Here is a 72,089-nt window from a genome sequence, read left to right on the forward strand (position 1 = left end):
ATATATACCGACCCGATGTAAGACGGTGATAAAGCTTTTCATAATGAAACATAACTCATCTACAGTCACTATACAGATACACTATAACCCATTAAAACACCATTGAAATGATCCACAAATTAACTGTGTAGCCCTATGTTGAACAGCAGAATACCGTACTAACAAAGTAACAGTATGGTACGATATCTCTCAGACTACGCTGACTAACAGCTTCATAGTTTTGATTGGCAAAAACTGGAGGCTCACTTTTAAAGCTCAAGTTTTGTATTACAAGATGTAATGCTTATAACAGAGAAATGTTTAGAACAGAAATTAATCAACAGTTTTACACCCAACGGACGAATGAATGAATTCAGCAGATAATTAGTCTTTTCCTGTCAACAGGAGCTCACTGAAACAATAGCCGTAGATGCTATCTAACGGTGTTGTATAACGTAACCTCCGTCCCGGGGGAATCTGCCGGGTTGCCGACTTCCGTCGGAGACTTGTGATTCAGACCCTCCGTCGCTGGAAGCTCGATGACGTCGACGGTGGGTCTGACTACGTGAGACTAGCCAAGACCTAATCAGGTCCACTGCTTACAAACACGTGGGGAATACCAGTGCTTTGGATACGAGTTGTCTCGTTTTCCATAGAAAGATAAAGCTTTTGGAAACACTGTATTATTGTATAAACCTTATTGGCTAACCCCGGACAGCGCCATATTGTTGACATACCGTCCTGCAGCTGACAGCTATAGTAACAGCCTTATTGTCGTTTCTGTTCCATTACAAAATAGCGATAGTGATGACAGCAATAAAAACCCCAGAGTTGTTGTTTGTATGCTGCTGTTAATGCCTGTAATAATAAACAAAAGAAAAAAACGAGGTGAACAGACTTTGCTGTGAGGAGCTGTCAGAAAGTTTCACCTGTCTCTCCCAACTATCCACACATCTCCTGTGCTGCTGACGTATCCTCCGTCTCGCTCCCTTCACGTCTGTGGACGGTAGAGATAGAAACAAACCACGGGGGACTTTATTGCAGTCATTACGACAGCCGTGCCTAACGCAGGTCACCACCGAACACAACAGGAACGATACAGGTAATGCTAACGGCGGCTAGCTTCCTATAGTAGTTCCTATAAACACTGCTCTCACATAGGTTGTCACTTGAGAGCTGCCTGCGGCGCTATGTCGAGAACATGGCGGCAGTGGGCGTGCCCGTACCTGAGTGACGTCAATCGAATAAGGTCTATTAGTATTATCGTACAGAAGCAACACCTGAGAAGTTAGCATAGCATCTTCATCAAATGTCGTGACTTATGTGGAAGAGGGATCACAGGCATTTTTAAGAAACACTGAAGGCATAGTGATGATTCAGCACCGACCACACAGGAACAGAGAAAAAGATGCCAGGAAAAAAAGGAATTCATTCTCACCAGGTACAGAATGTTGCCGACAGTGGACTCATGAACAGTACAAATCTGAATGCGTACATATAAATTACCCTGATAAAACACTGCAAAGTTAAGACAAAAACATAAAAAAAATATCAATGCCTGTATGACAAGGTCTAACATTTCATTTGAGCACTAAATTATTTACTTAAGACAAAAAAGAAGGCACATCAACATCATCAACATTGTCTAAAATGCAAAACACAAGCATTGCGCAATGCTACACATAACCAGCAGATGGCCCACTTCCATTAGAAGTCCCTGAAAAGCAACTTTGCTCTGAAACACATCAGGATCACCATTATGTGACCAGTAAAATGCAGCTTCCTGAGTGTAACTTTAAGGCTTTTAGTGTTAACTACATATATATATATATATATATATATATATATATATATATATATATATATATATATATATATATATATATATATATATTTACATATATATATATATATAGTAGTGTGGGTGGGGCTTATGATGCAGGGGACAGGAAGATATTGAAGAGCACAGCAAAGAGCACAAAGACTACGTAGGCCACGATACAGACCCAGAAGCGCGGGTCCTTCAGCAGCTTCTTGTTGTAAGAGCTGAAGAACAGGTAGCCGATGGTCATGCCTGCCACCCCTCCTCCGATGTGGGCCACAAAGGACACCTGAGGCAAGAAGAAAGGCTGGAGTTAAGATTTGATCTGGTCTTTAACCTCCCAAAGGTCACACTGACCCTCAATTATCGTCACCCGACACCCCGCAAAACCAGCAGGACCAGCTTAAGTGCTGGGGAGTGAGGAAGCAGCCAGGTTCTGGTGTCATCTTTTGAAACGACAAACAACATGTCCAAATGGGAGAAGATGTGTTGTTTTGTTCTTTAAAACTTTAAACTAAGTCAAAAGGACAAGGGCCAAAAACATCACGATGAGACTATTGATGAAAAACAAATGTGTAGGTTGCAGTGTTGGGCAAGTTACTTTCAAAATGTAATATACTACATATTACTAGTTACTTTCATTTGAAAGTAGTACGTTACTTTACAATATTACTGTCTGTGTAGGGTAACTCGTTACTTATTACACTACTTTTGCATTACTTTCACCAAAACAACAGCAGCAGCAGAATGACATCCCCGCCCCGGAACCATCCCGAAAAATAATTTAAACCGCATTGAAGTCAGTGTAAACAACCCACAATTCTAAATGTTATTTTTCTTATTGTCATCTGTAGTGGTTATTTGCATAAAAACACAGTGTGTTTAGGAAATGATTGTATCTTTTTAAATATGTACTTTGATTTAATGAAATGTAACTCAATTTGTAACTTGAGTTACTTGACAAAGTAACTGGTATAATATTACTGAAATCTTATAAGTAATAAGTTATATTACTGAGTTACTGCTAAAAGTAATATATTACATGTAATATGTTACTTTTGTAATGAGTTACCCCCAACACTGGTAGGTTGTGTGAGTCTGTGTTTACATGCCTGCACAGAGGGCATGTGGCTGCATGATTCATCGCTCTTGGCAAGAGGTTTGTGTCTACATTGTAGACACCAGGCTGGCTGGGTGACTGTGACGACTACTGCACAGCTACTGATCTTTCCTCTCTTGTAACAAGCTAATGCAGGCCGTGCATGCTCTGCCAGCTGGGCGAGGTTGGCTGGAAAGCTCTTAAGACCAGAGCGTTTGTTTCCATATGAGAAAAGGTTGGGGCAAAGCCCTTTGGTTTGTTTTCTGTTCTGTTGAAACAGCCCTGCACTCTACAGCAGTCATTCCCAAAGACTGGGTCGGCTGGCTCACAGGACATTTTATACGGGTCGCCAAATAAATTTGCAGAATTTATTCCATAGTCTTTTATTTAACACATTCACTGCCAGCCTTTTTTTTTTTACTGTAGGTAGGTTCTGCCAGAGGGTTTTTTTGAGGATTCTGGCTCATCTTTCAAGACCCGAGGATTCTTTTCTGCTAAGATTTTGTGAACACACAATATCTCAAAATAACTAATAGAATGTGTGCTTTCTCTGTCTAAAAGAGTTAGTTTGTAGAGTTAGTAGTTATGTAAGCATTAGCAGTTGAATACAGCATGGTTTCAGCGTCTGGAAATTTATTCAGAGATAAACGGCTTTTTGTGAAATTCGATAGAACAGTCACTTTAACCATTCATTTTTGGCATCAGTAAGACGTCAGACATCTAAACAATAGTTTTGAACAGTAATTTCCTCCATAACAGCAGGAAACCCCCCTCTGCTTCCAACTCCTCCCTCCGTGGGCGTTCTCCTCCGCAGCGTTTGTGTTCTGCTGCTGCTGCGACTTTGAGCAGCCTCCCTCCCTGGCAGCGAGTGTGGATAGGGCTCACTTGTTTCTTGGGTTTGAGAGCTTTGATGAAGCTTTGTGCGATTCTAGGCTTTATGCTGCGTGTTTCAAAGTGTTTTCCACCCAGTCTATTTTTGGAATCCCCCACCGCCAGCTCCCAGCGCGATAATGCGCGATGAAAGCGTTTTCACCAATCCATTTTACAGTAGAGAATGGTTTCCTCGCGCGTTACCCTACAGTTTTGGCTCTGCGTTTCCTAGTGTGGAGAGCACTGTCGCCACTTAGTGGGTCCGTGGAATGGGTTGTACACGTTCGCTGACTCCAATATTTTTATAGGAGACGTGGGGAGCGTTGATCCACGTCCCACAGTCAAATTTTTTTTTTTTTTTTTAAGCCGAGATAACTCGTCCTTGGCAGTGAACCGTCGGATTCTGTAAGCCGAGATAACTCGTCAATGGCAGTGAACGTGTTAAAATGTATATCTTAAAAGTCGAACTCAACCCCAAAAATGACTTTTCTTTTCTTTTAGTTCAAATACCTGGGTATGCAGTGCACCTATTTAATAATGTATGCCAAAAAAAAAAATCACAAAAATCGAATTCCTTTAGTTTTTCACACTTTTTCACATCAAAAGTTCATTTTTCAAGATTTCATTGATAACAGTAATCTACAGTTTGCTGACGTCACCTAGTACTATCAAATTTCTACCCCATTTCAACCAATCGTATCATGACATGCAGCTGTCAATCAAATCTTCATTTCAGGATAATTTTCTCTTCCAAATGAAGTAGAAAATGGCGCCTAGTGCCTGTCATCTGGCAGAATTCCTATCCCATAAACTAACTACTAACTTGGCCAATTGTATGAAACATGGACAAAAACCAAAAACTATAATCTCTAAGAATGCAAAGAAATGTAACTGGCTCGTTAAAACGCGCATTCCAGGAATATCGCATTTACAGAAATAACGATAATGGCGCGCGCTTGAGAGCGTGGTTGTCAGGGGTCGCCCCGTGGAGATTCCAGGCGGGCGGGCAGCGCCCATGCATCGGATTGTCCGCTCGCTCCGCACGAAGCAGGTGGCTGTCTGGTACTCCGCGGATCCCACTCGCGTAGCACGACAACACGCTGAATCCCACTGGATTTGGGGGCGGAACACGCCATGATTGACCAATGCCAAAGCCAGTCGACAGAATTGTCGAATCAAATCATTGACACCGTATATGGTCCGCCTCTCAATTTGTTTTCAGTCTCCGACGCTCGCGCTATTGCATTCCGTTCCGGTTCACCTCGACTTTAAAGAGGACAGGAGGAAACATTTGATTATATGACTAGTTCATTTGCATTTCACCTCAGACAAGACAGGACACTGCTTTCAAGTCTGAAATGTACCTACATTTGATAGAAAGATAAACAACATTTCAGCTTTTCGCCCACTAGGGGGCGCTGCTTGATGATGTCACTAGGTTAACTGTACAGGGACGCTTTCACTGTGGTCTAGAGGGGAAAAAGGCTCTTTACAGCCATCCACCAAACGTACCATGCAGGCTGGGTTCATTGCATAATCCACATCAATCGCTTTCAGCGTGTAGCAACGAGCTAGCCACTAGCGCTGCTGTTGTTATTGTTTCAAAGGCAGCGGCGCAGGCATTTGAGCTCGGCAGATTCCACACGTACAGCAGCAGAGACATACAGATTCCACACGGGGGGGGCGGGGGCGTGGAAAGGAAATCCAAATATGGTCGCAGCCGCAGTCAGAGCGGGTCGGAGCCAATTGCAGAGCTTGCAGGGAGCGGAGTGGGATTTCCATCCGGCACCGACTGAAATGGTCGGCACCAATGGGAGAGCTAAGTCCACCATGCTGCTTCAGCCCAGTCAGACTAGTAGGCTACAGCAGTGATTCCCAACCAGGCGTACGTGTACCCCTAGGGGTACTTGAGCAGCTTGCAGGGGGTATGCGGAAAAATTGCAATTTATTTCCAAAATGATATTCCAGTCATTTCATAAGCTCATTACTATGCGTGCACGCCACAACAACCAGTTGCCCACCGGCAGGTGTCAATTTAATTAAAATGTTCAATTAATCGCTTTATTGGCATGAATGTAACAAATAATTATAATATTATATATTATATAATAATAACAATTATTAAATAATAACAATATTGCCAAAGCACTGTACACTACTGTGAAGAGGTGTCACGTTCACGCATGTCAGTGATGGAAAATGAATGAATGAATATGGTTGTTGATTGAGTAACTGTGTTATAATGTTGATAATTATCTAAATGTAAATTTAGTCTAGTTATGACGAACTCTGGAACAGAGTATATTAGAGAATAGCATCTGCTTCCTCCTACTGCTTTTCGGACATGACCATTTGATTAGTTATTTTGTTTTGTTTTTTATCTGTTTTTAATTCTTATTTTATTTTATTATATGTACATTATATATGTGTACATGTATATTTCCTCTTTTTTTTCCGTTCGAAATAAAATGTTCATTCATTCATTCATTCAAAATGCACACATTTGCTCTTCTCACAATGAAGGCCTATTGTGAATTGGATCCCGATAGTTTGTCATTTTTAACACATTCACTGCCAGACGTTTTTTTTTTTACTGTAGTTAGCTCTGCCAGAGGGGTTTTTTGAGGATTCTGGCTCATCTTTCAAGACCCGAGGATTCTTTTCTGCTAAGATTTTGTGAACACACAATATCTCAAAAGAACTAATAGAATGTGTGCTTTCTCTGTCTAAAAGAGTTAGTTTGTAGAGTTAGTAGTTATGTAAGCATTAGCAGTTGAATACAGCATGGTTTCAGCGTCAGAAAAATTATTCAGAGATAAACGGCTTTTTGTGAAATTCGATAGAACAGTCACTTTAACCATTCATTTTTGGCTCTCTCTCTCTCTCTCTCCCTCCCCCTCTCGCTCTCTCTCTCTCTCTCTCTCCCTCCCTCTCGCTCTCCCTCCCTCTCTCTCTCTCTCTCTCTCTCTCCCTCCCTCTCGCTCTCCCTCTCTCTCTCTCTCTCCCGGAGACGCACTAGGTTTAATCCTAGTGAGAGGGGGAGAGGGAGAGAGAGAGAGAGAGAGAGAGAGGGAGGGAGGGAGGGAGAGAGAGAGAGCGAGAGAGAGAGAGAGAGAGAGAGAGAGAGAGAGAGAGAGGGAGAGAGCGAGAGGGAGAGTTGCTTCCAACTCCTCCCTCCGTGGGCGTTCTTCTTGGCTGCAGCGGCCGTCACAAGCTTGTCACCAGTCTCACTGCTTTGCTGCTGCTGCTGCCTGTCTGCGCGGCCGCTGTTTGAGGAAGTCTGGATGGACTCGTTCACTTCTTGGAGTTTTGGTTGAGAGAAGCTTTTGCGATTCTGGTCATATTTATGCTGCGTGTTTCAAAGTGTGTTCCACCTGTAATCTATTATGCAAATTTGCAATCCCGCATCGCCAGCAATCAGCGCGAAAACGAAAGCGTTTTCCCCCATCCATTTTCATGAGAATGGCTGCTTTTTGCTTGCCTTCCTCTAGTCAGGAGAGCACTGTCGCCACTTAGTGGCTCGGTGGAATGGGTTGTAAACGTTCGGTGGCTCCAATAATTATATAAGAGATGTAAAAGGGTTAGATGCACATCCCACGGTCAAAAAAAAAAAATTAATTTTTTTGACATATTAACACGTTAACTGCCAGCGACGTATGCATACGTCAAAAAAAATCCAGCGCTTGACTGCCAGCGACGTATGGATACGTCAAAAAAAACGTTTTTTTTTTTTTGACGGTGGGGCGTTGATCAATCCCTTTTACGTCTCCTGTACAATTATTGGAGGTATTGAATGTGTATAATCTATTTTACCGACCCACTAAGTGTTGACAGTGCTCCCCCAGACGAGCGAAATCAAAGAAAAAGGGAGCAAGCCATTCAAGGAAATGGCAAGGCGATTTTACAGTATTACATTCTCATGAAAATGGTTGGGGGAAAACGCTCTCGTTTTCGCACTGATTGCTGGCGATGCGGGATTGCAAATTTACATAATACATTACAGGTGGAACACACTTTGAAACACGCAGCATAAATATGACCAGAATCGCAAAAGCTTCTCTCAACCAAAACTCCCAAGAAGCGAGCGAGTCCATGCCGACTTCCTCAAACAGCAGCCTGCAGACAGGCACAGGAGAGCAGCAAAAGCACTGAGACTGTGACGGCCGCGGCAGCCAAGAAGAGGGAGGAGTTGAAGCAACTCTGCCTCTCGCTCTCTCCCTCTCTCTCTCTCTCTCTCTCTCGCTCTCTCTCTCTCCCTCCCTCCCTCTCTCTCTCTCTCTCTCTCTCTCTCTCCCTCTCCCCCTCTCACTAGGATTAAACCTAGTGCGTCTCCCTCCCGAGAGGGAGGGAGAGAGAGAGAGAGGGAGGGAGAGCGAGAGGGAGGGAGAGAGAGAGAGAGAGAGAGAGAGAGGGAGGGAGAGCGAGGGGAAGGGAGAGAGAGAGAGAGAGAGAGCGAGCGAGAGGGGGAGGGAGAGAGAGAGAGAGAGAGAGCCAAAAATGAATGGTTAAAGTGACAGCTCTATCGAATTTCACAAAAAGCCGTTTATCTCTGAATATTTTTTCTCATGCTAAAACCATGCTGTATTCAACTGATAATGCTTACATAACTACTAACTCTACAAACTAACTCTTTTAGACAGAGAAAGTACACATTCTATTAGTACTTTTGAGATATTGTATGTTCACAAACTCCAAGCAGAAAATAATCCTCGGCGCTTGTAAAATGAGCCACAATCCTCAAAAAACGGCTTGGCAGAAGCTACCTACAGCAAGAAAAAAACGGCTGGCAGTCAATGTGTTAACACATTCACTGCCAACAACGTGTAAACACGTTTTCAGAATCCAGCTGTTGACTGCCAACAACGTGTAAACACGTTCTTGGCATCGATTTTTTTTTTTTAACGGGGGGTTGTGCATCTAACCCTTTTACATATCTTATATAAGTATTGGACGTGTACAACGTGTACAACCCATTCCACCGACCCACTAAGTGGCGACAAGGAAGTAGGAAGGCAAGCAAAAAGCAGTGTGATCCATTTCCATTCTCATGAAAATGGATTGGCGGAGGCGCTTTCGTTTTCGCGTTGATTGCTGGCGGTGCGGGATTGCAAACTTGCATCGTGGATTGCGGATGGAGCACACTTTGAGGCACGCAGCGTAAATATGACCAGAGTCGCAGGGGCTTCATCGGAGCTCTCGGCCAGGGCTCCGGGAGGCGGGCGAGTCCAGCCGGGCTTCCTCGGGGAGCGGCCACGCAGACAGGCACAGCCAGGCACAGCGGCAGCGGGGCAGTGAGGCTGGTGACAAGCAGCAGGCCATTTTGCCTTGCAAAATTGGAATTGGAAACAGCCATAAAAGGCTTTTAGAATGGGATTTTCAACCCATTCTTTTTTGTTTCTTTTTCGCTCTAATTTAGAGTAATTTAATTTCTATTCAGAAATTTATTTGAGAGGTCGCGGTTTTAGCGTTTTTCTGACGCTAAAACCATGCTGTATTCAACTGCTAATGCTTACATAACTACTAACTCTACAAACTAACTCTTTTAGACAGAGAAAGTACACATTCTATTAGTACTTTTGAGATATTGTATGTTCACAAAGTCCAAGCTGAAACGAATCCTCTGCTCTTGTAAAATGAGCCAGAATCCTCAAAAAACGGCTTGGCAGAAGCTACCTACAGCAAAAAAAAACGGCTGGCAGTCAATGTGTTAATACGTCATTGGCAGTCAACCGTTGGATTATTTTTGACGTATTAATACGTCATTGGCAGTGAACGTGTTAAAAAGGGAATCCCTGTTCTACAGGCAAAGGGAAATCATCCTGGGAAAGGGATTCCCTGTTCTACAGGCAAAGGGAAATCTCAAAAGCAGATTATTTCATACCTTTAAACCAGTGGCATCGCTGAGAAATCTTCTGTAGATGGCAAATCCAACATCTGTCCCAACTAGAGGAAGAAAACATGAAGGTACGTTTTTAAGTAGAATCGTATCAGTATAATTATAAGTGTAATCATAACTAAAGAGACAATCGTGTAACTAGGTGGAAATATAACGAGGAACCAACCAATTAGCAATATGCCGACAATACGAAACACTCCCAGGAGAGGAATCATCTCTCGGAAGTTCTGTGAATTGAAACAGAAGGCAGTTTGAACAAATCATCAGAATCAGAATCACTTGTATTGACACAGTATGCAAGTTACATACGAGGAATTTGTCTTAGTGTCTCTATGCAGCGTAGCGGTCACATCAATATACAGAGATAAGAAGTAGGAAGAGAACTAAAGACAATCACAAAGTTGCAAGTGCAATCAAATCGAGTAAATATATACAATATGTGCATGAGTGGTGAAGTGTTCTGTGGATGATAAATATGAATTTACTTTGGATTTACATGAGATTTACAGACTGAGTTAAATAGACGTTAAATAGGCAGTGGATTTACATGAATTTACAGTCGGAGTTATCATATGGTGATGTTTTGGATAGCAGTTTGCTTACAAAATAAGGGAAGACTTGCACTGCTGATTCTAATAAGGCACGATTAACAAAACAGAAAAAGCACAATATGTAACAACATCATAAGAATATACCTTAAAGTGAAAACACTAAAAGGTTTGAAAGTCTGCTCAATAGGACGAATCAGCGTCCTATCACAAATGCGGAACCCCGCTGCAGTTGACTAGTATGAGTTGTGCCAAACAAACGTTAATATCTCAAAATCTATACATCACATCGCTTATATTTTGACATTCTGAGTGAGAGCAGAAATAGCTCAAGAGTCTGATGTATAATATGTATGTCGTGTTAAAGTTATGTGAACTGTCACAGTTTTTTTTAAATGGAGTGAATTTAGTAAACAGCACAGCCTGCTAGCGCAAGACACTCAAGGCTGTCTCCATAGGGTCCCATTATAAAGTTACCGCCATTGAGCCATTTGTTTACCAACACTGATCCCTCGTATAGTTCAGTAAGTGCTACTGTATATACACATTTAAGTTCAAATTCATTCCAAAACCATCCATAGAGACAGTCCGCATGTCTGGGAACGCCCACAAAATGTTAAACGGCTGGCGCGCGAGTGTGGTAAAACCGCCGATATATCTCAATGGGCTGACTCACCAAAAGACGGTGCTGCGGCTCTAAACTACAGGTTTGGGGGTTCTAGAGCAGAACACAAGACGTCTGCTCAGATGTGCGTTTACTGCGGTGGTTAAATCCCCGATCGTGTCTGCCTGGTCTGGGCTATCAGCTAAATTCTAACTTTGCTGAATGGATAGAACGGGGGAATTTACCCCACCCTGACCCCGCCCCCCAGGCTAACCCAGCGTCTATTGTGGGCGTTCCTAGAGCCTGTATTGGCGTTCCCAGACATGCAGACTGTCTCTATATGACATTTCTATTGAAAGAGCGACAACACACTTGCGAATGAAAAGCAGCCCAGATTTCATGTTCATTCCAACTCAACTCTTCCAAAATAAAACCAGCTGTTATCTAAACTCACCACCACGGCGTTCATGAAATAGCCTCCGATCAGGGCGTACACCCCCCCAGAGGCTCCCACCAAGGCGCTGAGAGGATCAAAGATGGAACTGGCCAGGGAGCCTGAAGGGGAAAACGGCCACAGAAATAAGCGGCTTTAGCATCAATGGCATTCCTGACACCCGTAGCTTAGCATAACACAAACAGGAAGTAGCTTACCATAACACAAACCGTTATCAGAATCAGAATCAGAATCACTTTTATTGCCACAGTATGCAAGTTACATAGGAGGAATTTGTCTTAGTGTCTGTATGCAGCGTAGCGGTCACATCAATATACAGAGATAAGAAGTAGGAAGATAACTAAAGACAATCACAAAGTTGCAAGTGCAATCAAATCGAGTAAATATATACAATATGTACATGAGTGGTGAAGTGTTCTGTGGATGATAAATATGAATTTACGTTGGATTTACATGAGATTTACAGACTGAGTTAAATAGACGTTAAATAGGCAGTGGATTTACATTAATTTACAGTCGGAGTTAAATAAGAGTTTACATTGAATGTACATGAAATTTACAGGCTAAGTTAAATAGGCATTAAATGAGCAGGGAATTGTACAGTCCCAGTTAGACAGACATTAAATTAGATATGAGTTCCAGTTTTATGGGGGGGGAGGGAGTTCAGTTGAGTTTAAGAGGAGGTAGTGAGTGTTTGTGCGTGTGCGTGTGTGTGTGTGTGTGTGTGTGTGTGTGGGGGGGGGGGGGGGTTGTTGGTGAGGAAGTAGCTTACCATAACACAAACAGGAAAAACCAACTTCAAGAATCAAGATGAGACGAAGGAAAATAACAGCTTGAGTTTATTACCAAAAACTAGCGGTTAGTCCGACTCCGTGCCGCCTGTCGCTGTTGGGGAGATTTGCTTTATCATTCTCAAAGACGCTAACACAGTTAGGCTACGTAAAATAAGCCCAGCAGAAACGTCAACAACGGAAATAAACAAGTTAGCCGATATGTCCGTAATTCAAATCAATCGCCAGTTGTCTACCGGGAAGTGACCGCTGATGTTAGCATGACGTCACAGTGATTCGGTCTATTCATCTTATGTAGCCACGCCCATTTGACCCGGTTGTGTGGTCGTGTGACGACTTCCGGCTAAAAAAAAAGAAAAAGAAAAAGGCCGGCTGCTCCAATATCATCTAACTCTGAATTAACTAATAATTTAGACAATCGTTTGTAACATACCAAATAAAAGCAAACGGCAATGTCTAAGAATGCAATGCCATGTAACTGGCTCGTTAAGTCTCGCATTCCAGGGAATTACGTTAACGTCTGCGGGTCTTATTGACGTTAGTGGCTCGGAGGAGAGAAAACTATCTGAAGCTTTCTTTGTTGGAGTCCAGGTATGTTTGACAAGAAAGTGCTCGTCATTGTCGACGATAACGTTATCTGACCTGGCTAACAGTGGATACTCGCTTGCTTGCCGTGTACCGAGCTCAAAGTAGTAGGCTACCCCCTGCACTGTCCGCTACAAAAACAATTTTCTTCTTCTGACATTCTTTTGTATTTGGCGCCGTGACCGCCGGAAGTGTTAACACGACGCGGAAGAATTTGGCCCACCCCCGCGTCTGAACATAAGGTGAATAGAGTACCAGAGGGATGACATATTTTTGTAGGCTTACCCAGAAATCGCCGCCATGCTGGTTCGTAAGGGGAAAATGCTATGGGATTTTAGAACGGGGATTTCGGTTAAATACATGAAATCTGTGGTTAACACAAACTTATGGGAGTGGAAATTTGTGTTCAGCAGGATAATCTTCACAACCGAGGACCACGCATTTACGCTTCAAAAGTCATATAAAAGTGGTCGTCGTTTGTGAAGATTATCCTGCTGAACACACATTTTCACTCCCATAAGCTTGTGTTAACCACAGACCTTATTTAACGCATTTAACCGAAATCTCCATTCTAAAATCCCATAATCCTTTCCCCTTACGAACCAGCACGGGCGGCCATTTTGCTATTTCCGACTCCTTCGTGCGGAAAGTGAGTGAGTGAGAGAGATAGAGGGGCGACGCCCACCTGCCAGGACGCCTGCCATGTAGACCATCCCCACTTCGAAGCCTTTATGGACCAGCTCCAGAGGGACACCCAGGAGCAGCTGCATCAGCAGGTTCCCCACGATGTGCTCCACACTGGGAGGGACAGGCAGGGAGGGAAGCAGTGCTGAGACAGTCAATCAACAGAACATGTATCCATGATATTTTTGATAATCTATCAATTGTTATAGAGACAGTCCGCATGTCTGGGAACGCCCACAAAATGTTAAACGGCTGGCGCGCGAGTGGGGTAAAACCGCCCATATATCTCATGGGCTGACTCACCAAAAGACGGTGCTGCGGCTCTAAACTACATGTTTGGGGGTTCTAGAGCAGAACACAAGACGTCTGCTCAGATGTGCGTTTACTGCGGTGGTTAAATCCCCGATCGTGTCTGCCTGGGCTGGGCTGTCAGCTAAATTCTAACTTTGCTGAATGGATAGAACGGGGGAATTTACCCCACCCTGACCCCGCCCCCAGGCTAACCCAGCGTCTATTGTGGCCGTTCCTAGCGCCTGTATGGGCGTTCCCAGACATGCCGACTGTCTCTATTGTAGCAATCATTTGCTGTTTGCACTTTCACAAATAGATTCACTTGGTTTCCTCTGTTTCATCATATCATTGTAAAATGAATATTTGGGTTTTTTCACTGCTGTTCTGTAATTTAATAAAAATCCGTTGCATTGCAAGTAGCAGAGTGTGGCAGTTTTTTTCCATTGTTGATTGCTCTTTTCTGATGCAGGTGCACTATCCCCCCACCCTTTTGTGTGTGTGTGTGTGTGTGTGTGTGTGTGTGTGTGTGTGTGTGTGTGTGTGTGTGTGTGTGTGTGTGTGTGTGTGTGTGTGTGTGTGTGTGTGTGTGTTTTCCACTTGCTGGTCAGCAAAAAGCCATTTTAAGATATTGCTTTGGGGCTCTGGTCACTTCTGATAGAGACAGTCTACATGTCTGGGAACGCCCATACAGGCTCTAGGAACGCCCACAATAGACGCTGGTTAGCCTGGTCAGGGTGGGGTAAATTCCCCCGTTCTATCCATTCAGCAAAGTTAGAATTGAGCTGATAGCCCAGCCCAGGCAGACACGATCGGGGATTTAACCACCGCAGTAAACGCACATCTGAGCAGACGTCTTGTGTTCTGCTCTAGAACCCCCAAACATGTAGTTTAGAGCCGCAGCACCGTCTTTTGGTGAGTCAGCCCATGAGATATATGGCCGGTTTTACCCCACTCGCGCGCCAGCCGTTTAACATTTTGTGGGCGTTCCCAGACATGCAGACTGTCTATGAAGAGACTATTGGCATTAGATTAATCGCAAATGAACAGATTAATATCAGTTGCAGCAAGGAAGAAAATAGCAATACTTAAACATGGGGAGGAATGACATCAAAATGTTTTATTAACGCTTACTAACAAAGCCCCGCCCCCTTACCCGGCGTGGACGAACATGTAGGAGACAAAGCGCCAGGCCTCCTGCCTCAGGTCCGACCTGTAGGTCAGCGGGCTGTTCCAGATGCCTTCGTCCAGGGTCACCCACTGCTTCTGAGGCTTCCACACCGCGTAGTAGATGAACACTGCCAACTGACCAAACAACAGCCAACGCACCCCACAAAATAGTGAGACATTCAAAAAGTCACAATATGCAAGAAAATAGCCTGCCCACTCCGTGTTCAAGCGCACACTACAGCAGTGTCATTATTTTAGTCTCTTCCCAGAAACATTGTCCAAAGAGATCAACGTTTGCCAGTGATTCGACTTGGCAGCTCCAAAGTATGGAATAAAGTATGAATAAGCAGTGTGCAAAGAGCCGACTGGTAAGAAAGAACACAGGAATATGACCTAACATCCTTCAACCGATCCTACCCCCCCCCCTCCCCCCCCAATTTTTTTAAACCATTTTTATCCCCCATTAGTGCTCATTTGAATTTATTTATCCTGGTTGCTGCTCCACCCTCTGCCGATCTGGGGAGAGCCGAAAACTGGCTCCATGCTTCCTCCGAGACATGGGCAGTTAGCCAGCCGCTTCTTTTCACCTGACAGAGGAAGCTTCACCGGTAGGACATAGCACGTGGGAGGATCACGCTATTCCAACCAGTTCCCCTCCCTCCGAACAGGCGCCCTTCACGACCAGAGGAGGAACCACATTAGCAACCAGGATATTGCATGTTTTGGTGAAGGGGGTTCCTATATGAAGGAAACCCCCGGGAGGCACGGGGAGAACATGCAAACTCCACACAGAAAGGCCCTTTTGACGACCCCACCCGGGCGGTGGGCACTCGAGGACATGCGGACGGGCACGCACTCCTTCAGCGTTCACAGCGTCCCAGGTGGGAATCGAACCCAGGACCTTCGAGCTGTGAGGCGACAGCGCTTACCATTGCACCACCGTACGCCCCTGTTTACAATTTTCTGATATACTACTGATGTTGTAATGATACAAAGCAGGATTGAAAATGGGTGGAGTGTGCCTTTAATGAGGGGAGCGAGTTTTTTCCAACAGAATTCCTAAACCTTATTTTAAAAACCCACGAGACATGTTTTAAACAGCTAGAAAATAGCATGAAATAGGACCTGTGAATCAGTTCCCCTTTTAACATGAAAGTCACTGAACGTGCCCGGCGTCCATGCTTCTCTGTGATACACACATTACACAGACACCTTTATTTACTTGCCTCCAAAAATCAAGACGGCACACGGTGGCTTTCTGTTGACACATTCTGGAAAAGCACCTCTGAATCGCATACTTTGAATATTAACTACACCCAAACTTTGAATATTAACTACACCCAATCCAAATTGAACCTCCCTCCAACTGCTATTTTCATTGAAACCATGCCTACTTCTGGGGAGGTTGCACTCAATGAATTAAGACATTCACAAGAATACACGGCGTGATATGAAGAGACTGTAGGTGAACGTCTACGGCCGGACAAAGAGCTTCTCAGTTTAGATTTACCCGTATTCAAATCAAGAGTCGCCCTGTAATCAAACAGCTGTATGATGTCAAAAAAGACTAAGGCCATGTTCACATTACAGACAAATCCGATTTGCTGATAAAGTCATTAATCATCATTATCTTGATTGGTTTCCCAAATCTGATTTGGGAGTGTGTCCGCACTGCCACAAATCTGATTCTCAAGTCGGATCTGTGTGTCCAGACCTAAACAGCCTATCTGCATGGGTTGCTATGGTAACGACGTGGGGGTCAGTAAATACGTACTTTGGTGATGTGGTTTTCCTGCGCAGAAGCATTTGACGACGAGTTACGAGTGACGTTCAAATCAGATTTGGTGGATCTGCGCGTCCGCACTCAAGTCACATCAGTCGAACGCACATTTGAAGCAGATTGGAAACTACCGTACCTCCATATGTGGTTTGGGACAAGTGACACAAATCAGACTTGGAGCGTCCAGACTCATAAAGCCAATCTGGATAAAGTCATTAATAGGTCACTAAAGTTCACAAATCAGATTTGGCCTCCTAGTCTGAACATGGCCTAATAGTTTGACTTAGGGTCACGATCCAAAGATGTCCGACGCAGGCCCTGATAAACAAGTTGACCACATCATCTGCTGCCCTAAATACAATTTTAATACAATAAAAATAAATAAAAATAAAAATAAATAAATCATGTCATTAACTCCATTGCTGTGTCTAATATATGCTGCACACGCTTTGGAAATAGATCAGAGAATCCATACCCGCTTGTCCCAATCTCAGCTCATACTGTATGCGTGTTCCACATAATATAGCCACATTAACCGCTTCAGTTTAAAAGGGAAAAATCCACCTTTGGATACTCTTAGGCGGCGTTCACACCCAAAGCGCTTTTTTCAGTCAGAACGATATGAAAATCATGTGGAGAGCGCTTCCATTGTGCACAAAACACAGCGCACGGAGCGTTTTTTGTGCTCCGTTTGTTTTCCCCTGTAGTCGCGTGCAGTACGGATCAGAACACAACGACCACACGGACGGTAGCCAGCTGGTTTTGTCTGTTTGATGTTGTTCACTGTCAACATGAAAGCCAGATTATTGCTAATTCTGGCAGCAGCAGAGGTTGAAAATCCCTCGGGAGGAGAAAAGGTAGGAAGAGTGAAAAAAGATGAACAGGGCGCTTTTCCTCAATGTTCAACTTTTTTCAGCTTTAAAACGCCCACAGCGCTCCTCCAAAAACAACAAGACGCCACCAGTGCTTAAACGCCAGGTGCGTTCATCAAAAGAGGAGCACGTCTAGCGCGTCCTTACGCGTTTGGTCTGAATGTAGCCTCAATCCCAAAAGCGTTTTTGGAGCTGCCAGCGTCTTTCTGCAATTCATTCTCTATGTAAGGACGCGCTAGACGTGCTCCTCTGTTAATGACCAACGGGTTCACCTCGACTTTAAGAGCAAGAGAGCAGAGTTTTCCTCGAACGAGGAAAAGCGAGAGACACACCTTACTCAAAAATGCACGTAAATGGTAAATGGCAAATGGTAAATGGCCTGCATTTATATAGCGCTTTTATCCAAAGCGCTTTACAATCAGTAGGTAGTCTACATTCACCCATTCATACACCGATGGCGGCAGGCTGCCACGCAGGGTGCCTACACACCATCGGGAGCAAGGAGGGTTAAGTGTCTTGCCCAAGGACACAACGAGGGAGCGGGGATCGAACCGCCAACCCTTGCGTCATTGGCCGACCCGCTCTACCTCCTGAGCTAAAGCCGCACGTCTTGTGGCTGCGTTGCATTCTGGTCTATTGAGGCTGCTGTGGGCGGGTGGAGAAAGTGGATTTCTCCCTGTATGATTTGGCACATCGGTGTGAAACGGTGCGTATAGAAAGAGAATACGCCTTTGCTTTTTTGATTCTGAGAAACCGGACGTTTACCGATGCCGTTAAAGATCGCTCAACATTGTTCTACTCGTCTCCATTGTAGTTGTGTCAGAAATCTGTGGGGATATAAGACACCTAACGCCATCAAAAACAACATGTGAGCATAAATGCAACATGCATGATAGGGCTGTGAATCTTCACTGGCCTCACGATTCGTTTACGATTCGGAGAGCTACGATTCGATTACGATTATCGATGCATCTCGATGCATCTTCAATCGATGCATCACTTTTTTCCCCAATACATGATTTATTTTTTCTCACTTTCTTTTTTCTCACTGTGTGGCTATAATAAAAGTGGATTTGGAATTGCATTGTATTATGATCCAAATAGACAACTGCATGTACTTCCATTACTGTATATTTTATTCGATTATAAAAAAAAAAAAAAAAAAACGATTTTTGACATTTGTGAATCGATGCAGAATTGTGCACGTCCGCATCACGATGCATCTTATAATCGATTATTTTTGACACCCCTAATGCATGAGCAATAGTCGTGTTTTGAAAGTGTTTTAGAGTGGATTGCTCCTTTAAGGAGGCAACCTCTGAAAACGGATCAGTCAATGCGACAGCTGGAATGTACAAACTTGCTTTACCAGCTATTTGCAAGATGACTGGAGGCTGTTGTGGTCGAGTCAAGACTCGACCACAATCAGACTCAAGTCCCGAGTCCTGGACACATTTTCAGAACTCGTGACTCAATCTGGGAACCCAGAGTCTATTTCTATTTGAAAAACAGACTCTGGGAGACAGCCCTACATTATTTCCCGGCTTCCTGTACAGCGCGCCTCTCCTGCCACCGCCACTTCCTTTTCCGCGTCCGTTTTCGGCTATTTGCTAATAACGTTAACGCATAAACACTCTGCATAGAAGACGTCAAATTGTCTCACAACAACAGTGGAAAATGACTGGAAGTGTAGTTGTTGTGACTATAGTAGTATTGCCAAAGTCGTGGCGCAAGTTAATATTCAGACTGTAAACAGTGGAGCACGGACGCGGGAAAGGAAGTGACGGTGGCAGAGGTGCTCTGTACAGGAAGCCGGGAAAAAAGGTAGGGCTGTCCCAGAAACTCAGGGTTCCCAGTTGCTCGTGAGTCGACTTGGACTTGAGGACTGATGACTTGGACTTGAACACTTTGAACATTCATGCATTCGGACTCGGAATTTGGAGACGAGGACTTGACTTGCTAATTGATAAAGACTGTTTTTTGTTTTTGTCTGTTTTTTTTGGTAATAGGCCCTAATCATTTGACTGTTTTGACATCAGATAGATAGTTACAGTATATTAATACTGTGACATTATTCCATTTTGTGCAGGAGAAGGCACGTGTGTTCCAACTAGGGGTGTCACGATACACTCAGTTCACGATTCGATACGATACACGATATTGGGTTCACGATAACGATACGATACGATATTTTAACAATATTTTTTTGCGATTGATTTGTAAGTTGAGGGGGCATCCTCCACGCTAATTTGAGTAATTTCACCATTTTCATCCTCCGTGTCTGTAACGCCCCTCGTCTGTTCAAACAAAGCAATGAAAAGGAGAGCGAGCATGCAATCAGATGCAGATCAGTGCCACCATGTTCAGCTTCTTTTTCTCGCGATATGAGATTTCATCTCAACGATACATATTGTCACGTTTTGATATCGCGATATATTGTGGGACGATATATTGTGACATCCCTAGATCCAACTACATCTGGATCCACGCTCATGTTCAGTAACTCTGGACTCAGACTCGTGTAATGGGGACTTGACTCAGACTCTTCTTTCGTGACTCGGCCTAGGTTCAAATATACATACTACAGCATGCGCTGGGACGCGTCATCAGTGATGTTAACTGGGGTCGTGAGGTGTTTCGGGTCTGTCAACATCATACACCCTCGCCCAGTAGACCCAGCCGAGGCCGATTACGACCCCGACCCGCGTCCCAGAAGCAGCCGCTCACGGATCAGCCTTCCTACTCTGTCTGCAACGTTGCCCGCGGAAGGGTTGATCACGCCCAATCCGCTGCAATAGAGCTAGTGCTGCGCCGCAGCATTGAGAGAACACTGAGGACTCGAGACTTGACTTGGACTCGAGATATAGTGACTTGACTACAACACTGGTTGGAGGTCATGTAACCCGTCATCTCTGAAAGCCTCACCTCTCCAATACTGACGAGGATGATGAAGATGGGGGGCGGGCAGCAGTTGGCACGTTCCAGGTAGGTGTTGCGGGAGTCTTCTGGCAGCATCCATCTGGAGACGGAGTGCTGGAACTTCTCGCAGCAGCCCATCTTTCTGTCTCCATCCGCCCGGTCCATCTCTCCCTCCTCCCTCCACTGCTTCCCGTCTCTGTCCACAGGAAACGGGTCCTGCTCCTCGATGTCCATGTCCTGCATCGCTCCACCAAACCTACCAAGGAGACAACATATATTTATTGAGAGGTCAATTCTTTCTCACAGGTTATTTGTGCGGTTGTCTAGTCACGCCCTGGTGGTCACTAGGGCCTAAAGCTAATAATTATTAAGCAGATGACGACCACATCATGTGAGGCAGGGGTTTGTGTTATTAATAACTGCTGAGATTAATACCGATCATATAATCATCACTTATCATATTTATATAAGATCACCTATCAAGTATTCCCTGATGCAGTACCGCCCGGGTGGGGTCGTCAAAAGGGCCTTTCTGTGTGGAGTTTGCATGTTCTCCCCGTGCCCCCTGGGGGCTTCATATAGGAACCCCACACCAAAAACATGCAATATCCTGGTTGCTAATGTGGTTCCTCCTCTGGTCGTTAAGGGCGCCTGTTCAGAGGGAGGGGAACTGGTTGGAATAGCGTGAACCTCCCACGTGCTATGTCCTACCGGTGAAGCTTCCCCTGTCAGGTGAAAAGAAGCGGCTGGCTAACTGCCCATGTCTCGGAGGAAGCATGGAGCCATTTCCGGCTCTCCCCAGATCGGCAGAGGGTGGAGCAGCAACCAGGATAAATACATTGAAATTAGCACTAATGGGAGATAAAAATGGGATTAAAAAATCGGGGGAAAAATATATTTAAAAAAAGTATTCCCTGCAGTAAATTCTAACCAATTGCTGTACATGAGGTGTTTTCAGTGCCCTCTCTGACAGCTGCTGTTCAAATGGGGACTCACCCCCAAAACCAGAATCTCTGTAACCTCTTAATCTGTAACTTCTGAATTATTAAAAGGATTCTGACGCTCTCGGCACATGTTGGTTGATTTGGCATTCCCTTAATTGAACCACATTTGAATCAGTAAACAACTGATGTCACAATTGTGACATCATCAGTGATGTAATAAATCCTTCCTGGCTGGGGTGAGGAAAAGTTAGTTTCTCCAGAGTCTTCACCCGAGAAACCAAACACACGTACGATAATTTACCTCCAAAAACGATTTTGACCCTCAGGTACGATATTTCAACATTTCCCACCTGGCAACACTGAGGGGGGCTAACATTCAAAATGAACAGGGTCCATTCATGAATAGATCAGTACAATCATATTTAATTCCAAAGGGTTATTTATTGAAAACTACCGGTATCAAGCAACATTCAAAGATTAAAATTATGATTTTGCAAGGCTATTAGCTGATCTCATTGACTGTATATTCTCTCCAGTGTTTTACCTTAAAAATGGCGTATAGGCTACTTTTTAATGCGCATGTGTGCGCCTGTCCGACCCAGAGGAGCACTGAAGGAGTTCCCAACTATTTTGGATGACTACTTCAGACTTAAAATAGTTAAAATACACCCGTTTGAGGCTCCTAGACACCACGGCGCAGTTGGCAAATATTTGCTCTCGTGTTGAATGAAATGAACTGCTGTTACTCACCTTTAAACCTTCACCAGGAAGAGTGCAGCGCTGTGCGCGACTCGTCGGCGCGAATCAAATTATAATGATTTTTTTTTCCCCAACTCAAATTTAAAGTTAAGAGTTCCAAATGTCAAATGGCTAGAGATTGCGACTGGAAATCAAAGTGTTTTCTTCTTTCTTCTTTCAAAACCACTCCACCATCAGACAACCCGCGAAGTTCCTTCTTCAAAATGACCGTCCAGTGTCCATAGGCGCTCGGAAGAAGGGACTCAAGGGAGGGAGGGAAAGAAAGCTTGAGATAATTATAGATCTTCCCTAGTTTTCCCCCGCAGGAAACTTCCTTCCTCAGCAAAACAAACCACTGACCACTTCCGTTTTGCCAGTAAACTCAAAAATGCCCTTAGCAGGACAGTGGATCTTGATGTTTGGGAGCCATGTTGTAGCCTACCTAGCTCTGTCTACCTGTGTTCCCAGTGCCACACCTGACATCCGTGACGTCACTGGCTGCACAGTGTCAACAAGCTCAGCGGTCTTTTGAGGTTACTACAAGGAAGTATGACGCTTGATTTGAATCCACAAGTTAATGGTACCCTTATGGTAGATGGTATATGTTTCACAGACAACAAATGTACTAATCATTTCATTAGGAAATTATGTCAGGAGTCCACAACACCTCCTGCCTGCCAAGTTTTTCTGGAATTCTAGATTTGGGAATATTGATTGGAAGGCAGTTTGGAAGATCAATAACAAGTATTGTGTTACCAACAAAATTAGAGAAGTTTCTTTTAAAATGTTACATTTGATTTACCCTGTTAGCCAGGTACTTTCAAGGTTCAGGATTGATATTGATGGAATATGTGTTTTGTAATCTTGAAACTGAGATGTCATTTATTTTTTGATTGTTTATGTGCAAAATTATTTTGGATAGAGATAGAGTGTCTCTTCAAGGAGCTGACTGGTCCAACTGTTCACTTAGAAAAAAGAGACATTATATTTGTTTATGAAAAGAGTGATATTGATTGTAAAAGATTATTTATTTTGAACCTTTTTATTTTATATGGGAAATACTATATACATAAGTGCAAGTGGACTACCAAGAAACCACACGTACAACAGTACAAAGTGGAATTCGGACATTACATTAAAACTTTATGTGGTCTCAAGAACAGCAAAGCCTTAAAAACTGAATATTTGTAAAGATTTAAATATTTTTTATTAATGCCTGAGTTTATTCTAACACGATACCCCTGTTTGTTTGTATATTTGTTTTTTGTTTTATTTGTTTTATTTCTATCGAAGTGGCATACTCTCTGCACTGATGTTTAATGTATGCTCGTTGACTTGGACTTTGGAATGAATCAATAAAAAATAAAAAGAGACAAGCTCAGCGTTTACTGGGCCAACTCGATGGGCCAACTAACCCACTGCAGCCCTATGAAACCATTGACTGCATGACCCTAGTTATACCACAAGGCGGCAGCACTCCACCACAACCAAGAACCGTTACAACATTGTGCAAGTTGCTGAGAAAAATACCGTACAAGTCAGTCACACATTGCTTTACGAACTAAAATGTTTACTTTTTTATCTACATTTCCTTGAAAGGGACAGTTAAGAGTTGGCTACTTCTATATTCTAAAAAATAGAGAAATACCCACACACTGGAGCAGCTCCAATATATTTAATTTCTTACGTGTGTTTCTATGTATTTTATTGCAATTACTGAGGATTGTAGGCTACTTGTATGTGTATAAAAATGACTGATTGCGCCTTTATTTTTTGGCCGCAGTCAGGTCCTTTTAGGCTATGTACTTTAGGCTTAATTGACTCACGGCAGCTGCCCTTAATGTACTGTCATCAGCCCTTGTCCCCATATATACCTGTTATGTCTTCCCTCATGCCATTTGCCTGATGAAGACCCCTGTGTGGGTCGAAAGCTTGCAGTAGTTGTTTAATTAAATATATTGGAGCTGCTCCAGTGCGGCTATTTCTCTATTTTTTCTATATTGTGCTTCTGTACCCAGCACCTGGCCTAACAAAAGGTTGGATGTGCACACAAACCTTCTATTGAACTACTTCTATTATTCTACCAGCAGAGGGTGTGATAACGCAGTGGTCGTCAATGTGGGGTCCTTGGACCACCAAGGGGTCTCCAGAAAATTAATGAGTTGTTCATCACCATTATTTCATTTAAGTTAACATCATTAGAGAACATAGGGAAATGACTATTTTGATCACTGTTATCTCTCTACCCACAATACAAATAGTGGTGGAATTCTAGACAACATTATATAGGCTATAATCTAACAATAAAAGTATTGTCAGATTTCATTGAGACTAAATCCCATCAAATGTGGGTCTGTGGCCTAATATGGACTGCTCTAGAGCAGTGGCTCTCAAGCATTTTCACATCAAGGATGCCCAAACTGACAGAAATTAGACCACAGACCCCCATTTGATAAGATTTTGTCCCAGGGTCCCCCCATCTGATAAGATTTGAGCTTTTGTGACGATGCTTCTCTCTCCTGGCTGTCTTGCAGGAGGAGCCTGGTGTTGGGGTCGTTAGGGTGATAGGTGGGCATCTGGGCCTGGTGCACTTAGGGCTTAACCCATTGATACCTGATGCAGCATTTGTGTGTGTATCCCTTTAAGACCACAAACCGCATTAACGCGGTTCGCGGTCTTAAAGGGATATGCACACAAATGAGGGATATACACGCAAATGCTGCATCAGGTATCAATGGGTTAAGAAGACCGTCAGACCATTCAGTATCTGTCCCTCCTCCCCGGTGCACCGTTTCATGTAGTTTGTGTTGTCTGCTCATTTCCCCTTTGGATGCAAACTCACGGAGAGTGAAAAAGGTGACAGATACCAGGTCAGACACAAAACCACTCAAAATCATTCACTTAAGTGCCTTATTTTGGGATTAAAAAGGTGACTTGTCACGTAAAGGGGACTAATTTGCACCCCTGGTTTAGTTAATAAATTGTTTTAACAACTTTTACTTTGTGTATAACTCCTCATTTACTTCCTTGATCCAGGCTCCCTGGCTGTAACATAATGAGGGGAGTCATAAGGGAAAAGAACTAGACAATACAAACTACATCCTTCCTTAGAAGGGAGTGTTTTCTTTGTTGCAATTTTGGTCACGTTTTGGGTTACACTCGGGCAATTGTGATGTCACTATGACATCATCATGATGTCACTGAGGATGTCATACACATTGTGACATCATCACTGAGATGTCATACACATTGTGACATCATCACTGATGTCACAATTTGCCAAGTGTAACCAAAAAACACAATTGCTCGAGTGACATCACTGATGATGTCATAGACGATGATGTCACAATGTCTACATCAGTGATGGTTGAGCTGCGTATGCATGCTGCAGGGCCAGCTCTGTGCAAGGCCTAGCGAGCCCGCGCAGCAGGCGAGCCTAGGAATAGATGCCTAGTTAAACAAAAGGAACAGAACAAAAGGTGCATCATAAGGAGGGAGAGACTGATGAGTGGTTTGAAGGTCTTAAGCCCAATGAGTCCACCATGCCCAGGTGCACCCAATCAGCCTAATTACCCCAAAGGTCCTGCAAGACAGGGCCAGGAGAGTGGGAGGGTTGTCACTTTATTTTATTTATTTTTAAAAAAGCGCATGAAACCGATGATCAAAATAGTCATACATTGTTACTTATGGTTGGAATACTAGTGAAGATAAATTATTACCGTTTTTGCTATAGGGACCCGTGGAACCCCCTCAAGGACCTCTAGGTGTCCCCCTGACCCCACTTTGAAGGGGTTCCAGGGGGTCCGCAGCCAAAAGGGGGATAATTTATTTAAGTAACACAATGACTATTTTACTCATGGGTTTTATACACTTTCTGTAATAAAACATCTAAAAGCATCAATCTTATCATATGGGGACCATGGGACAAAATCCTATCAAATGGGGGTCCGTGGTCACATTTTTGTCAGTTTAGAGGTCCTTCATGTGAAAAAATTGGAGAACCACTGCTCTAGAGTAGTGGTTCTCAAATGGGGGTCCGTGGCACTTTGCCAGGGGGTCAGCAAAAAGTTTTCAGGAAAATAAAAATGTTTTTGTTGTTGCAAAAGCTTCGTAGTTCAACGAAAATATGTTATGCTTTAAATCTAAAATGGTTCATGGATTCTAATCTAACAAACCTATCAATTTAAAAGTAAATCATGTTACCGTGGAAACAATCAAGCTCAGCATAAAATCACAAATCAGAATGAGGGGGTCCCCGGTATATTTTCTATCTTGTAAGGGCTCCTTGGCTAAAAAACATTTGAGAACCTCTGACCTAGAGCACTGAAAGTCCTTTTTAACTGAAGACAACAGATTTTAAATCACAGAACTTTTATTTTTTCAAAAGGGGGGAAAAAATACACATTCTCAGGTAAAGAGTCGTGAGGGGTGAAAAGAAACGTGGGAGAATGTGAGAAGCAGGAGGCTTTAAATACAGAGCTGCTGGCAGGTTATACAGGATGATCACATTAGCCAAGCTTTTTCTACAGCGCCGGGCGAGAGATTGACACTCATTTTGCTTTAGTCAAAGATTTCCAGAGCATATCAACAAGAGAGGGCAAAAAAAGGGGCTTTATACATGTTTTTGTCTTTCAGATTCTTCTACGTTTTGGCCAGCAGCAGCAATAGTTTTGGAGTAAGAAAATCGAGTTTTGGATAAAAAACATAAAACAAAATAAAATGGTGGATAAACCATGGCACCCAAACGGCTTTGAGAGGGGAGAGAGGGGGCAGCATAGGTAAACGAGTTGAAAATCAAGTGGAAGGGGGCAGTAGAAGAGCAGCCATCTTGTGAGAGGGAAGCCGGGAGGATCTCACGGACGTGAGTTCAAGAAACATCTGAAAACAGAACAGAGGGATTGATTAATGGACGAGTGAGTGAGTCTGCTGCAGCCAGAAACACGAGATCACACTTTTGAACTCTGAAGGCTTATCAAATCTATATGTCCCTCTAAGGAATCGATATCTGGAAATTGGCTTTCTCTATTCACCTTATTCTTTGCCCATACAAGGACGCTTCTGCATGACGTCATTTCGTAATCGTCTTTCCGGTTTTAAACACGGAAGTAGAGCACGCCTACCGCAGTCATTTAGACTTGCCAAAAAGCTGTTTTCAAGCTAAAAAAAACAACAAACTGTTTTAAAGTTTTAATATTTGTCGGGTGAGAACGTAACATATATGTGACCAGTTTATCAGAATAACGCCTATTGGAAATCTTTAAGTTAAGTTAAGTTAAGTTATCCTTTATTTATCCCCTTGGGGAAATTCATCCTCTGCATTTGACCCATCCTCTACTAGGAACCTTCCTAGAACTAGGAGCAGTGGGCAGCCACTGTGCAGCGCCCGGGGACCAACTCCAGTTCTTTTTGCCAGTACCTTAACGAGCAGCGATGACCGGGAGCGCTGACTGTGCTGACACCGGTCGGACTAGCTATCTGTCAATGGTCAAACCCTACTACTGGCAGTGAGAAAACACTGTCAACGTTCTTTTGTAACTGTCGTTAAATGCCGACCGGGTAACAGCCATCGGCTCCTCGCAGCAGTAACGTTATGAACATGTAACTGAAGTTGGCCGCAGTGTAGCTTAATTCTTAATGTTGCCAAACTTCATTCATACTGACGTTTTATTTTGAAAATGGCCGCCAACTAGCGTTAAACCGGAAGAACAAATACGTTGCGTCGAACGCGGAAGAGAGAAAAAGTGGGCGTGGTGAATAAGGTGAATAGAATGTGCTCCTCTTTCACTCTCTCTGCTAGACTCACCCTGGTTAAAATGACAAGTTCTTCCCTTGTTAGACTATGGTGACACCATCTACCGATCTGCCTGCAAAACTACTCTGCAAAAGCCAGACGTTATCTATCACTCTGCCATCCGTTTAGCTACTAATGCCCCTTTCAGAACTCACCACTGCACTTTATATTCCTCTGTAAACTGGCCATCCCTACACACCCGTCGCAAAAATACACTGGTTCATGTTAATTTACAAAACTCTCCTTGGTCTGTCACCCCCCCTACCTGTGTAGTTTGTTGCATACTGCACCTGCTGCGTACAACACCCGTTCTGCTAACCTCATCCTGCTGAAAATCCCCAAAACTCATTCTGTAATCGGTCAGTCGTCATTCCATTCTGCTGTGCCCACAGACTGGAATGTCTTACAAAAAACACTCAAACTGGACAATTTCATCTCCAAGTCAGCTTTCAAAGACTCTATTGGCTCAATTCCACCACATTTAACAGCCCTGCACAGCTCGTCCCCACTCGGCTCTAATCGTTTCGGCTCGATGGACGTTTTTCTTCCACCGCGGATCATCTGCCCCCACCCACCCCCGCATAGTAGGCTATAACATAACGTTACAATTAAATCCATCCACAGAACTTTTAAACTGAAATACTGGTGCATCTAAATGACCTACAGTGTACATGGGCGAATCTGACAATCGGCCAGGAGAATGGATATCACTTTGTAGTTAGTCAAACTCAGGCATGCGCTGCGCGCGGACGGAAGAGGCGCAACAGAGTGAAGCCTGCCCTGTACCCAGCGGCCTCTCACCAGGCAAGACCGCGGCTTCACCAAACACCCGCTGCGGCCTAGCGGAGCGCTGCAGCTCAACTAACGACAGGAGCTTGCTGAGCAGCGGACTTTTTTCACTCTGAAAACAATTGAAACCACCGCCACGACTTTATTTCACCAGAGGCGAAGGCAGCAACACAAAGACTGATGGAAATAACATAACAGAAGAGAATGTAAGCCCACTAAACTGGTATGCAGCGCATTGACAGTCAGTAGACAGAGTAAACACGATTCTGCCTGGCCAATCAGTCGTCTACAATGTTTTCACGTCACCGTATGAACCCGGGTTGACAGAATAGAACCTCGACGAAGCAGGTACGAAAAGTAGCACGACTCGACCCCAATACAACCCGGGCTGGGACAGTTTAAACCGGTGGGATGAGACAATTTATCGAGTCGAGCGGAGCGGGATCGCGCTACTACCTGCGGTGGAAATGAGCCATATATTGGCCATATTCACTGACACCTGCAACTGCTTCCTGAACTAGTTCTTATCCCCTGCCTGTCTGCTCCGACTGTTTCTGTTTTGTTTGCTCTGTCTGTCTTGCCATGTTTTAACTGTGTTTTAACTTGTGTTTTAATTTGTTCTAAGTAACTTTGTATTTATTTTATCCCCTACCCCCCATCCCTCAAAAGGCTGTGCCTTCTGCCAGGTCACCATTGTAAATAAAAATGTGTTCTTATAATGACTTACCTGGTTAAATAAAGGTTAAATAAAATAAAAATAAAAATATTTCTGAAGCAAAACCATGTGCGTGTTGGTTGATACTCACAACTAGCAGGCCGGGCGCCGTATCTTCGCATGATCTGGTCTTGTGTGAATTTCACAAAAGATTCATATTGTTCTGGAAGAGGAAGAGGGGATGTGGTGAGAAGGTGTTATAGTTAGTAACTACAGTACAAACAGCAGTGCTGCATACTAACAGCAGTGCTGCAGACTCAAACAGCAGTGCTGCAGACTCAATCTGCCAGATAGAGACACTGCATGAAATAGGCCACGCCCATCACGGGGGAAAAGCTCCGTTCATTTCCACACACCAGCGTCATTTTCCTTGAATTAAACATAGCTAAAAGCCGTTGTGTGGTGGGCTGCGCAGACAACTAATGTAAAAAAAATCACCAGTTAAAAGTTTTTTTGTACTCCTGAGCAAAACAAGGAAGCCATTGAGAATTGGCGAGAAGAAAAATGTGGATCTAGCTGTCAAGGAAGTGAGTTGGAAGTGTTCATCTTCCGTATATACGATCTTTGTGTGAAACTACGTGACATATTGTAGGAGAATGCCAGCGCGTCTGATGTTACACCAGCGTTATTTTCATTCATTTAAACATGCCTAAAAGCTCATGTCATAGTATTTCACTTCAGGCCACTGTGTGGGATCGTTTATCCAGCGTTGTTTGGGCAATGAAAAGGGACACTGCTCCAGGCCAACGGAGTTCATTTTCTCGATGTACCTTTCCCTCTCCGTTGGAGGAAGTGTACTGAAATAATCTTTTGACATGATCTAAAAAGAAAACTGTCCGTAACCCTGTAAAACCCCGCAAAACTATTTCTATCCGACGAGAGTTCCTCCGTTCGCCCCGGTTAGCCGCGGTTTGTTTTGCCAGCTGCAGTCGTCAGGCAGTGCTTCCTTGTATTTTCCCCCGTCTTGGGCGTGGCTTCTGAATGATGACGCGTTTTGCAGTGTCTCTATGGGCCACAGGAATGAGTGAAAACAGGCTTGCTGCAATTGCTGAACACAATTTCACCCTTTTCATCACACTCGTTCAACTCCAGCTACCATAACACAAATCCATTCCATGTCCATTTACAGTCTTGGCATGGAGAAACATCTACACAGGTTCATTGGAAGCAACTATGAGGAGCCAGCAGCACTGCAGAATTGATCACTAGAGCTCGACCGATATATCGGTCCACCGATATTACCGGCCGATATCCGATATATATAGGTATCGGCCGATATGTCGGCCGATATTTTTTTATTTTGTATTTTTTAAGTTATAGGCAGCATGTTGTGTATATTTTATATTTTTTTCTTAACTCAAGTTATAATTTATAGTTGTTCTATTTGTGTTTTTGTTTTTCTAGTAGGGGTGCACCGATCGATCGGCAAGCAATCTGTATCGGCCGATTTTGACCTCAAATATGCGATCGGCGATCGACAATTTATACGGTATATATATTTTTTTTTTATAAAAAAAAGCCCTATCACTAATCAGGCTTTCCAACGATATAAAATACAATGCCAATTGGTATTATTAAAGGGGAGAAATAATCGACCTAAAATAACGTTTCCAAACTTTTTTTGAGGAGTTTATATATCGGTGATCGGTCGATGATCGGTTGGGCAGATATTTCCCATAGGCGATCGGCAATCGGTGGCAAAAAACGTGATCGGTGCACCCCTAATTTCTAGTTATTTATAATTATTAAATTCCCAGTGAAGTTTACCGTTTCATTGCATTGATGTCATTTTGGACAACAACGTTTATTGATAAGCTGTAAAATTAGTAGGGTCATCTGTGGCACTTCCGTGACCGTGGAGAGCGAAGGTCCGTTTCTCAATGGATTTGTCATCTAGGAGGGTTAATAAACAAATTTAGCCGGGGTGTATTTTAAAAAAAGGCGGGGAAAATATTTGAGAGACCAAAATCCAAAATGTCTGCCGTGGAAATGAACTTTTTAATGCTTTGACCTACAATGATGCACAATACATGGTTTCAGAGCTTATTCTGGTCAAGGAATACATATTTGGTGTTTATATAATGATTTGACCTATTTTTGACCTTCAAATCCAAGATGGCTGCCAATTTTGAGGCAGTGTTTTCAAAATCGTCATAGAGCCTTCATATTAGGCTTGAATGACAGGTCTTCTCATGATGAGTTGAATAATATACAGTATAAGTACACAGAAGTAATCTCGGAGGTCAATAAAGTCAATGTTTGTGTGTAAACAACAGTTGCTGATTTGCGGTTTCCCATTAAAAAGGGTAGGCTACTGAGAATATGGTGTCCAGTTCATCCCATCACATTTTCATAATGAACCAAAAACAATTTTGCACTATAGCCTAACATAAAATAGTATTCTGTATGCAAAGCTAGCAAGGTTAGTTGCTTGAGCTGAATTTAAAGGTCAACTCAAAACAAACAATGAAATTAACTTTGAAATTAAAACTGAATCCTAGGCTACTAAATTTCATCAGCACACAGTAAAGGAAACTTGTCTTTGAACTCAGCTGACTGTCTAGTCCTAATCCCTGTTGTGCAATGTCCCTTTTCAGTGAAGTTTTTGTTTTTGTTAAGAGTATGGACTTTTAATCTTGACCTTGTTGGTAGGCAACGGCCCTTTTCCAGTCAAGCATTTTCAGATTAGCTCAGTCAGTCTGTGAAGCAGTCAGTGTCAGCACTTGCGTGAGCTCGCTTTTTCTCTAACTAATGTTAACATTACACACTTTAAGACACTTTGTTTGAGGATATCAACGTTATTCACTAGTCTAAAGATAGTTCTACCATCAAGAACATATAAAACAAATGCAAAAACAATTTTTATTTGCAGAAGTCATCATTGATATTTGGTGTTAGCTAACGTTAGGTAACGTTATTATTTTTAGCTAAAGTTAATGTTATCTGTCTCCACACTTCTGTCAACTGACATATGCATTTGCTTTTGAAAATAAACAGCCTGGCTTGCTTAAGCATAACTGAAGATTAAATAGAATTATAAAACGGCTCTCTCAAATCAAGCAATCTGATTGGTTCACAGCCATTGTATAAATCCAATAACCCACTCCAATAACCCATGGCCATGGGTTATTGGTTGCCATGGCAACTCTCTTACTAAAAGCCTTTGGTTACCTCAAAAAAAACAAATGGAGACAGCTGTCAGATCCTTGTGAATCGATCTTCGCTTATAACTTTACTAATACTTCGCAGAAAATTATGTTTTGTACAAGAATAAATGCGGGCTAATGTCTTCTTTGCAAAAAAAAGGCTGTTAACCCCGCATTTAACCCCGTAACGTTAGTTGGTGTCGGGCTTTGCAGAAAGCACTCAGCTTCTCAGCAAGCGCTGAGAATGCAGCGCTGCGCTCGAGCTGCCTGTCGGCTTTCCAGAAAGCTCTCAGCTTCTCAGCAAGCGCCAGGATTGGCCAATGTCAACTTCAGTCTCCAGAACGATCCAATCAAATCACCCGCACGTTCTTGCGGTCCCGCCTTACAGTAGTGTTTCAACTGACTCTATCAGAATACCATGCCAGTCGGACTTATAGTATTATTATTATTATATTATTATACTTGGAAACCGTTTTATAAAAGCAATATAGCACTCGAGCTGCGTGGTGTTGTGGCATATATCCCGCTGATAAGCTGTTATCCCACGAGGCCGCAGGCGTGCCCGAGACATGCGGACGGGCACGCATTCCTTCAGCGTTCACATCGTCCCAGGTGGGAATCGAACCCACGACCTTCGAGCTGTGAGGCGATAGTGCTTACCACTTCACCACCGTACCTCCTTTTATATCCTCAAACAAAGTGTCTTAAAGTGTGTAATGTTAACATTAGTTAGAGAAAAAGCGAGCTCGCGCAAGTGCTGACACTGACTGCTTCACAGACTGACTGAGCTAAACTGAAAATGCTTGACTGAAAAAGGGCCGTTGCCTACCAACAAGGTCAAGATTAAAAGTCCATACTCTTAACAAAAACTAAAACTTCACTGAAAAGGGACATTGCACAACAGGGATTAGGACTAGACAGTCAGCTGAGTTCAAAGACAAGTTTCCTTTACTGTGTGCTGATGAAATTTAGTAGCCTAGGATTCAGTTTTAATTTCAAAGTTAATTTCATTGTTTGTTTTGAGTTGACCTTTAAATTCAGCTCAAGCAACTAACCTTGCTAGCTTTGCATACAGAATACTATTTTATGTTAGGCTATAGTGCAAAATTGTTTTTGGTTCATTATGAAAATGTGATGGGATGAACTGGACACCATATTCTCAGTAGCCTACCCTATTTAATGGGAAACCGCAAATCAGCAACTGTTGTTTACACACAAACATTGACTTTATTGACCTCAGAGATTACTTATGTGTACTTATACTGTATATTATTCAACTCATCATGAGAAGACCTGTCATTCAAGCCTAATATGAAGGCTCTATGACGATTTTGAAAAAACTGCCTTTTAGAGCTCAAAATTGGCAGCCATCTTGGATTTGAAGGTAAAAAATAAGTCAAATCATTATATAAACACCAAATATGTATTACTTGACCAGAATAAGCTCTGAAACCATGTATTGTGCATCATTGTAGGTCAAACCATTAAAAAGTTCATTTCCACGGCAGACATTTTGGATTTTGGTCTCTCAAATATTTTCCCCGCCTTTTTTAAAAATACACCCCGGCTAAATTTGTTTATTAACCCTCCTAGATGACAAATCCATTGAGAAACGGACCTTCGCTCTCCACGGTCACGGAAGTGCCACAGATGACCCTACTAAATATCCTGCCTACATTTACATATCTCAAGTCATGTCAAAGTAAAGGTAAAGTCCCACTGATTGTCTCACACACACCTGAGTGTGCGAAATTTGTTCTCCGCATTTGACCCATCCCCTGGGGGAGCGGTGAGCGTGCTCGGGAATCACATGGTGATCTGACCCCCCAATTCCAACCATTTTAGATGCCGAGTGCCAAGCAGGGAGGCAAATGGGTCCCATTTTTATAGTCTTTGGTATGACTCGGCCGGGGATCGAACTCACGACCTCCCAGTCTCAGGGCGGACACTCAAACCACAAGGTCACTGAGCTGGTAAAGTCAAGCCATATCTTTGTCAATTGTTTGATATTTGAGGGATCATTGCAAAAAAATTGTGTAATATAATGTGGGCATGGGTCGATTTCCGGTTTGGTTCGGTGTACGAGCCCAAACCGGTTTGATCACGTGCGAACCGAAAAAACCTTTTTTTTTTTTTTTTTGCCAGTCCATTCTGATTGCACTATTGTTCGTATTAGCCTCTTCTCAAGTTGCACTAGTAGGCAAAAGTCTTATTGCGTTAGAGTGTTCCTTTAAAAAAAAAATTTTTTTTTTTTTTTTATTACAAAAAAAATTGGTATACCGGTTCGATCCGGTTTAGACGGCAATATCGAACCGGTTTTAAAATTTTCAAACCAACCCAGCCCTAATATAATGTGTATATTTAATATAAGAATATCGGCCGATATATCGATATCGGAATTGTTTTACTCCCTAATATCGGTATCGGCCTCAAAAATCCAGTATCGGTCAGGCTCTAACAGTACACATTTACAAGAACGTTTGGCACCTGCGAGTTTTGTGTTGAGGATCTGTTCGTACTCCTCCCGGATCTTCTCCTCGTGGTCTTTCAGCAGGCGCTCGCACAGGTAGCTCACCTGCCTCAATGTGAACGAGGGCTGGTCCTTCCTTGAGGCACCTGAGAGAGAAACACACAGAAAAAAAGGCAGGAGCTAAAAAAAAAAGGCTGCAACAACAACACCGTGAAAAGTCACAACAGAGATCACAATGTTCCTCTCTCTCCAGAAATAGGTGGCTGGGGCCAGGCCGCAATTTAAGCTTTGCTTTTTGTCCTCCACGGCAGCCCGGGAGGGTCATGTGGCAGACAGTGGCACTTAATGAGGGCGCTTCCTCCCAAGTCTCCCCAATGTCTCGTTCGCAGTGCAACTGGATCCAGCTTGGGCTTGGCTGATTCATTGCTGCAGGACTTTGAGGTGTGCTATGACCCAGCTTAGACCAGAAGGTTTATAAATCAAACGGGCCAGGATGGGAGGAGGGTGAGGCTTTCACACAGCAGGGCTCAGAGACAGAAGGAGGCCATGTTGGCACCGAGGAGCGAGGCCGGTGTGATCGATGGAGAGGATCCTGTGTGGAGTGAAACTAAAGGTCAAGTCTTCATTACGTAGTTTTCAACGACCCCGTAGTTAAAGCCTTCAAGGTCTACACGAGAGCAGGCTGCGAGCGGTCTCCGTCCATATTAGGGATGGGCGCGAGTACTCGGGTACTCGAGCACTCGTTCATAACGTCAGTATTCGAGTAACGTTTCGCCACCCCTTTAAAAATGGTAGAAGATCTACGCACGCATCGTCATGTGGATCTGGCAGCAACCAGCAGCAACCAGCAGCAACTGCACGGCCGGTCTCGCTGTGTTTCCCTCCCATTCAACGAACACGCCTGGGTTTCTTGTGACTAAACTGTATCAGGCGTCAAGTCAGCCAGAATGTACCAAGTACGTCATCCGCTTTGTTGCTTTCAAAATAAAACGCTTATTGTAACCTTATTTATTTTGAGTAATGCGTTACAGCCACTGTTTCACGCCATATAACATCACAACGAGTATTTTGATACGAGGATGCTGCTTCATTCATTGAAATACCTTTTCTCCTCCAACGTGCATCAATAAGCTATTTACTTTTGTTTAAGTAACATTATTTTGAAAGTTTTAACCGGAAGTTTTCCAGCTCTTCCCGAAAATGGTGGCTGGAGATATTCTCCCGAATGAGAAGCACGCTTCTTCATAGCGCACGCCCGATAAAACTCATTCAAAACGTTGCACTAGTTTACTGACTACACTGTCGTTTCCCATAACGTTAGTCACAAGAAATGTGGAGAAAGAATCACTTTTTGGGAGACAATCGCATCATGGTGATCACTATTCAGCAACAATGGACATGTATTGGAAATCAAATGCCTTCGCTTGTTTCACAACTTGTCTGCTCCAAAGCGCTAATCCAACCATCGGAGATACTGTCTAAAGGTAGGCTTTAGATGTTAGCTTAGCGTCACCTAATATCACAGTCAGTCCCTCTCCTGACAAAAATGCTCCAGGTAGCGCTTTTTCCATGCAAAAATGCAAACGTTATGTGTGAACAGCCCGATACACAGCAGATTACCCCTGCTCAGTCATTACCATAGTAATCACACAGCCCGCGCCCCCAGCGCGAGTACTCGAGCACTCGTTCATAATAGAAGGAGAGTACTCGACTATTTAAATTGCTTAAAATGCCCATCCCTAGTCCATATTAGCTCCTACGAGATGCACGCTACACGACGCTGCACATACACTGGGCATGCGCATGCCTCTATGTTTAGTCCACAACGAGAGGGCAGCAACTACGCCTACGGTCAAGGCAACGAAGAAGAAGAAGAAGCAGCAAACTGTCAGAAAACAGCGTTACCTTTATGATCTTTTAATAATGTTAGTAGACACATAACTGTAAGCTATAGATCCCCGTTATGAGGCCAGTTTATCAAAAATAACGCCTATTTCGAAATCGGACTTTTGAGGGCAGGGGGTCCAGCCAGCACATCGACCATGCTAGCTGATGGAAGCTTACTTCAGAGCTGCTCGCTTGGACCATCGACATATAATAGATTAATATTTCATATATCCGTGATACCGGGCGAAATGGAGAAAGAATTGGACTCAGGGATATAGAGTCTTGTCAAATATTCTTAAAAATGTCCTTGAAAAATATTCGTATGTACCTGTATACTCTAGTGTTTTTGAAACTTTGAAACTGTCATTGTCAAGAATAAGAGAAAACACAGAATGTATTTGATGTGTCTTGCCTTAGTATACTAACAAGTATTGACTAATTGAATTCTCTGATACATATATACATTCTTGATATGTACACCTTTTCGTTATACTTAGAAGTTTGTTCTTAGATAGCACTTCCTCTTTAAAGTGAGCCTGGGTCTACCTCCAAGCCAGTAGGTGGCGGTATGTACCCATGTACCTGTACCTATAAAAACACTTCCTGAAATGTATCGACGTCATCGCGACTAGTCGACTAATCGTGGCAGCCCTACTGGCAGTGATAAAAACACTGTTGACGTGTTTTTGTAACTAACGTTATGCCGACCGGGGTACAGCCATCGGCTCCTCGTGGGCAGTGACGCTATGAGCATGGAACTGAAGTTGGCCACACACACTCGCCGCAGTGCAGCTGCTGAACGTTGCCAAACTTCATTCATAGTTTGATCAATGTTTACATGCGTGCAAGCGGCCGGCTAACGCTGAACCAAAAGAACAAATACAATTGTCATGGAGAGGGGGGGGAGTGGGCGGGGCAACAGAAGGTGAATAGAGGGGATGTTGCTTCTAACCTGGGGGGGAGCTGGGTGCGGCGAGGGAGGCGGAGCTGGGGCTGGGGGCGTCGCTGGAGCTGCAGGCCTCGGTCTGGTTGAAGGCGCCCTCCAGCTGTCGTCGCCTCTGGATGCGGCTGTACTCCTGACGGAGGTTCTGGAAGATCTGCTCTGTAGGGGGGAGAAAACAAAAAGTACACAAACAGTCAAAACCAGGCCAAAGATCAGCAGGACAATACAACGACACACTGGTTTACAGTGCCACACGATAGAGACAGTCCGCATGTCTGGGAACGCCCACAAAATGTTAAACGGCTGGCACGCGAGTGGGGTAAAACCGCCCATATATCTCATGGGCTGACTCACCAAAAGACGGTGCTGCGGCTCTAAACTACATGTTTGGGGGTTCTAGAGCAGAACACAAGACGTCTGCTCAGATGTGCGTTTACTGCGGTGGTTAAATCCCCGATCGTGTCTGCCTGGGCTGGGCTATCAGCTAAATTCTAACTTTGCTGAATGGATAGAACGGGGGGAATTTACCCCACCCTGACCCCGCCCCCAGGCTAACCCAGCGTCTATTGTGGGCGTTCCTAGAGCCTGTATGGGCGTTCCCAGACATGCGGACTGTCTCTATTGGTCTGGTTTAGGTGGCAGATACTGGATCGAAGCAGTGCAACAATGTGGACAGGGATTTTTTAGACCAATTCATTCCAGGCAAAGGTTGGATATGGAGTGAAACCAGATTCCGCCTGGAGCCCCGAACCAATAACAATACTGTCTTTGCAGACGTTGTTTTTAGCCTTTGGCAGAACAAGTTCTCGCATGCTGTGATAACACTGAATAGAGTCGTTGCTTTGTGAGGGAGTTTAGATGGAGGTTACACAGAAATCCGAGCCAAATCAGATGATGAGAAGAAGCAGCACAACCACATTCATCTGACGTTTGAATGTATTCCAAATCAAACAGGTAGCCGTTACGGCAAAGCTATCTTGATGTATTGTGATCTGGAGATATTATGGGTTCACTGAACATGACCTAACAGCTATGCACACTTCCTGTGCAATCGTCACCTAGCAGGGTTCAAAAGAGAAAGCACGCAGTGACAGGAAGTAGAACTTCTGACAGGAAGTAGAACTTGAAAGTTTAGGCAAGATCCACATCCGTGAGAGATGTCTACCGCAGTAACAAATGGAGCCCAACCGATTTAACGGCTGATATGGGTTTGATTTGGCCTATCAGATATATCGGATCGGCATTAACGTGTATGTTTTCCGATATGGAGGGGAAAAAAACAGACACACACTAGAGCTGCCGAAAATAATCGATTCAGAGATGCATCGCGATGCTTAATAGGACGATTCTGAATCGATTAACAAATATCAAAAATCGATTATTTAAAAAAAAAAAAAAAATTATAATCAAATAAAATAGAATGTAAGTATATGCAGTTGTTTATTTTAATTATGGATCATAATACAATGCAATTCCAAATGCACTTTTATTTTAAAAGTAGCCACACAGTGAGAAAAAAGAAAGTGAGAAAAAATAAATCATGTATTGCGGAAAAAGTGATGCATCGATTTAAGATGCATCGTATAATCGAATCGAATCGTAGACTTGTATAATCGAATCGTGAGATCAGTGAAGATGCACAGCTCTAACACACACACACAGGGGCGGCTTTAGCTCAGGAGGTAGAGCGGGTCGGCCAATGACGCAAGGGTTGGCGGCTCGATCCCCGCTCCCTCCCAGCTGCTGTCGTTGTGTCCTTGGGCAAGACACTTAACCCTCCTTGCTCCCGATGGTGTGTAGGCACCCTGCGTGGCAGCCTGCCGCCATCGGTGTATGAATGGGTGAATGTAGACTATCTACTGATTGTAAAGCGCTTTGGATAAAAGCGCTATATAAATGCAGGCCATTTACCATTTTGCCATTTACACACACACACACACAAACGCTGTATTCCACATCATGGAAGTTGGAAACCCTCATTAGTGTTTTGCTTGCACCTGTGTTTACCCTGCCTTTTCGACACAAAATGGCCGCCGTGAGAAGGGTCTATTTAGCGGTTGTGCAGACGCTTGAGGCGTCCGTGTGTGTATGAAGCAGAGATGGGGACTTGGGACTTGAGTCGCACTTCTTACAAACCAACCATAAAGTGTCCCAGACCCAGAGAGAGATCTGCAGCATGCAGTAACGTAGTGTATCAGCGTCAGAACTCTCATGGGGTCTGGCGTTGAGACTACCCCACACAGTGACTTGAGACTCGTCCTTCAAACAATCGAGACTTGACTTGGACTTGAGCTCAAAGACTTGAGACTTAACTTTGGACTTGGAAAAAATGACTTGTGGGGCATCTCTTGTATGAAGCAGAAGGACGAGTGTAGACGTGGGTCATATCAGGAGTGGAGTGCAGGAGGAGGACTGTGTGAAAAACGGGGCCCCTGCCTCTTTCAGAGAAAACTAGGCTGGGCCCCCCGGCTCAATCACCATGTGATCACAGGCACATGTGAGATGTTTCCTGGTCAAGATGAACCCCATGCTAATGCTAGCTACCCTGCCGCCTAGCGTAAAAAAAAACCCAGCTTCAAGCTACCGCACACATACACATCTAATCAGAAAGGTTAAAGTTCAGAAATGTCCTGGGAAAAAACAACAGAAAAACACGAGCTCTTGGCTGTTCACCGACCTGAACCAGAGTTGATAAGCAAAATGCACGGGAGGGACTTATCTTCATTCCACTCCAGGAGGGGCTGAACAGCCTGTGCCTATGTTGCACCTCTATCTGGGGGAGGCCTGCCTCATTTATCTTGGGTGGAGGGAGAGAGAGCCAACAGTCTTGTTCGCTGCTTCAGCCCGTTTCAACAACAAGACGCTTTTTTGAATGGGCACTAGGAAAGCAGCGTCTTCTCCACACACAGGGCCAGTGTTGGGCAAGTTACTTTCAAAATGTAATATACTACATATTACTAGTTACTTTAATTTGAAAGTAATAAGTTACTTTACAATATTTACCGTCTGTGTAGAGTAACTCGTTACTTATTACACTACTTTTGCATTACTTTTACCAAAACAACAGCAGCAGCAGAATGACATCGCCGCCCCGGAACCATCCCGAAAAATAATTTCAACCGCCTTGTAAACAATCCAAAATTCTAAATGTTATCCTTTTCCTTTGTTATTTGCATAAAAACAGACAGTTTGATTAGGAAATGATTGTATCTTTTTTTTTTTATGTGCTTTGATTTTATCAAATGTAACTCAATTTGTAACTTGAGTTACTTGACAAAGTAACTGGTATAATATTACTGACATCCTATAAGTAATAAGATATATTACTGAGTTATGGCTAAAAGTAATATATTACATGTAATATGTTACTTTTGTAATGACTTACCCCCAACACTGCACAGGGCCATATTAAGTGAAGGGCCACGATGTCATGCATTACTGAACTGGAGCCTTCAATGAAAACACATGGCGAGGGGAGGGGTCACAGCGAGGGGAGGGGTCACGGCGAGGGGGAGGGGTCACAGCGAGGGGGGGAGGGGTCACAGCGAGGGGGGGAGGGGTCACAGCGAGGGGAGGGGTCACAGGGGCCCTAAAGCCTTCCTGCATTAACAATACACAAGCCTAATCTGACTGACTGTTTGTTTAGCTGCAGCAACACTTAGCAGAGCTACAGTTAGGTCCATATACAACATGTCTATTTGGACATTGGACACAATCTTCATCATGTTGGCTCTGGAGTCTGTACACCACCACAATGGACTTGAAATGAAACAATCAAGATGTGCTTTAAAAGGAGAATTCCGTTTTTTTTTTACACCCCAGAACCTGATTTCCAGCTTAAAATATGATGTTTTACTCACCCAAATAACTTTGGTTTCATTCGGATGCTCATAGAAGATATTTAGCTCAGAGTAGGCTCCACAAACAGGCTATAACGGGCACAAACGGGGCAAGCTGCATGCGCTCTGCAAATAACACTTTTTCTCTCACGCCGCGGTCCATATCCTCATTATACAGTATGATACATAAATACACGCAAGGCTGTTTGTACGCCTCCGGGCTATTCTGGTCTCCTCATACGGGGGTCTGTGAATCCAAATCTTGTTCGTCCCGTTCAAGTCTCGTGAGAGTTTCCTGTCAATCAATAGAACTGGTTCCCTTGCCATCTCATTTGTGATAACAAACAGACAATCAAATGTAGCCAAATTAGCCAATATCACTATTTTTCTGCCCCATGACGACACGTACTGTCCCTTTTTTGTATCGCAATATATTGAATTTCAATATATTTTCCCATCCGTACATTTTGTATTAGCTTAGTGGGCGAAATCTTACAGTGAGCCCAACTGTGCTCAGTATGAAGCAGATTGACTTGAGTAAAATGCAGACTTGTGAAGGGATGGGGCCGATCCGATCCAATATCGGGTGCCGATTTGGCACTAATTCACGGATCGGATCGGAATAAAAAAATAAAAGTATAATAGTATCCTTCTTTGTAGGGGTGCACCGATCACGTTTTTTGCCACCGATCGCCTATGGGAAATATCTGCCCAACCGATCATCGACCGATCACCGTTTATCGATCACCGATATATAAACTCCTCAAAGAAAGTTTGGAAACGTTATTTTAGGTCGATTATTTCTCCCCTTTAATAATACCAATTGGCATTGTATTTTATATAGTTGGAAAGCCTGATTAGTGATAGGGCTTTTTTGTTTATTTAAAAGAAAGAAAAAAAATCAATATAAAAAAATTGACGATCGCCGATCGCATATTTGAGGTCCATATCGGCCGATACAGATTGCTTGCCGATCGATCGGTGCACCCCTACTTCTTTGCCTTGTATATTTTCTTAGTTTTGTCTGCATTTTGCAAGGTATATTTTTTTTTTAATCTTTAATTGGCCAAATCTAAATCGAAAAATATTGGTATCGGCATAATATCGGTATCGGCAGATATCCAAATTCAGGTATCGGAATCGGAAGTGAAAAAAGTGGATGGGTGCCTCCCTAAAAAGGCAGTGAAAACATGTCGGTCTGGTTCTGCAGTGCAGCTGATATGCTGAGTGATCTCAGGACGGTGGTGGGGTACCTCTGACAGGACGGTGGTGGGGTACCTCTGAGGACGGTGGTGGGGTACCTCTGAGGACGGTGGTGGGGTACCTCTGACTGACTGAGTGAACAAACCCTCCCCTGCTGCCCAGTCACTTTCCAGCCCTGCCAGCTATCAGAAATCCCCATCGTGGGGCGTTGCCTGGCAACAATGACCCCTGTCACAGGCCAGGCCGAGCAATCAATCACAGAGAGTTCCGGGGGAGCCGGGCTAAAGCAGCGCAGAAAGCCTCAGCTAAAAGGCTTTAGGCACACAGGCCAAACAAAACGTGTGAATAGGACGGGGGAGATTGGCAGATAGATTGGACCATGAGGGTAAAGAGAGGGGTGCTGGAGAGGAAAACGGCAGTCTGACTCATTTCATTTCACCCTTCATGGCTGAAGCCAGCAGGACAGTGAGGAGGGGGGGCTTAACATGCCCCAAACTACCAGGAAGTAGCCTGTGATGATGTACTGTGGGTCAGCTCAAGTTGACATTCGGCACAGTTAAGAATTCAAGAATGGATCGTCATTGTTGCAAAACACAGACAGAAATGGGAACTGGCAACTAGTCTAGCGTGCGGACTATCGGGAAGTTGGTCGCTGAAATATGTATACTGACAATCTGGAGCAGCGAGGATACAAAGATAGACCGACATAGCTCGGATTATGTTTCAACTTGCATAAAGACAAATAGTCAAGGCCAGAGCAGTCGATAATGAATTCCACTCGAGTCGAAAAGAAAAGAGAAAAATCAATCCGACATTAGCGTACAAAGTTAGGGGCAAACGCATTGCAATTCTGATCTATGCATGACCGGCCATTGGATAAGTAACCCCGTTGTCTTGGGAAGATCTACGGTGCTGTGCAGTGCAAGCAGGCACCCAGGCTGCTCAGGCACCACCATGCCTCAGGGCAGGCACCCAGGCTGCTCGGACAACACCATGCCTCAGGGCAGGCACCCAGGCTGCTCAGGCACCATCATGCCTCAGGGCAGGCACCCAGGCTGCTCAGGCACCATCATGCCTCAGGGCAGGCACCCAGGCTGCTCAGGCACCATCATGCCTCAGGGCAGGCACCCAGTCTGCTCAGGCAACATCATGCCTCAGGGCAGGCACCCAGGCTGCTCAGGCACTATCATGCCTCAGGGCAGGCACCCAGGCTGCTCAGGCAACATCATGCCTCAGGGGAGGCACCCAGGCACCATCATGCCTCAGGGCAGGCACCCAGGCTGCTCAGGCAACACCATGCCTCAGGGCAGGCACCCAGGCTGCTCAGGCAACACCATGCCTCAGGGCAGGCACCCAGGCTGCTCAGGCACCATCATGCCTCAGGGGAGGCACCCAGGCACCACCATGCCTCAGGGCAGGCACCCAGGCTGCTCAGGCACCACCATGCTTCAGGGCAGGCACCCAGGCTGCTCAGGCACCACCATGCTTCAGGGCATGGGAATGGAGTTGCTGATCCTATGAAATAATCGCCTCAAGAGGCTCTGGTGGTGACAGCTCCCCATGCCAACGCCTGCAGTTGGTTCCTTGAAGTCACAGATCACCACCGTCTTCACCACAAAGCAAACCCGACTAGCTGGACAGCATGTGAGGGGAGAAAGAGGGTGGGAGGGATGACAGCTGACCTTTAGCTAAATAACAAAACTGCTTTCAGTAGAAAGACAGGCCTACAGCACCAGGCCCCACGACGAGGGGCAGAAAGACAGGCCTACTACAGCACCAGGCCCCACGACGAGGGGCAGAAAGACAGGCCTACTACAGCACCAGGCCCCACGACGAGGGGCAGAAAGACAGGCCTACTACAGCACCAGGCCCCACGACGAGGGGCAGAAAGACAGGCCTACAGCACCAGGCCCCACGACGAGGGGCAGAAAGACAGGCCTACTACAGCACCAGGCCCCACGACGAGGGGCAGAAAGACAGGCCTACTACAGCACCAGGCCTACTACAGCACCAGGCCTACAGCACCAGCAGGCCCACGAGGGGCAGAAAGACAGGCCTACTACAACAGCACCAGGCCTACAGCACCACCAGGCCCACGAGAGGGGCCTCTTTCTGGGGGTGAAGGTGAGCATAATACCTGGTATCTGGACCTCATGTCTGCAGTGTGCACGCACACATACACAGACACACACACACTCCTCCACATTCCTTCACTCCTCTGCAGCTGCTGTGCTGTAATTCAGCTTAGCCAGGGCAGACACTGGAGAAAATGAGAGTGCACTTTAGAAGCCCGTCCATTAGCATAGCATGAAATCCAGGCTAGGTCAGCAGGCGATGTGAGGTAAGACGGTTGGAATAAACAGATCTTGATGTACTACTAATTAAGGGTGCACCGATCACGTTTTTTGCCACCGATCACCGATCACCGATCGCCTATGGGAAATATCTGCCCAACCGATCATCGACCCATCACCGATATATAAACTCATCAAAAAAAGTTTGGAAACGTTATTTCGGTCGATTATTTCTCCCCTTTAATAATACCAATTGGTATTGTATTTTATATCGTTGGAAAGCCTGATTATTGATAGGGCTTTTTTTTTTATATATAAAAAAATATTATATAAAGAAATATCGGCAATCAGCCAAAATATCGGCAATCAGCCGATCGCATATTTGAGGTCAAAATCGGCCGATACAGATTGCGTGCCGATCGATCTGTGCACCCCTACTAATAACACAACATTAGCCACAGCCCTATTTAGAGCATCATAAGAGCATATTGCACACATAGCGCCAAACCAATAAAAATGGACAAAGAATAAAATATGTCTTCTCCCTTTGGCTTCAGTGAACTCTATTATTAATATACAAAAACTCCCAAAAGGTAAAACCCATTTCAGCAAAATGCATTTGACAGGATGTCAGCTGTGGCTGCTACACCTCCTGCGACCTGCACGCCCTATCTGTCACACACAAGCCTGCACATCTGTTGACACTCACATGTGTGAAGAAGGGCTGACAACAATGTTCCCCCGGTTATTATGTTTGAGACAAAGGCGTCCCATCCATCCGCCGCATCATCTTGCAGTGTTACGCAGCATATTATTATATTGTTACAATGCAAAAACAGGGACAAAATGTAGCATGATTTGCCCCCATGGGACCATTATATCTAAAACAACCATAATAATGGACACAGTGCACAAACCATGTGTGGATGTTGACTAGTCAAAGTTTATCTGGGTGTATTTATTTTGATTCAAAATGTTATTTTTAATCCAAACAGTGTTTCCCATACATGAAGGAATTTGTGGCACACCGCCACAAAAGGATTTTGACCGCCACAAAAGATGTTGACCAAATTTTTTTTTTTTAACAGTGCACCTGAACGCAACATGCAAGATACCCGCTGAATGAGTGTCAAAATGTTCATGTCATTCTGGCCAATAATTCCGTTATAGCATTTCAGTCTGGAATATGGAATATCTTTCAATAATCTATGATTCAGCTGCTAAATTGTCAAATACCGCCATCTGCTCGCTACCCAGGCACTTATGTATGTAGTACTTAACCTAACTAACTATCAGGTGTGCACAACATTGTCAGCCTAAACTCCGGCTGACACCCCAAAAACCTACAATCCGCTACAGAAAAATGTATATTGTTTGTATATTAACTGGCCCCTCGCCTTCTATCATTTCACTAAAGTGGCAAAGCAAGTTGAGTATCCCTGACCTATAGGGAGACATTTAGTTTGTCATTGTAAACCCACAGCACAGTAATGATGACATGTTCTTCATAGATCTATCCTTTTAATTTTGCTCTTAAGCTTTCTCAAAGTACACCAAATTCATGCATTTTACTTTAAAATGTTTAAAAAATATATCGCATGCCCCCGCACCCCCCTAGGGGGTCTGCGGTCCCCCACCACAAATACTCAAAATCCTGTGGGAAACACAGAAACAACACTCACTCATAGCTCAGGCTCATGTGTATTTCCAGGTAATCATGTACTATTGAGATTAGGGGGGGCTGCAGCACAATAGCTTTGGAATTCAACTTGATAAAATCCGAGTCATTTTGATGTCAGCACACCGGCGGAGGACAACAAAGGGTATAATTCTACGCATTCACTCACTGCGACAAGTGAATTAGGCGGATTCCTATGAATTATACTGCCTCCTCTGCAGGTGGATGAGTTCCATGGAGCATGCCAACTGAAACACAATAGCCACGGAGCACTGAGGGAGGGGGGGGGGGGGGGGTGTTGGCTGACAGCCACGCTGCAAATATGCATCATCAGTTATGTGATGGGAAAATGGAACGCAGTCAAAAATCTATCGCATATTGTTGTATACAAGGGCACAATAAATGTGGTTTAATCAGATGAATTAATGAATGAGGCAAGTGCCTGAAAACAACACCATGGGTAATTATGAGGGATGGGAGCACACCCCTACAACAACAAAATACTTCTTGTCCAAGGGGTGCCCTGTCAATACAAATTGGTGGTCTGGTCAGTAGGGATGTCACAATATATCGTCCCACGATATATCACGATATCAAAACGTGACGATATGCATCGTTGAGATGAAATCTCATATCGCGAGAAAAAGAAGCTGAACACGGTGGTTCACTGATCCGCATCTGATTGCATGCTCGCTCTCCTTTTCATTGCTTTGTTTGAACAGACGAGGGACGTTACAGACACGGAGGATGAAAGTGGTGAAATGACTCAAATGCCCCCTCAACTTACAAATCGATCGCAAAAAAATATTGTTAAAATATCGTATCGTTATCGTGAACCCAATATTGTGTATCGTATCGTGAACTGAGTGTATCGTGACACCCCTACTGGTCATGGATGCAGTGGTGTACATTCTTATTAAGTTGAGTCACTTGATAGTCACAGTTCAATGCTTTTCACTGCATCAAGACGGACCTCGGTCCTTCTGAGACAAGCTATGCAATAGAAGGCAATGGATTTTTTAGCCACTGACTGACTGCGGTGCACAAAGTCTAACATTCTCGGGAAGCGATGTGTAAGAGTTGTCTTACACGCCCTTGTTATGATCCTCTCTTACATTACCCACTGATAGAATGATCATTCCAACTGCAACATCCAATTGGAATTCAAAAAGCGTAGGGATTATGCCTGCTCAGTGTCATCCTGCCCAGTACCCAGTGATTGGCACATACAATAAGCCTCACTGTGACTGGATCGCTGGGGAGATACCCGGGTAATTATCTCGCTTTCACTTGTGCCCCCCCCCCCCACACCACCCATTCTATGCTCACAGGGGGAGTTGCATTTTCAAGTTAATGGGAAAAGAAGAGTACAGGCATATAAGAAAATGAACAATGCCTTCCAGGCCAAAGGCAATTGACAAGAAGACAATGTGTGGCACTAGCCATAGCCATGCCCATGCAGCGGTTAATTAACAGCCCTGCAATGATTTGCCAAAGACTGCTGTGATGCCATTTGGCTTTTTTAGGAGATCGAAATGACACCCTAGCTAGCCTGTCACCCAGGTGTAAAACCAAAAGGAGGGCTTACTATCGTTTTCAAACTGACACGCTGTGTTTTTAGAACAACGTTTAAAATGAAACCGTTTTATTGTTTTCAATAGCTGAGAGAATAAGACAATCAATGCCATGGTCAGACTTGTGAATTGTGAAAGCAAACCTGATTTGGCACGCATGTTTCTTCATTTACGATGATTCTACAAATGATTTATATTGTCACAATAAGCATGGTACTAGTAGCTTAGCGAACATTTTCGATAACAAACTGACATTAGCCGCCGGTCTAAGCTAGCTAGCTAACTCACTCAGCTAATAATACAATGTGAGTTGGCAAGATCAGTAATGGCCAAAACTAGCTTCCTAACGAGACGTTTTTAATAGTATAGGTCTGTGAAATCATCCAATCTGTAAAATAGTATTGGTAACTTAGCGACGACATCCACCTTGCTAACGTTAGCTTAGCTAGCTGGGCTAACTTAGCCTCCAACCCCCCATTCTAGATTCTCTCAACTAGCTAGCTATCCATTCCACTCCACCCAAACCCCCTCCCCCATGACACCCACCCAGAAAAAGCAGAGACAGAACGCTCAATTTGGTAACAATTTCATACCTGGAGTGAGCCTGTGTTCACCGCCCATGGCCGGAGGAGACATCGAGTGCGACGGGCTGTCGAGTGCGGGACGGAGGTTGCATCTTTGCGGGGACGGAGTGCTCGGAGCCCCCGGTAGTGGATTGCACCTCCTGCGCTTGGGAGACTGGGGACTGAGGAGGGCCTCAAACTCCATCGACCGCTTTAACGTAGCTCCACAAGCCATGGTGACACGAAACAGAACACAACACTAGTTTGGGGAGGGAAAAAACCAACAAACCGCAAAAATGAAGAGTTTAACAACACCAGCTGTTCTTATGTTAAGCTTTCCTCGAATTTCTTCAGCCTTTCTTCCCTCTCCTCACAACAACGGATTTTCTTCACTGGAGTAGCGAGCCAACTGCCGAGTCCAACCCTGCTGAATTTTCACAACGTCACATTGGCGGATCATACCATTCTGGGGGGAAAAGGGGGGGGTCTCGAATATTTACAATTCATTGTTTGCTTTTATTTCCACTCATCTGGAATATTAATGTAATTAAGACACATTTTCACAGAAAGTATAGTAAACATTTGTCACAAATGGTTATTTTAGTATCTGTCGTACTATTTGTATGCTCCGTGTTGCAACCTACCAACCCTATCGTTGGTCTCGCTTGTTTTTATTAGTTGAACTCAAATTGAAGGTTCACCAGACGTCTGACGTGCAGGTAAATCGGGTAGGTAGATATGAACTCCATAACTTTAGCCTTGTTTTGCGGAAATCAGACCTTCTAGGGGTATAGATAGAAACATCATCCTGTCTTTCTCCAACAGAGCTCGCATGACGCATACATTTCTCTAGGCTCCTCACCACCAGTAGCTACCAGAGCCAGAAGAGAGCCTAGGCTAGATCATAGGTTTTCAAAGTGGGAGGAGGGGGGTTTCAGGGGAGGCTCAGTGTGAATGGAAGTTAGTAATTACATTACCGGTAGTTATCACATAGCATGTGTGATTGATTGTTGAGAGACACCTTTACAAACACATTGTTGGAGAATGTATTCACAGATTGGCCAAATAACCTATCTGATAATATGCCCAGTCCAGAGATACAGTTTGGGGGGATTTTACTCAGAGTCAGAAACAAATAAATGCCTTCTCAGATAGACCTTTTTTTAATGTATTTGGTTTAGTCTGAAGTTATGTCAAACAGCAATACCAGGCTATCTTGGCTTATCGTTGAGTGTCTATGGCACACATGGGCAAAATGCGGCCCCAGGGCCGGCCCCGGCCCCTGGACCATCTCAATCCGGCCCCCAACGTCATCAAAGAAAAACAAAACAACCCCCAAAAACTCGATAAAATGCAGAATTATGTTAGTAAATCCCATCTGCTACAGCCATTAGATTTGTATCACTATTATATCAGGAGATTCATGAGAAAATACCAATAACAGCGGGGGAGAGGGTTAAAAATATGGAGACGCCTGCGTGTTGGCATGTATGATGTCCAATGTGTGGCCCTTCGCTTACTTTATCTGACACTAATGGCCCTCTGGGGAAAAAAAGCCCACCCCTGGTCTATGGGATCAAACGGGCGCCCTTTTCCAAGCTTGGTCTGAGGGGAGCCGAGGGCGGCCCACAGTCTCAGACTTTGAAAACCCCTGGGCTTGATGGCTACATCGGGGACGGTGATACCCGGGGTGACGGTGACTGTCCCTGAATGACTGTGTGGTCATTCAACGTTAATGAGGTAACGATTTAGGTTAGAGTTGCCTATTGAAGTGTCATCAAGGAAAATAGCGATCAAACTAGGATAGGAAATAGCACTTTTTGTCAAAGCAGTTAAGAAATGCCCCCCCCCCCCCCCCCCCCCCCTCCCAAATACAAAAAAAAAAAAAATCCATGTTGTTCAAGACTACCATGGTACAATCAGCCTGTGTCTGACTGATTGCACACAAGCAGCATGAACCATAGTCTGGGAACGCCCACAAAATGTTAAACGGCTGGTGGCGAGTGGGGTAAAACCGCCAATACTCATGGGCTGACTCACCAAAAGACGGTGCTGCGGCTCTAAACTACAGGTTTGGGGGTTCTAGAGCAGAACACAAGACGTCTGCTCAGATGTGCGTTTACTGCGGTGGTTAAATCCCCGATCGTGTCTGCCTGGGCTGGGCTATCAGCTAAATTCTAACTTTGCTGAATGGATAGAACGGGGGAATTTACCCCACCCTGACCCCACCCCCAGGCTAACCCAGCATCTATTGTGGGCGTTCCTAGAGCCTGTATGGGCGTTCCCAGACATGCAGACTGTCTCTATTGCACACAAGCAGCATGAACGCATACATGTAGAGCTAGCTTACTTGCTACTTGCTGCTCTGCTCTTATCTTGCGTCTTGTGCCTTATCGACTCTCGTGCTCCACAGCAACAGTATTCCATCACATGCATCATTAACCAGGCAGTCACACGTTGATAGCAGTCTGCGGTTTTGAATAACCTGCTGAAACTAGCATTGTCCAATGAATCATCACCGATCAAATTCACATGTGCTGCTCTCTCGACGGCTGGGTTTTATTCAGGCCTCACAGGGCCTTGCAATTAGTTTGTCTGCAAAGCAAGTTGACATAGGTATAGGTGATAGGAATTCCCCTGCTTGGTGTGCATAAGACAAGATGGCAAGATAAGATTAACTTAATTGACTCCTAAGTGGAAAATTGGGTGCATATATGCATAACAAAATTAAGTAAATGATGTATAATGACTATGGGGCCGCCGCCTGGCTTATTGGTAAAAGCAAACAAAGCATTGATCTGCATTCATTACTGTTGTGGAGCTGCAGGGACACAGTCATATCAGGTGATGTTTTACCAGCTCATCCAAAACGTGTGACCAGACACTGGAAATATGAAGTTATGCTGTTGTTGGTTTTCAGCATCTGCCTCGAATCGGTTGCGCATACGCAGCTCAGCCGCTGCACGGCCTCGAACGCAGCCCGGCTGCTGCATGTCCTCGCCTGCTCTATTGGCATGTGCCATCACTTTGCATCACTGATGACATCGCTCACTGATGACATCACAATGATGTCACAATGTCTATGACATCTTCAGTGATGTCACATTTGCCAAGTGTAAGCAAAAACCACAATTGCTCGAGTGACATCACTGATGATGTTGTAGATGATGATGTCACTGATGATGTCATAGACAATGATGTCACAATGTCTATGACATCATCAGTGATGATGTCACAATGTCTGACATCATCAGTGACATCATGTACATCATGTACAATATATCGGCAATCCGGTATATGCCGATGGTAGTCATTTTTTCATATATCGGTATCCATCAGATGACAGCGATGTTAATATCGGTTATTGTATCGGCCAAAATTTCCGTATTGAGACGGGACAATGCGCTAAATCTATGATTGATGGGATTTTCGAAATGTTTTGGAAATAAACAAAGACATTACTTCTTAAAAATCTGAGTATGTAGAAAATGTTATGATCATAGTAATTTGTTTTTATACAGATCATATCGACATCCGTAAATATCGGTTATCGGCCATAACAGCAATGTTAATGTCAGTATCGGCCACGATTTTTATATCGGTGCATCCCTATAGCTGCTCCTTATAGACTCACATTCTCCATTTTGGTTGCGTCCTGTGTAGCCTTTTGTCAAATAAATTCCACTTTTAACCTCTGATCTGTCCACTGCCTACCATTATTTATATATATATATATATATATATATATATATATATATATATATATATATATATATATATTATTATATATTATATATATATCGCTGCAATCATCCTCCACCCTATCTTTTTTTGGCACCGTACAGTATGTCTAAATGCCCCTGTACCCCTCGGTTCCCTATTTCCTCCTTCAGTCTATCATCGCTCACCCCTCACCTAAACTGTCCTGTATGTTTCCACTCTTGTGTGACTGATGCTCTGGCATGGCAGACAGCCTGTCTTCTGTCTCCTGCCTGTTACCTCTGGCAACTGGGATGTGCTAGGAATTGATACGGGAGAGGAGGCAACTACAAATCATACAGCTTTCGGCTGCAGTGCAAACAGCAGATGGCCCACCTATAGCAATCTGCTTTAGATGGCATAATATTCATTTATGGAATGCCTTTGAAGAAAAACAAAGACATCAAGAGTCAAAATAAAGTGTTCAAATATAATTTTAATCACTTGATATAGGTTTAACCTAGGGGTGGACAATAAATCAACATCAATATATATTGTGATAAAATATGCCTCAATAACAAGTATTTTTTAAATAAATGTTCAATATTTCAATAGACATACAGCTGACTCTGAGTCAGTGCAATGCATTCAAGCAGAATACAATAGACTTGGCACATTCGCGCACTCGATTGCTGTAGGCTCGCCCGCTCCGCGGCCTTGCCCCCCCTGCAGCTCGCCGAGCTGTATGTAGCCTGAGGCTAGCCGAGCTGGCCCTGCAGCTCGCATACCCAGCTCGGCCGCTGCACGGCCTCGCCCGCAGCTCGACCGCTGCATTTCCCCTCGCCTGCTCTATTGGCATGCGCCATCACTTTGCATCACTGATGACATCGCTCACTGATGACATCACAATGATGTCACAATGTCTATGACATCTTCAGTGATGTCACAATTGCCCAAGTGTAACCAAAAACCACAATTGCTCGAGTGACATCACTGATGATGTTGTAGATGATGTCATAGACAATGATGTCACAATGTCTATAACATCATCAGTGATGATGTCACAATGGCTGACATCATCAGTGACATCACAATTGCTCGAGTATAACCAAAAACGTGACCAAAATCGCAGAACCTACTTACACCCTTTTATATAACTAGGGATCTCGCGCGCTCGATTCCTAGGCTCGCCCGCTACGTGGTCTCGCCCGCCCTGCAGCTCACCCAGCTGGCCCTGCAGCTCAGCTGCTGCGCGGCCTCGCCCTGGTTGCTCCTTGATGGCATACTTCAGGGATGCTGGATCACATGTACTGGATGGAGCTGGCAACATTCAGCTGTCCATGGCTGAAGACGGGGGGGTCTGAAGGCAGACTCCCACTTCTTTTTTGTGACATCACTGAGTCACTGATTATGTCGCAGTTATTACATCACTGATGATGTCACACATCACTGGGATTTATGACATCACTGATGATGTCACAGTTGGATTTATGACATCACGGATGATGTCACAGTCACATCACAGTGGGACAATCACAGTGGGACAGAGAAACAGAGAAACAGACAGAGCCTACTGATGATGATAAGGAGGATGTTTGTAAACATCTATTGTGTCATAAATGGGCATTCTTAGCAGTTTTTTCCACATGGCCTTTTTAGTGTTAACTAAACACTATTTGAATAATATCGTAATTATCGTATCGACTGATATTTGTGCTATCGATTTTGGACATATTGTCCAGCAGCCGTCTAGTTTATTTAGTATCCACAAAAGACGTACTGATCACAAACAATTGTGTTTGAGTATTTTGGTGACACAACTTCACTAGTGACATCTGTCTGTGTGCGTGTGCTTGTGAGCGCAGCGTGTCAGTGCTCGTTTGACTGTAGCTGCTGCTCGTTGTTACTGCGGCAAAGAGCGTTCCAGTATCATGTGCTGTGGGCTCGTTCTCTTCCTGGCACACTGCATGTACTCACACGCGGTCAACATTGTGTCAAACCCTCCCATGCATAGATAGAGGGCTTTTGTAACGTTGTGGTATTCATTGGCAAATAGGCTACTCACAGCGTCCTCTTTTCCTGCACGCTCACGGAACAAACAGGTCCAACAGAAACAAGCATACATCCTCCTTTCTCCTGTTTGTTGTCGAAGCCAAAAGTCAGCAGTTCAGTTCAGAGAAGACAATATTTGAGAGGAGGGTCGAGCCGAGCGCTAAAGCCTGTGGCATGATGGGAGGCAGAGCGAGGTCAAAGGTCAAAGGGTAAGTGCTGTGTGGGTCAGAACACACCATGCCTGCTGCCTATAGGCTCCAAACAACAACTACAACTGTTACCTGGCCTACATTGGAAAAAGTATGAACGCTCCCTTTCCACTGGTCTGGATTCTATTACTAGTGCGTTCATTACGTGACCAGTCACTTCCCCCTTCAAATATTTTAATAGCACTCTCTCTTAGTTACTGTAATTATTATAATATTAATATTATAATTAATCATTAATATTGTAATTACAGACAGACAGACAGAGTGCACAGGATGTTTCCCACATTTGGTAGACTTCCTGATGTTATCCTAGACTACACACCAACCTTTCACAAACAATATTCGAGGTGTATTGTTTTTGATCGTCTTAAGCACAAAAATCTTGTTCAAAAAGGCAAGTTAATTAGCGATACTAACTAAGCACTAACGCTTTGCTCACAATGAATCCTACTCTTAAAGGGGCAATCCACTGAAAAACAATGCTAATTCATTTTTCACATGTTCTCACACATATCCGAAAAACTACAAACCGGTTTGCAGACTTTCATTTAGTTTGACAGGTATTGAGAGTTGATTTGAGTCGTGGACCAGTGATGTCATTCATGCACAAATGACATCACTGGTCCACAACTTTACTCAAATCAACTCAATAACTGTCAAACTAAATGAATGACTGCAAAACGGTTGAAATCTTTTGAACACGTGTGAGATTATGTGCAAAATAACTCAGCATTGAAAATCGGCGGAGTGTTCCTTTAAGTATTGTAGATTTCATTCTACAGTGAATCTTTTGATGGTGTGTTTTTTTATGATCATAAGTCTGTTATTATTATGCTGTATTATTATCTAATTATCACCACCAGCATACTGCCACCAACATAATATTCTACTGTAACGATATAGCTATTCCCCCACGTAGAACTCTCCACCCCCTCATTTTCCAATGTTCAGCTGCTGCCTGTCCACAATTTCCGAGACGGAGTTCAGCTGGCTGTTTGTGTTCGTGGGCGCCTCCTTGCCCTCCATGAAGGCGCTACAGCTGTTGTCTTCTCCTGTGGGCAGCTCTGGACTCGAGTCCCCTGTGGATTTCTGGCAACTCCCTTTCTTCAACAGCCGCATCAGAGCCACCCGCAGCTCGCGGCAGCGCAGGGCGTACAGCAGGGGGTTGACCGTCGAGTTGAGCAGGCAGAGGGTGCTGCAGAAGGCGAACGCCCTCTGCTGGGCACGGGTCAGGTGCACGGACAGGTCGGCTATCATGAAGGAGAGGGCGGGGAGCCAGCACCCGACCATTATGAGCAGGATCAGACCGAGGGTGCGAGCCAGTCGGATGTCCATCCTCATGTGGGCTTGGCCTGGCCCCTTGACGCTGGCCATGGAGGCTGCGTGGAGGTGCGCCTTCCACAGGATGAGAGCGTACGCCCCCAAGATGAGAACCAGAACCACCAGGAGGACGCTGGCCCAGCAGGCCAGGTAGACGTGGTTGATGTAGGGGAAGAGGCGCGAGCAGGGCGGCGTGAGGACGGTGGGACACCTCCAGCCCATCAGAGGCAGGAAGGCGATGATGATGACGGAGGTCCACAGAGCGAGCAGCGCCAGCAGGGCTCGGCGGCGGGTCAGCAGCACCTTGTAGCTGGACGCCTGGTGGATGCAGAGGTAGCGGTCGAGGGCGGTCAGCAGCAGGCTGCCCACGGAGCCGGTGAAGGCCATGGTGACGCCGCCCAGCTTGAAGAGGTAGGCGTCGGGGCCGTCGTTGCGGTGGAACAGGTGGAAGTCCAGGAAGCTGGTGGTGAAGAAGCAGCTGGCGAAGACGTCGGCGAGGGCGATGCTGCCGATGAACAGGTAGGTGGGCCGCTGGCGCAGGCTGGCCGTGGCGGCGATCACGCCCAGCACCAGAGCGTTCTCCAGCAGGGTGAACGGACCGGCCAGGAAGCAGATGGAGCCGATGGCCGTCTTCTCCGCCTTGGTCAGGACCATGTAGCAGTCCAGATCAGCTGGTCAGTTGAGGAAAAACACACAGAGAGGTAACATCTCAATGGGTATCTTTTGTTTTGGACATCGAAACTATAGCATCATTATTGCGCTCATCATATAGAGAGCCGCAGGGATGACGTATTTTTGTAGTCAGAACGCGGAAGTCCCGGACTTCCTGGTTCTTCACTGTTTCTGTCTATGGGATTTTTCAATGGGTTTTTGCCGCGATGCTTCAAATAAGGTCTCTGGGCAAGGCAAGCTTAATCAAACGCGAACCAGAGTTCAGTCGGATAATCTTCACACATGAGGACCACTTTCATGAGTTTTGTAGCGTAAATGCGAGCCCTAGAAGTAAAAAGCTCGAGCTAAACTAATCCAGAACTACACACTGTCGCATAGGCTTCCACGTCACGTCAGCACTCAACCTGGATGTGCACTGATTACCCCGGGCTGAACGGGCTGAACCAGGTGAGGGAAAGAGAATTTCCGTGTTCATCCTTTGAAGTGGTGATGTTATTGATGTATCCCCATCGACTCAACAGTGTAGTCTCATTTAGCCGTTTGCTAGCTAGCCGCCCTTTTAACGGCACGTAAAAGCTTGAAAACTCATAAAAGTGGTCCTCGTGTGTGAAGATGATATTACTAAACACTGGTTCGCGTTTGATTAAGCCAGCGTTGCCCAGAGAGATTATTAGAAGCATCGTGCCAAAAACCCATTCAAAACTCCCATAGGCGAAAACAGTGAAGAACCAGGTGTGTTAGCATCGATGATTTCCGGACTCGTTCCTGCGGCTCTCTATTTGAAACCAAACTAATGTGAATTCTATTTTTTACTTCTTGCGATCAAAAACTTCCAGAAAACTTGATTGAAGATTGAAGGTATTTTACTGACTACATACCCATGGGCGATGATGATGTGTTGTCTTTGGCTTCTGCGGGCGCTAAAGAGGTGGGACCGTCCCATTCCGCCATTGCAACGGTTGTTTTTGTGTGTGTGCTCAAATCTAATTAGGACAAAATTATAATGGTGGAATACTGTAGAAACAAAACAGCTTAATCTCTATGATTAACTTCACTTTCATTAATTACCAACCTTGACCTTGTTTTTTTTCTTCCTTCCTCTTTTGCCACCAAATGGATGGATCAGCAACTCCCTGTGAAGACAAAATGTCAAAAACGTGGTTACTTTTGATGTGTCTGGTAATATTCAACTGGAAAGTTGAAAAGAACTGTTGTGAGGCAGGACAGAATAGGAAAGGCCAGGGTTGAAGGGATGTGATCGGACAAATAGTCACAAGGGGCCTCACACAGATCAGGGTGTGAAGCTATAAACATCCTCTCCTGGTTGAGGAAAACTGGCTAATTTGGTCAGAATCCCCTCATCAGACTCCAAAACTCCCTCCCTGTGTAGAAACAATGAGGCCAATGTGATCTCAATGTGATCTCAATGTGATCTCAGTGCTGCAATGAGCCACTGTTTCCCATGTCGGTGTGTTTTTGGCTGCTGCCTGCTGCAATGCTGCATACCAACCAGTAACTTCTTTGACACAGGCGGTTTGTAGGTTTCCCTCCACAGCAGCTTGGGAATGTTAAACATGTACAGCAGGGGTGCCCAACCTTTTTTGACCCAAGATCTACTTTTCAAGTAGCCAGCCTTCCGAGATCTAACAGTCCAGTTTCAACATCGCAAACGCACACACATCGTTTCCAGCCTGCAGTAACTAACCTCACAACACTTTCTCTCGTTGTCCCACAACCACTTGACATTAGGGCTGTGAATCTTCACTGGCCTCACGATTCGATTCGATTACGATTCAGAGGGCTACGATTCGATTTGATTACGATTATCGATGCATCTCGATGCATCTTAAATCGATGCATCACTTTTTTCCCCCAATACATGATTTTTTTTTCTCACTTTCTTTTTTCTCACTGCGTGGCTACTTTTAAAATAAAAGTGCATTTGGAATTGCATTGTATTATGATCCATAATTAAAATAAACAACTGCATGTACTTCCATTATATTTTATTATTATTATTATTATTATTATTATTATTATTATTATTATTATTATTATTATTATTATTACCTACATTATATATATATATATATATATATATATATATGTATTTTTTTTTTTTTTATAATCGTTTTTTGACGCGATCGACCTGGGGTCAGTCCGCGGTTGACCAGTAGACCCCGATCGACTGGTTGGGCACCCCTGATGTACAGTGATATGTATAGTCTACTGTCCATATGTCACTGTCCCTCTGCACTGCAGTAAGACCCCATTGTCTTTGTACCATGTCAGAATCAGAATCAGAATCACTTTTATTGCCACAGTATGCAAGTTACATATGAGGAATTTGTCTTAGTGTCTGTATGCAGCATAGCGGTCACATCAATATACAGAGATAAGAAGTAGGAAGATAACTAAAGACAATCACAAAGTTGCAAGTGCAATCAAATCGAGTCAATATATACTGTAGGCCTACAATATGTTCATGAGTGGTGTGAAGTGTTCTGTGGATGATAAATATGAATTTACGTTGAATTTACATAAGATTTACAGACTGAGTTAAATAGGCGTTAAATAGGCAGTGGATTTACATGAATTTACAGTCGGAGTTAAATAAGAGTTTACATTGAATGTACATGAAATTTACAGGCTAAGGTAAATAGGCATTAAATGTGCAGGGAATTTACATGAATTTACAGTCCCAGTTAAACAGGCATTAAATTAGTTAATAAGTTCAGGAGGAGGTAATGCGTTTGCGGGGGGGGGGGGGGGGTGTTGTTGGTGAGGTCCTTGGTGGAAGGGGTTTCCAGGCCTTGTTAGTGAGGCTGATGGCGGTTGGGAAGAAGCTGGTCTTGTGGCGGGTGGTTCTGGTCTTGGCAGACATCAGTCTCTTGCCGTGGGGGAGTGTCTTAAAGAGTTTGTGGCCAGGGTGGGAGGGGTCAGCCATGATCTTGCGAGAGACCGCTTCAGTGTCCTGGCTGCATGCAGGTCCTGGAGGGATGGCAGGTTGCATCCGATTATCTTCTCGGCGCAGCGGATGATGCGCTGAAGTCTGTTGATGTCTTTGAGAGTGGCAGCAGCAGCATACCAGACGATGATGGAGGAGGTGAGGATGGACTCAACGATGGAGGTGTAGAAGTGCACCATTGTGGCCTTTGGCACTTTGAATTTCTTCAGCTGCCGTACAAAGTACATCCTCTGCTGTGTGTCAGTATGTGTCACTAAGACCAATTCCTGTACATTTATCGTCCTTGATTTAAGTGATTCTTATTATGAGTATGTGAATTGAGGTAGTCCAGAGAACAGAACCACAATGAAAACAATGATTTCCTTCATATTCCCACATTTGTTTGTTTGTTTTTGTGTTGTTTGTTGTTTTGTTTTTGTTTGTTGTTGTTTCTTTTCTTCTTCTTCTACTTCTTTTTTTTTGGGGGGGGGGGGGAACTGACTACTGCATTCAGTTACCTGTACAGATGGGAATAACAGGAAATACATGATGTTGGCTGGCAGGTTGGAGACTGCCCTCTTGTGGCAGTACAGGGGATTGTATATGACCATGCTGGTCATGCATGAGTGGATGGTGGCCATCAGTGAGTTAAACCAGTGGTTCTAAAAACGTTTTCACATCAAGGCCCGCTAAACTGACATACATTTGACTATGGAACACCATTTGATAAGATTTTGTCCCATTAGCCTTTATCACCTCAGCCATGTTTTTTGGTCTAAAAGGCAGGAAGTAAGACAGGTGCAAGCAAAGCATTAACAAGGGCCTGGCACCGGAACACCTAAATGGATTGGAAGTTGGAAACCCGCATTAATGTTTGCTTGCACCTGTGTTACTTCCCGCCTTTTAGACACAAAATGGCTGCCGGTGAAAAAGGCCCATCTGATCAGATATTTTCTGACAACCCTCACTCTCCTGGCCCTGTCTGACAGGAGCCTGGTGTTGTGGTGGTCATTAGGCTGATTGGGTGCACCGGGCCCAGTGCACTGATTAGGTTTAAGAAGACCTTCTTGGGCCCAGGGGCCCAGCTCAGGGGGCCCATAGCCCAGAGCCTCTTCACAGGGCCACCCATAGACTGTATAAAGGGGCCACCATGTATCTTGCCCGGGCCTGGGACGAAATTATCCCTATCCACCTTATTTTTGAATGCCCCACTGTACAAATAATTGTGGGTACAAGTTCCGGTTTAACGTGACTTATTGTTGCAGCTTGCAATTTCCTTTGTTATACTCAGACCCGAATTATAAACCGGAAACTGGAGTAGGCTACGTTATAAAAGTTATAAATATAGTCACGTTATAAACAACTAACCAACGCTGGGGGTCCGTATGGAAACAGTGTTACTCGAAATGGTTAAAAGTTAAATCAATTTGGTCATTTAGTGGTGTTTTACTGCCATGTAACATAGCCGCTAGCCGCTAACATTAGTAGTAACACAGTAGGCTGCGCAGTGCGCTCTTAAAGGGATATTTATCGACGAGATTTCTGCCAAGCTGGACCTGATTAGTGATTTGCTCCGTTCGCCCAGACGGGTGTCAAGCTGTCAGCAACAAGGCCGGAAGAAAAACGCATAGGCATCATGGCCGCTAGAAATCTCAATGGCCCCAACCCCTTATTTTTGATTTTGTGCTTTTGGCTTTAACTTGAGTGGCTGGTAAAATGAGAGATGAGATGAGGGATGAGATATACGTTATTGTCCCCAGAGGGAAATTAGTCTTGGGCATAAAAGTGCACATAGCCGCAACCCGGCGTTATAAACAACGTCAAAGAACAGAGACAGACAGGCACATTAACATTGCACAACTCCACAGTAGAGAGAACCTGTTCGGCATGAATTGCACAAGCTCTATTGCACAAATTGTATAGCTCACAACATTCCTGAGATTTAGGAAAATAAAATAGAATAGTATCCAAATAAAAATAGTGAACATGTGAAACAATAGTGAAAATGTGAACATTCACTAGCCATTTGGTCATATCAATCAAATCTTAAAACTTCGGTCATATCATGATAATCATAAGGAAATCACAAGAAAATTAGCAACAAAAAAAGGTTAATTTTGGAGCCTGTATTGGTTGCTGTTGGGTTTGAGTGTTCAGGAGGCTGTGCTGTAAATCCTGATGAGATGCAGGTGAATATATGTTATTATTGAGGCATTCATTGGGCATATGTGCACTGTGGGGGATGGGTGGGGGCTTTATGCGTCCAGGCCCAAGGGCCCGTCAGGCCCAGGGGCCCGTCAGGCCCAGGGGCCCGTCATGTCACAAATCTGTGAGGCAGAGATGCTCATATAACAAGTCATTTTTTGCAAGTCCAAGTCAAGTCCCAAGTCTGAGCTAGAGGCAAAATCAAGTGTGAATGGGCAGTGGTGGCCCAATGGTTAGAGAAGCGAGCTTGTGACCGGAAGGTCGTCGGTTCAATCCCCGGGACCGGCAGGATAAATCTGGGTGGGGAAAGTGAAAAAGGCAGCGCTTGCCCCTCCCTCATTACCACCACTGAGGTGCCCTTGAGCAAGGCCCTTATCCCCAACCGCTCCAGTGGAGCTGATCAGTGGCCAGCAGATCAGACTGTGGTTGTACTGGGCAGCTTCCAGGTGTGAATGTGAACAGGGCGCTCCTGAAAAAGAGAGCATTGCTCTCAGTGACACTCCCCCTGTATAAAAAAAGGTAAAAAAAAAAAAAAAAAAAGTGAATGAATGAATGAATTAATAAATGTATTTATTTATTTATTTATTTATTATTATTATTATTATTATTATTATTATTATTATTATTATTATTATTATTATTTTTTTTTTTTTTTTTTTTATTATGGACAATGGGACACGTCGTCCAAGGGATAAAAACACGAGAAAGTGCAAGTACTTATTTACATCGTGGTCCCTGGTGGTGGGTGGGGGACTGGACAAACAGCAACACATAACATAAATTACAGCAATTATAACAATATAAAACAAGTTATGAACAAGCACGTAGATATAAGATATAAGCGTCAAGTATTTCAGCTATAGTCTAAGTCAAGTCTCAACTCAAGTCTTTCTTTGGTCACAATTCCAAGTCAAGTCTCAAATCTCTTAGGGATGAGCGTTCTATCATCTGCTGCATGCCATCCAGTCTGTTGAGAACACTGCATAGCTAAAACTAAGGAAGTGTCTCTCCTCACTCCTGTATCTATTAGCATAAATCATAATGCATGCAGTATCAGCATTGATTAGTTGACATACTTATTAATAGACCTTTCCTTCATGTTAATACACACACAAATAAAGATTGTTCACAAGTCTCAAATCTCAAGTCTAAGTCAAGTCTCAAGTCTTTGGAGGACAAGTCTCAAGTCACTGTGTGTGTGTGTGTGTGTGTGTGTGTGTGTGTGTGTGTGTGTGTGTGTGTGTGTGTGTGTGTGTGTGTGTGTGTGTGTGTGTGTGTGTGTGTGTGTGTGTGTGTGTGTGTGTGTGTGTGTGTGTGTGTAACTTAAGTGTGACTCAAGTCCGTGTCTCAAGTCCAAGTCCCCATCTCTGCTGTGAGGAGGAGGGAGAGAGACTGAGGCCATGTTCACATTACAGGCAAATCTGATTTGCTGCTAAAGTCATTAATCATCATTATCTTGATTGGTTTCCCAAATCTGATTTGGGAGTGTGTCCGCACTGCCACACATCTGATTCTCAAGTCGGATCTGCGTGTCCAGACCTAAACAGCCTTTCTGCATGGGTTGCTATGGTAACGACGTGGGCGTCAGTAAATACGTACGTTGGTGACGTGGTTTTCCTGCGCAGAAGCCTTTGATGACGAGTTGCGAGTGAGTGAGTCAAATCAGATTTGGTGGATCTGCGGGTCCGCACTGAAGTCACATCAGTCGAAAGCAGATTGGAAACTACCTCCATATGTGGTTTGGGACAGGTGACACAAATCAGACTTGGAGCGTCCAGACTCATACAACCAATCTGGATAAAATCATTAATAGGTCACTAAAGTTCACAAATCAGATTTGGCCTCCTAGTCTGATCATGGCCTGAATGGTCTGAAGGTCTTCTTAAGGGGCCCAGGGGCACTCAATCAGGGATGCAACACCAGTACAAAACACATGGAGGGGAGAGAGAGAGAGAGAGATGTGGATCTCAGTGTAACTGCCACCACGGTGCTGGTGTCAGGTTTGAGTGGTTTGAGTACGTCTGAAACTGCTGATCTCACAACAGTTAAGAGTTCACACTGACTGGTGTGGAGAGGAAAAAAAGTAAAATAGCACTCAGAATGCAACACAAGCGATGGAACTTTGCGGCGGATGTCACTTTGGTGTCACTTTGGTTGACACTCATCCGAAAGCTGCTACCTAATATGCTTTCCTGTTTGCTTTATTTCATTTTCTAGTTGAGTACAATATGTTGTATGTTCGTGGCCAAACAGTAACCGTTCTAACTGAACGTTCTGGTAATTATGATTGAGTCTTTGCCTCAGGTTTGATTAACCAACTCTCTGAAACAGCTGTATTACATTGAAATGTGTGATTGTTCATTCTGAACCATTATTATTATTATTATTATTATTATTATTATTATTATTATTATTATTATTATTATTATTATTATTATTATTATTATTTTTATTATTATTATTATCATACACTACAATAAACCACCCAACTAATTAGGTTTAGGTTTGGAAGAATCAATTGCTTCTGAAGATAACTTGATAACTGCTCTCTCCTCCCCCACATACCCCCGCTCTCCCTCCCCTGCTCCCTCCCCACCTCCTCCCTTTCCCTGCTCTCTCCTCCCCCACATACCCCCACTCTCCCTCCCCTGCTCCCTCCCCACCTCCTCCCTTTCCCTGCTCTCTCCTCCCCCACATACCCCCACTCTCCCTCCCCTGCTCCCTCCCCACCTCCTCCCTTTCTCTGCTCTCTCCTCCCCCACATACCCCCACTCTCCCTCCCCACCTCCTCCCTTTCCCTGCTCTCTCCTCCCCCACATACCTCCGCTCTCCCTCCCCACCTCCTCCCTTTTCCTGCTCTCTCCTCCCCCACATACCCCCACTCTCCCTCCCCTGCTCCCTCCCCACCTCCTCCCTTTCCCTGCTCTCTCCTCCTCCACATACCTCCGCTCTCCCTCCCCACCTCCTCCCTTTTCCTGATCTCTCCTCCCCCACATACCCCCCACTCTCCTTCCCTTGCTCCCCCCACCTCCTCCCTTTCCCTGCTCTCCCTCCCCCACATTCCCATGTTCCCTCCCCACCTCCTCCCTTCCCTGTTCTCTCCTCCCCCACATTCCATCCCCCTTTGCTCCCTTTCTCTCTGCCTTTCTCCATCATATGATTGTTCAATCTTGTTATCATTACTACTGTAATTGCTACTGTTGCGTCAACTAGATTTAGCTAGACATATTTTCTGTTAAGTCCACTGAGACATGCTTGTGAATTAGGGCTATACAAATAAACTTGACTTGACTTGACTTGAATGATTCATTTTCTTATATTGTGTGGTGTAAAACTCATGTTACTAGTAATTCATTAAAAGTATTATTGTTATAAATTAAAATATTGGATAGGCTATATAAAAAATTTAATGTATAATCCAGTGAAATGCAAACACATTTTTCCAAGGCACTATAGGCAATACTATGCTTGTCACACATTCTCGTTAGGGGCTGAGCCCCTAAAGGTCTGATCCTAGAATGGCCATCAGTGAGTTAAACTATCTCAGAGATACTCAACTTGCTTTGCCCGGGGGCCACTTTCGTGAAATGATAGAAGGCCAGGGGCCAGTTAATAAACAAACAATATACATTTTTCTGTAGCGGATTGTAGGTTTTTGGGGTGTCAGCCGGAGTTTAGTCTGACAATGTTATGCACACCGGATAGTTAGTTAGGTTAAGTTAGTTAGGTTAAGTACATACATAAGTGCCTGGGTAGTGGGCAGACGGTGGTATTTGACAATTTAGCAGCTAAATCATAGATTATTGAAAGATATTCCATATTCCAGAGTGAAATGCTATAACAGAAGTGGAGTATTGGCCAGAATGACATGAACATTTGGACACTTATTCAGCGGGTATCTTGCATGTTGCGTTCAGGTGCACTGTAAAACAAAACAAAAAAAACAATGCAATTCCATCGCGGGCCACACACGGGGCGCCCGCGGGCCACATGTGGCCCACGGTTCGCAAGTTGAGTATCACTGTCCTATAGGATGAAGATATGCAATCAATAGATTAAACTATGTGTGTGACAAGCTGATGTGAGAGGATTAAATCAAGCGAAATGGCCCTGTGACATGACTGATGGCCTGGATTCCACCGTGGAATCATCGTCATCATCATTTCATTGATTTGACCAGGTAGATTATTGAGAACACATTTCTCTTTTACGATAATGACCTGGCCAAGAGGGCATAGAGGCACTCACAAAAATAAAAACAATACAAATAAAAACAAACTGTAAGCATAAAATATAAAAATATTGTGTCGCTATATTATGGCTGAAACATAAGATTTTTTTTTTTTTTTCTTGAGCCAAATATAAAATAAAGTTAAAATCTATCTGAAATGAATGGTTATTCAGAGTTGGAGAACTTTGAATGAGTAGAACAAAAACAAAAATAATAAAGGATCGCGCCTAAGATTACATTACATTATGTCATTTGGCAGACGCTTTTATCCAAAGCGACTTACAATAACACATTTTTGTCAGCAATAGAGCAATCCACTATGTAACACAGTCTATGATAACTACAACTTCTGAAGGAACAGTGGTACAAGTTAAGGTTAGTTGAAGTTTTTTTTTTTTTTTTAAGAGAGAGAAAGAAGTTAGATCAAGAAGGGCCCAGATGGAGCCTGGAAGATAAAACAAAATGTATGCAAAGTATATATAGGCTTAAATGATTTGCTTCCCGATGTGCTCTTCATCATCGAGGCAGATAGTAGCCTTTAGAACACGGCTCTCTTGAATACTCTATTCTGATTGGTCAATCAACAATATTCACCGGTCATTATTTCTCGACAACCGACCGCTGCTCTGCCACACCTGGATTAATCAGTTGATAAGAGCTTTTGTCAGCAAGACACTACTAATTAGGCCAACCAGTTGCAGCTGTGGTGTCTTGTGTGCCAATTACGAATGAAACCGCTTTGTCGTTGAAAACGCTATTAAAAAATCTATTTGAATAATTATTTTTGTCAGATTATTGAATGATTTAGTTGTAGGCCGTGTTCTAAGCGGGATAATGTATATTGAGGCGGTGATTACTGGGAAATAATGACCTTCAGGTGAACGATTAAGCCCTCCGCTGGCGCGTCGGGCTCAATCCACCTGTCGGTCATTATTTCCCCCGTAATCACCGCCTCAATATACATTATCCCTTACATAACCCACATCAGCGTGAGTGATCACCGTGCAGCAGCAGAGGAGACGGAGCGTTTATTTATTTATTATTATTATTATTTTCACCATGCCCTTTGTTCCAGTGTTGTTTCTTCACTCTGCTCCTGAAGCTTATGATATCTGTTTTTCATCACAAATAAGGCACTGCCTTATGAAAGCATGGAGGAAACTGTGGGAGTAAATTACTTTCCAGTGAGTCTCTTATTGACGTGAGGGACAATATTTCTCAATTCGACTAAGGGCCACGGGTGCAGTGTGCACTCTGGATATTACACCCCCTCAGGCTGTTTCTCTCCTCCATCGTGGTGGAGGATCTTGATTGACGGGGTGATACATCTTTCTCTGTTAAGATGCTCAATCCAGTCATATCCTTATCATCAGTGTTGGGGGTAACTCATTACAAAAGTAACACATTACATGTAATATATTACTTTTAGCAGTAACTCAGTAATATAACTTATTACTTATAGGATTTCAGTAATATTATACCAAGTTACCATTAAGTTACAAATTGAGTTACATTTTTTTTTTTAATCAAAGCACATATTTACATCATTTCCTAATCTAATTGTTTGTTTTTATGCAAATAACCACTATAGATGACAATAACAAAGTAAAAGGATAACAAGGATGACAGGATTTACAATTTTTTGTTTACACTGACTTCAAGATGGTTTAAATTATTTTTCGGGATGGTTCTGGGGCGGCGATGTCATTCTGCTGCTGCTGTTATTACAGTGAAAGTAATGCAAAAGTAGTGTAATAAGTAACAAGTTACTCTACACAGACAGTAATTTTGTAAAGTAACTTATTACTTTCAAATGAAAGTAACTAGTAATATGTAGTATATTACATTTGGAAAGTAACTTGCCCAACACTGCTTATGATAGATAGATAGATAGATAGATTTTTATTTCTGTGTCATGCACCATATTCATGGTGCCCAGCCCGTCTGGGCTTACAAGCTTACACAAATCATTCAAGTTCAGCAATACAAACAAATCAACAAACAAGCTACAAAAAGCTCAAACATAAACAAGACAAGACAGAGTGTATATTCAGATGAACAACTTCTCCATTCTGAGTTAACCTGGCCAAACTGAAGACTTCTGTCATCTCTGAATAACCATTCCAACTTAGCATCATCTCCTGACCAAAATAGTTCAGGTTTCTTATTTTGCATTAACTGAAATAGACACAATCTCGGTTCCTCATATAGCATACAATGAAACAAAAAATTAAATTCATCTTCCACAACACCTAATTCACATACAGTACAAAGTCTCTCCTCCTCAGCAATAGAATTGAACCTGCCAACCTCAATAGCCAAAGGGAGGGTACCCGTTCTCAACTGGGCACATAAAGATCTTCTGGATCTATCCAGGGGTAAAGTAACATAGGGTTCTGGAGTAAACACATTTTTAATTTGAACATATGTTCTGAGTTTTGGTTTCTTATATAGATATATTATCCTTATATAGCAAACGATTGTCCCAAAAAAGTAAAGCCATAAATATGGACATCCAGTAGTCACACATCATAGTTGTGACATCCGTGCTGAAATATGATGTGGGGCAATAACCCACATTGTGACACCCTGCCGTGCCACGTTGTTTCAAAAGATCTCAAACCGTTCCGCCATATAGTGATAAGACGATTTGAAATCTTTCTAAAGTTTTACGTTCATTTTGAAGTTATTACTAGGAAAAAGGTCACAAAGTAACAAAAATAACGCAGTTTACAAAATACAATACCAAAAAAAAAATCAAATCCTTACTGAAGCGTATAAGAACAGATACACTCCTCCTGATGAATGCCAGTCAGGATATAATAATTATATCAAAGAATTACACTCACTATAATGAAATGACCTTGTGGGAGCTTACCTTCAGTGTGCTCCAGTCCAGTCAGTTGCTGTTGTGTTTTTAGATGAGCTGATTTACACAGCAGCAGAACCAGCACAGCATCACCGCACAGGCTGCGGAGTGGGAGAGTGATAAGGGGGAGGAGAAGGAGGAGGGTGAGTGTGGTACAGGGCCGTAGCCAGGGTTCCGAAATAGGGGAGGTCCAGCAAGGGGAGGCGCCGCCGAAAAAAAATTGAGTTTTTTTTACCCCCTTTTTAAGCCATATTTAGAGTAATATATCATTTTAAATCAACATTAGGATTATACTGTTGTGATGTCATTATTCAGTATATTCTCTTTCATGTCACCACCTGCTCAGCTCTCCTGTCAACATAATTGTAACTAACAAACACAAACTGTTTTAGCCAAATTCATATCAAAATGACACCTACAAACACAGGTACACAACCCAAGCCGTACACAACACACAAAGTTACTTAGACAGACTAGACACTTACTTTCTTGGTTGTTGCTAAAAAATCTGTCAGTGTGTGTCACTCACTGTCTGTCGTTCACTCGCTCACTGTCTCGCAGCTCGCTCACCTTCAATTATCTCGCCAGGCAGACAGACAGTCATCACTCACCACCATGCTGCTGCTCTCTCAGAATCAAGTTACCGCGGACGCGGCGTCAGATGACTTCCTGCCTGACCTGCCTTTCGTTTCAAAATAAAAGCGATCCCGTGTTTTTCATGCTTTTCCTGTTTTCCATGCAGATTGTTTTATTTTTTTACAATCTTCGTTCTCAGGACACTCTACAATTTTCTGTTCCCAAAGTCCGAACTGAATTGGGGAAGAAAGCTTTTAGGTTCTCTGCACCCACCGCATGGAACAGTCTGCAGTCTGATCTTAAACTTAATAGCTTAGTAACCTTAAATGGTTTTAAGGCTATGGTAAAATCTCTTGAGAACAGGCTGTCTGTATGCAAATGTTTTATTTGATCATTTTAATGTTTTTCAATTGTATGTGTTTATGTGTTTGTTTGTTGTAACTTTGTGTTGCTGCTGTTTCTTGGCCAGGTCTCTCTTGTAAAATAGATCTTTGATCTCAATGGGACAAACCTGGTTAAATAAAGGCTAAAAAAAAATATATATATATATATATATATATATATATATATATATATATATATATATATATATATATATATATATATATATATATATATATATATATATATATATATATATTAAAAAAATCTCTGAAATATTAGGGGAGGTCCGGACCTCCCCGTCCTCATAGCTAGCTACGGCCCTGGTGTGGTATAAGAGGAGAGGGAGGGAGGGAGGGAGGGAGATAAAAGAGACCAAACTGTCCTTTTGAAGTATATACGAGTACAGCTGGAGAACAGCGATAACATTAATGAAAGAAAAAAACAAGATTCCGTTCTTTTGGATGTAGTAAAAAAGCCTCCAATAGCCTATTCATTGCAAATCACACTTTGAAAGGTCTAAATCCACATTTTCCTTAGATATATAATAGGCTACAGTTAGTGACCATTTGAACACACTGAAGTGCTCACCTCACACACACACACACACACACACACACACACACACACACACACACACACGCACACGCACACGCACACCAGGCCCGGTTTTACAGGGGTGCAAAAGCATGCATTGCACCCTTATTTTAATTGTCTGCATGCTCAGTTGAAAAGAATTATTAACTTGAATTATAATTGTTGTTTTTCTTTGTTCTTTGATGTGAATGTATGGCTTTTTGGCACCTACATGTAACCTTTTAAGGTTGAGATAATTGTATTATCATTATATGGTCCAAATATTTCAGTAAAGCACTTGAAACACTTGAAATATTCTTGCTTGGCTGGTATCATTCTACTTGAAATGATGGTCAAATGCATTATTTTTAGTAAAATAACGTCATAATGTCATGTCAACATGTGCACCCCTTCCTATCTAGGATGCATCCCTAATCATCTTGTTCTGGAACCGGCCCTGACGTGCGCACACACACACACACACACACACACACACACACACACACACACACACACACACACACACGCACGCACGCACACACACACACCATTGTGCATGGGCGTATGGTAAGGATGGTGCAGGGGGACATGTCCCTACCACTTTTCCGATGACCTAAAATTGTCCCCACCACTACTTGAATGTCAGCAGCGGTCGACATCATGACTGCCTTTCAGAGGCTGTGTAGCTCATTTTGAATGGAAGCTTGATAAAGCGAGTTTCAGGAGCGGGACCACGCAATCCATCAATCACAGCGTTCACAGCCACGCCTTGATCCCAGGTGGACCTAACCTCCTATATAATCGTGCATTCCTTTCTAACTGGGAACTGGTAATCTTACGACTTCAAAGGTCATGAGCTGGGACGGCGACGTCACCAGAGCTGGTATTTCCCATTCCAAACTCGTAGGAGCCTCAGCAGCCCCGACCTCAAAAATCCAAGATGGCTGCGCCGCGCAACAACAGTAGTTATAATCGTAGTAATGTTGTTTAGCACTTCTGCTTTGTTTGTGTCTCATTAAATCAGCTGTACACACAGCACCGCCTACCTTCTATCTGTGTGGACATGAGGCTGCAGTGTTTGTATGCGCAAAATGCCATGTTATCAACTGTTATTGCTAACAATGGCTAGCCTGGCTAGCGACCCACCCTCTTGTGTTCTCTCTCCTCCCTTTCTCTCTGTCTCCTTCTTGTTCTGTCTTCCTAGTAAGGGGGTCTGTTGAAGCCCGGCTTCGACAGACCCCCTTACTAGGACTAACATTTAACTTTTTGTTTTAAAGCAGGCTGCCTCCTCTATCTGGTCCTTTCACTTTCATGCATTTTTAATCAATAGCCTATAGAACCAATGACATGAAACATGCTTCTCCGTTTCAATTTTTAATGTGAACATTTTCCATTTGGAAGAAAAAGCATAGGGCTA

At 43.8% G+C, this 72,089-nt stretch overlaps 3 protein-coding genes across 4 annotated transcripts; all 3 read right to left on the reverse strand.

Moving 5' to 3' along the window:
• Positions 1-1,906: 1,906 nt before the first annotated feature.
• On the reverse strand, positions 1,907-22,500 carry rhbdl2 (rhomboid, veinlet-like 2). Its single transcript, XM_083662784.1, has 8 exons — positions 22,056-22,500; positions 20,368-20,617; positions 14,777-14,925; positions 13,334-13,446; positions 11,273-11,373; positions 9,833-9,893; positions 9,652-9,713; positions 1,907-2,090 (listed from the first exon to the last, which is right to left on the reverse strand). Exons 2-8 carry the CDS (start codon positions 20,602-20,604, stop codon positions 1,911-1,913), a joined length of 903 nt encoding a protein of 300 aa, XP_083518910.1. The 5' UTR covers positions 20,605-20,617; positions 22,056-22,500; the 3' UTR covers positions 1,907-1,910.
• A 3,903-nt stretch (positions 22,501-26,403) lies between these two features.
• akirin1 (akirin 1) lies at positions 26,404-49,330 on the reverse strand. The gene is made up of 5 exons (XM_083662702.1): positions 48,966-49,330; positions 37,794-37,943; positions 34,972-35,100; positions 29,430-29,501; positions 26,404-26,921 (listed from the first exon to the last, which is right to left on the reverse strand). The coding sequence occupies exons 1-5, from the start codon at positions 49,168-49,170 to the stop codon at positions 26,911-26,913; spliced, it is 567 nt and encodes a 188-aa protein (XP_083518828.1). The 5' UTR covers positions 49,171-49,330; the 3' UTR covers positions 26,404-26,910.
• A 3,833-nt stretch (positions 49,331-53,163) lies between these two features.
• cnr2 (cannabinoid receptor 2) lies at positions 53,164-58,007 on the reverse strand. 2 transcript variants are annotated; one of them, XM_083662704.1, is made up of 3 exons: positions 57,960-58,007; positions 57,766-57,870; positions 53,164-56,886 (listed from the first exon to the last, which is right to left on the reverse strand). In XM_083662704.1, exons 2-3 carry the CDS (start codon positions 57,836-57,838, stop codon positions 55,829-55,831), a joined length of 1,131 nt encoding a protein of 376 aa, XP_083518830.1. In that variant the 5' UTR covers positions 57,839-57,870; positions 57,960-58,007; the 3' UTR covers positions 53,164-55,828. The 2 variants fall into 2 exon arrangements, with proteins under 2 accessions (XP_083518830.1, XP_083518829.1); XM_083662703.1 differs by having other exon boundaries at positions 57,766-57,975.
• Between the last annotated feature and the right edge of the window lie 14,082 nt (positions 58,008-72,089).

The sequence above is a fragment of the Poromitra crassiceps genome, assembly GCF_964638095.1.
Source record: "Poromitra crassiceps genome assembly, chromosome: 29".
Lineage (NCBI taxonomy): Eukaryota > Metazoa > Chordata > Actinopteri > Beryciformes > Melamphaidae > Poromitra > Poromitra crassiceps.

Coding starts and splice junctions, on each gene's coding strand:
- rhbdl2 (XM_083662784.1), bottom strand. CDS start 20,604: ATGCAGGACATGGACATCGAGGAGCAGGACCCGTTTCCTGTGGACAGA. Junction 11,374..13,333: donor CATGGCAGGCGTCCTGGCAG/GTGGGCGTCGCC, acceptor TTTCCCCTTCAG/GCTCCCTGGCCAGTTCCATC. Junction 2,091..9,651: donor GCGATGCCACTGGTTTAAAG/GTATGAAATAAT, acceptor TTCTTGCCTCAG/GTGTCCTTTGTGGCCCACAT.
- akirin1 (XM_083662702.1), bottom strand. CDS start 49,170: ATGGCTTGTGGAGCTACGTTAAAGCGGTCGATGGAGTTTGAGGCCCTC. Junction 35,101..37,793: donor CGCACCCAGCTCCCCCCCAG/GTTAGAAGCAAC, acceptor TTTCTCTCTCAG/GTGCCTCAAGGAAGGACCAG. Junction 29,502..34,971: donor CCTCAACACAAAACTCGCAG/GTGCCAAACGTT, acceptor TTCCTCTTCCAG/AACAATATGAATCTTTTGTG.
- cnr2 (XM_083662704.1), bottom strand. CDS start 57,838: ATGGCGGAATGGGACGGTCCCACCTCTTTAGCGCCCGCAGAAGCCAAA. Junction 56,887..57,765: donor CACATCATCATCGCCCATGG/GTATGTAGTCAG, acceptor TCAACTGACCAG/CTGATCTGGACTGCTACATG.